The following is a 72089-nucleotide window of genomic DNA, read 5'->3' on the forward strand; positions in this document are numbered from 1 at the left end:
GAAAGTTCTTTCTTATATTGAATTGAAATGTTTTCTTATATTTCCACCTATAGTTCAGTCCCCTGTGGCTGTACAGAACACATTTTATTCCACACAACAGCCTTCAAGTATTTGAAGACAGATTCATCCTCATACTTTGTCCCTGCTTGAGGCGGTTCTTCATGAGTCATGGCTTTGATTTCTTACCATCTTGTCTTCTGAGGATTTCCCAATTAGTCTATGCACCTAAAGTTAACTCCGGACCCCAGCTTTAGTCTGAATATCACAAAAGAAAGTAGGACCCTCTCTAAACTTGCTCTTGAGAATGTATTTTCATTGAACACCCATTCTACCCACCCACACATACCCAAATACCTGCCTGATCAGATGAGCTTTTAAAATAATGGTTTCATAATCTTGGCTCATATTAAATTTAAGGTTGATTAAAATTTGGACCTGGTAAAGGACTCAAATATAATTTGTTGCCTAAACAAAAATAAATAAATAAATAAAATGGTTAATTCTTAAAAATTTATCTTTTCCATGAAAATGTATTTTAGGGATTTTAAAAGCCATACCTTGATAAAGAGGTTTGTAAGCCTTTGATAAGGTTTTTGAGTACTCTCACATCAAAAATAATTTAGTTCAGAAATATACAAGTAACATTAACAGAGATCTTCTGCTTATTAGTCTCTGACATAGAGCATCTACACAATGATGTTAGGATTTCTATTTCAGGTGTTTTTAAATTTTCTAATTTAAGAAAATAGTGGGCTGGGGATGTGGCTCAAGCGATAGCGTGCTCGCCTGGCATGCGTGCGGCCCGGGTTCGATCCTCAGCACCACATACCAACAAAGATGTTGTGTCCGCCGAGAACTAAGAAATAAATATTAAATATTCTCTCTCTCTCTCTCTCTCTCTCTCTCTCTCTCTCTCTCTCTCTCTCTCTCTCTCTCTCTCTCTCTCTCTCTCTCTCTCTCTCTCTCTCTCTCTCTCCCCCCTCTCACTCTCTCTTTAAAAAAAAAAAAGAAAAGAAAATAGTAAACTCTTTCAGACTCTGTGTTTTAATGGAAAAAAAACAAATGATGGGTTTATTACAAATAAGTGGATAACTTTGTTGTTGAAGTTTGGAGCAAGTTCATGCTCTGAATGGGTTTGATTCCTCTAGGGAAGAAACCAGGAAAGCACTGATGTGAGAATAGCCTTTCCCTTGCTGTTCTCTCCATTCCAGGAAGGTTATCTGCCAAAAGGCTCATCCCTATCTGTAAAACTGCCAGCATCAGTCCAGGCAATATGCATGTGTAATTTGCTTTTTCTGGAGAGCCATATCAGGGCAGAGTTGGCTGATTGAGGGAATTAAAAGCTACAAGCCCTGGGACAGGAGAGATGCCCAGTGGGCATATGAGCTGGTTACATTTTGGTCTCTTTTCAAGTCAGGGAGATACAAACTCAGTATATATGGAAAAGGCTGAATTGCCTAGACTGAGAAAGCTCATTACTAAGTGCATTATTTAACTAGCACGCACACAGAACCACCTAGACAAAAAACAAAGTAATATTTAAAGAGTCCAGCTGGGACCAAATTTTATATAAAGAATAATCCATGTAGGCTTATTTATCATGGGCAGAAAAAAAGAATACAGTCTGAATGGCAAAAAAAACTAGTATTAATTGTAGATCATCCATACAAGAAAATATTATGCATCCATACATGATGATACTAAAGAAAATCCTTTAATATCTTCATGAGAAATGTTTATGAAAATCATATTCCAATGCAATGTGCATAACTCATGTTTTTAAATACATAAAATAATATATTGGGAGAAAGTAGAGAGTAATTGAGATGGAGATGGAGATGTGGAGACAGTAGAAGAAATGAAAGATGATGAAAACAACATTTAAAAAAGATTTATTATTATATAGTAGAGTTGATGATGTATTGATTTTTAATTTCTGTCATTGTGACAAATATTCTACAGGTGATATATTTACTATTTTATTAATAAATACCCATGTTTATTTTTTTTAAAATGGCAGATATGAAGGTAAAGTTTCTAGGTTACAAACAATAGAAACCAGCTGTGAAGAATTTGAGCTAAAAAAGGAAATGTTAGAAGGCTGTCAAAGAACTCTCAGAATCTGCAGGGTAGCTTGATCCAAACTTTGGAGAGATGTCAAAGGAAGGCTGATACCAAGGGAGACTAAGAAGCCATATGCAGAGTTAGACCAGGCTAAGCAAGGGAATAGTCTGCTTAGATCTCTTCCAGTGGTGCTGTGCCAATTGACAGTCGAACTGTGCCACAGACACTTGACTCCTCTGATCCCATTCCGTGAATAACTTCCCTTACATCTTTGGTTCTCTTTGCTAAGATTCAGAAGTTTATGGTGGGGTCATATGTATTATTCACCCATAGCTCATAGCATCTGCCCATGCTCCCCACCCCCAACTGAATTGGATAGTGTTGGATGTTAGTGGCAAATGTTCTCCACATCAAAGGTCGGAATGGTATAGTAAAGTTGGTACTCCTCTGGAGATCCTTAAAATTCTTAAAAATAGATTTTTATCACTACAAGGAAATCTGAGTTTGTGTGTGTTGCAATTCCTAAGATGCTGGGACATTTCAATAATTTGTATTATGTGGTTCAGGCAAAGTAGAAATGCATTTCCTGGAGACCAATGCATGACTGATTTATGCATGCATGGCCAGCTCAGACACCGTATTTTAGTGTCAGTATATTGAAGAGTATCATCAGGGTAATTCTTTTTGTTCAAGAGAGCTATGACATTTAGTCTTTTTGAAATACTAAGGGAGAATGAATTATTAAACTGACTGCCAAAAGCAAAATATAAAAAATAAATATTTTCATTTTTGAGTGATATGTAGGGATGTGTCTTCTTTTACCAATAGATTTGAAAGAAAAATGTAAACTAAATTTAAATTATGCAAATCCACAATTAGGTTAATAATGTAGTGACAGGTTCTTCCTAAGGAAACAGTAACATTTAATAAAGGTATTCACTTCATTTTTATGAGATGTTTTACAAAATCATGAAGAAAGTTATAGATCTAGTGTTTGCTTTTTAGTTGTTTTATGAGCTAGTAGATGACATACAACAGATGAAAATGAAAAGACAAAGACAAATATGTGTCATAGACAAATACATGGCTACATCATCTATGAGCTAAGGGATGCTGGCATGGCTTTTACACCTGGAGGTTATTCTAATAATTCAAGAAGCAATTAAAATTTCAATTCATATATTTTAATTTCTTAATTTTACCCATTCAAATGAATTTTTATAAACTTTTATAACTAAAAGATCCCTAAATAGGCACATTTTATTTAAAAATGATTGTAATCACTTTGAGAAAAAAGAAATTTGAGAGATTTTTAAATATTGTTGTTAATTTGGCATATGTAAATTAAGTCTCTATTGGCAATTCAAAGCCTTCTATGATCTGTTCTTTTGAAATTAATTCTCTTCCTTTCCCTTCATGTTTCCACTGAACTTTTCTTTTACCTGTATTATCTGATTCAAGTTTGCATTATATGATGCTGGTAGTAATGAATTTTTAATGATTAGGAGATCAAAGCTACACAGGTTAGCTAATTTGTTCAAGGTCTTGCAGTTTATAAAGAAGGAACCAAGAGTCAATCCTGAGCAGTCTGACCATGTTTTCAGTCCCTAACCCATTGGGAGTACGTATTTTCTTCCCTGGATCATCATTTGTTTGTTTATTGTGTTTTTTGTTTGTTTTTGTGTTTCGTTTTGTTTTGTTTTTGAGGTTGAGGCATCCAACTTACTTTGTTGTACAACTTTCAAAATACTTAGGACTATAATGAATACCAAACAAGTAAAATCGAAAGGGAATATGCCAAATTTCTCAGTCTAGTATATAGTATGATTGTAAATAATTTGTCTCAACCTTTTACTACTTTAATAAATTTTCCTAATGTTCTATAATGAAGAGAAGACAGCACAGGGGACTAATAAAGAGCAGAATTCCAGTGAAACATTGTTTTTCACTTATTTCTCCCTCACTTTATGACTGTTACATCTCATCTATTGCTTTAGTTATCTAATTCATGAAATAGGACTAGTTTATGGAAGCTATATCCAAGATTGTTGTTAAAGGTTCATTTATTGAAGTACTTAGCAAAAGGAAATCTACAGATACTAGATATTATTTTTAAATCAAAGTATTACAGGGGAGAATATTAATCATGTTATTAATAAAAGAATACTGAAATTGAGATTATTAAATAGGATCCTACACATCCTTAAAACAGATTTTTTTACAGGAAAGTCTGGTTGCATATGTTATATAATTCCTAAAAACTCTCAAATACTTTAATAATATTCCTGTGCAGCTCATGTTGAGATTCTAATGCTCAGGGTGGATAGAATAAGCAAAATTTGTACACAAAGACGTTTCTGACCAGACTTCTCATTGATAAGCTGCCTCAATACAGTCATATTTGATGGTGAGTTTTTGTTTTCAGTCAACTTATATGCATGCATGGAAAAGTTCACAGGGCACTTCTGAGATTCTTACAGTATTATTTGCTAATTTAATTTAATTTTTCTGCTATGGCTTTAATCACAAAATGTTGCAGGGACATAGGTGGGGGAAAGCAAATATAGTAAGATTATGATAATTTTTTAAATAAGAAAATAGCAACTTTTAGCATATTTTTTTAATTCATGGAAACACATTTAGGTATAAACACATTTATTTAAAACACATTTAGGTATAAAAGAAGGCAATAGAGTATATTTTAAAATCAAATGCCTTTTACTATCACTACAGGAATTTATATATATGCATATATATTATCATATTAAAAGGGTTATCTAAGTATTTCTTTGAAAAAGTTTTCCTAGTGTTTCACAAACCCAGAGAGATACAAAAGTACTTAATTTTCTACTCTGTAATTCCAAATCAAGTAAGGTTTCATGAACTATGAGATTCTACAAATAATTTGGATAACTGGGACTGCCCTATCCCTTATTCTGAGCACAGGAGACATTTCTCCATATTCAACATTATTTTTCCAGTATATACCAACGTACTCAGCATATAGTATATGTGATCAACAAATATATGATCAAAATATTCATGTGACATAAAGGACTTGTAGGTATAAGATCTCACTTCAACCTTAGTCTTTGCCACTTCCTGATTATTTTTCTTTGAGCTAATAACTTATAAAATAAAATGTCACATATTATGTTAAATCATAAATATAAAATAATTAGTTATTAATAAATAAAATTAAAAGATTATTAAGCTTCTAAGATAGTAAATGTATTTATTTATGAAATTTAAAAATTTTTTCTTAAATTGTATGAAGGAGATATATGTAAATGATCTTTTCAAATTGTAAATGGTGATTGTTATAAAACCATTTTGAAGGTAGAAATTACAGTGGTATCACAGAGACCTTAAATGACATCAAATTCAAGGACACCTCCAGTGCTTAATTATCTACCTTAATAGTGACTTGATGAACATTGGATATGTATTTAATTTTAAATTTGTTATTATTAACTCCATCCCCAGCATGTCTTGGAACATTTCCTTGAATTATAATGATATATTCTTTTCAATATATTTCTCACCCATTTAATCCTCACACAACCCCTTGAGGAAGACACTATGACCATTCCTAATGTACAGATGAGAAAATCTAAACAAAGAATTGTAAAGTTACTCGCCCAAGAACTCGGGCAGTTGGTAAGTTGTGGAACCAGTGGAACCAGGACTTGAATACAGACAATGTCTAGAATCCATTCTCATTACCAGCACAGTATACTATCCCCATGATAAATGCAATGTAACAATTCCCTCTGCTTCCTGCACACAGTTGGGAGTGAATTAAAGGAGCATATATTTTTATTTTTATAACAGTCTGGTTTTTAGACCAGCACAAGCCAATAGCACTTTCTGAAGTAAAAGAAATATTCCGTATTTACACTGTCCAATTCGATAGCTGGTCATTACATTTGCCTTTTGAGCCCTTGATATGTGGCTATATGATTGAGCAACAACTTTCTTATTTTTAATAATTTAAATTTAAATAAGTTTATGAGGCCACTTCAGAGCACTTACTGAAGGCTTTACATCAAAGAACCTCATTTTTTCCTTGTTAGTATGTCTGACGGCTGATAATTTTATGGGAGATGTTCTCCCACAGATCTAGCCTGGCAAGATCAAGCAAAGTAATGGAGTTTACACATTGAGCAGAATTACGCTCAAATTTGGCTGTAGTGCTTGTAATGTGTCTCTGAGTCTGGAGTTGATTTAACTTAAATGGGGATAATAATTGAGCTATATCATAAAGATATCTTATTAAATTTTTATTTTGACATAGTTTCAGAGTTATAGAAAAGAGACAGGAATTGTACTAAGAATTCCTGTATATACATCACTCAAAATTCCAAAGGTTAATCTGTGTGAATCTGTGTGTGTGTGTGTGTGTGTGTGTGTGTGTGTGTGTGTGCATTATCCTTATTTTCTGAACCATTTAAGTAAAGGTAGGTAGCAAATATGATCCCCCTTTTTCTACTAGATACTTAGGTGTACATTTCCTAAAAGTAAAGGCTTGATCTTACATAAATCAGGCAGTTAACATTTGCTAGTCACAATACTATTATCTAATCTACTGATCCTATTCAGATTTCATCAGTTGTCCCAATAATGTCTTTTATATCCAAAGAAAATATCATGTTATGCTTTGCATTCAATTCCATGTCTTTTAAACTTTTTTTCCTGAAATAGTTCTTCAATCTTGATTTGTTTCATGACATAGATATTTTAAAAATAAAGTAAGCACAGTTATTTTGTAGACTGTCCCAATTTTAGGTTTGTCCAATTATTCTTCATGATTAGATTTATTTTAAGCATGTTGATGGCCATACCACAGTAGTGATGGTGTATTCTATTTAGTGAATCATGTGAGAAGACATGTGATCCCCATTTGCCCTATTAGAATGAGGTTAACTTTGATTACTTTTTCACCTTGTTAAGGTGATGTCTACCAGATGGTGTTTTCTAGTTAATGTGATACCAGTAACCCCAATGTAGCTATTATTTTCCTCTTCCCATAATATTATTTGAGAAGATAATTTGAGAATAACTAACTATACTTTTGATGTTCAAATTTTCACCAATTTGTTTTAGTATTTATTGATGATTCTTTTGTGAATTATTCTTATAATAGTTGCTAAATAGAGATTGTTTTAAACTTTCATATTTTCCTTGCATTATTTGGATTCTACCTAAGAAATATCTTTTCTTTCTCCTTTATTATTTATTTATGTTAGTATATACCATACATTATTCAATGAGTTATAATCCCTTATATATCTTGTGTGTGTGTGTGTGTGTGTGTGTGTGTGTGTTCAAATATCTGAGATTTGAACCAGTTGCAGTGGTACATGCCTGTAATTCCAGGAGCTCAGGAGGCTGAGGCAGGAGGATCTTAAGTTAAAAACAAGCCTCAGTAAAAGTGAGGTACTAAGCAACTCAGTGAGACCCTATCTCTAAATAAAATATAAAGTAGGGCTGAGGATGTGGCTCAGTGGTTAAGTGCCCCTGAGTTTAATCCCTGGCACACCCTGCCCCCTCAAATTCTAAAATATCTGAGATTTGATCTAACGGAACCCCTTCAAGTTGAATCCTATTTTGTTTAGATGCATCTCCTTCCTTCCTTGAATACTTTACTAATTTATGGCACAAGAAGTTTTTTTCTTGTACTTTCCCACATTAGCTCTAGAATCAGTAATTTTGCCAAAATGTTTAATTCCTTTAGAGGAGAAAGAAGTTTTTCATTGAACATGTTTCTTGCTTTTCATTGAACATGTTTCTTGCTGCTGCTGGATGTCCTTATCTCTGGGCCCTCTCAGAAGATAAAATGCAACTATGTGTATTTAATTATTATAAATATACATATGTATGAATACATACACAGATATGATTGTATATATCACTACATAATTATTTCTTCTGTTATGCCTATATTATACTAGCTATCCATCTTAAAAGCCATACATTCAAACCAACACCTCCAAAATCAACACTATGGAGTTCATTCCGTCTTCCTCTTTCTTCATAACTCCCTTTTCCAACAGAGAAAAACTTGGCTCCCATTAGCCATAATTTATTTGCTCATCCAACAATGGAACAGTTGTTATTCCATGAATCTGAAGGGAGGAAAAAAAGCTACTCACTAGAATTAAAGATTTGTTTAGAATTATAAGCATCTTCAGACCGAGGATACACAGTACAAATTTTCAAAGTCCAAATGATTCAAAAGTTAACTGAATTTCCCCCACCTGGTAAGCTGTTATTTATTTGAAATATGACTGTTTATGTTTTTGTTTTAGATTATTAGATTGAGGACTTTTTCCCCTCTCGTGCTTGTTGATTTTATTTTTAAGTATGTGTTTATTTTTATTTTTCTTAGTTGTAGATGGACACACAATACCTTTATTTTATTTATTTATTTTTATGGGGTGCTAAGGATCGAACCCAGGGCCTCACACATGCTAGGCAAGCTCTCTACCACTGAGCCACAAACCCAGCCTGAAACTCAATGTTTTTTAGCCTGAACTATACAAAAAGGAAGGATTAAATACATATTTAAGTAAGTGTTATTTAATCCTTCCTTTCTTTACAGAGCCATTTTAAAGAGAAAATACAGTTATGAATATTTTGATTTGACATGCTAGGCACATGTTTAGGTCTCAAAAAGTTTAATCTATTCTTCCAATAGTATTGATTTATACAATTACACAAGTGCTTTTTACTTTATACATTTTCCTGTCTGTGAAACAAATTCCAATGCAAATGTGTGTATAAAACTCTTCTCAAGCTTTGGTATTTTAACTCTTATTAGTAACAAATTATTTTGAACCCTTCTCAAAAGTGTTCACAAAATGTTCTTGTGTTTGATTTTCTAGTTAAGAGCCAATTGCCTATTTTATTCTTAAAAAGCAGAATGTGATTACTGCATGTGGCATAAGCATAGTCTTATTGTAGGAATAAAGTAGAAAACATATCAGGGTCAGAATTCATTTCAGTGGAGCTTTAAATGAGAAGAAAATAGCTGTAATTCTGTCTGAAGGTTATAATTGTTCAACTGGAGTGAAACAAATAAAGAGTCCTGAGGCATGTCTAAAGAAATGAGAGGATTACATGCTTAACTAATTCTGGAAGATAAGGTTTCCAGATTAAGTCATGCTCTGCAAAGGGAACAAAAAAAAAAAAAGCAAGCATTACATCATTAGAATCAATTTTATTTTAATGCATTTCTTTAAAGAAAAAGCTTTATTTCTGGAACTATCTAATATTGCTGTTTTCCTCATGGAGTATTTTGTGCATACTAGTGAGTCCAATTTGTATACTTTCCTAGTGATAGTCACTAAATAAGTCAGAGAGCAGATTTCTTTTCATGGTTAAATGCTTGCATTAAAACTACAGATCAAATGAAGTACATCATCCATTAGATGAAATATATATTGTTAATAAAGTACTCTTTTACTTCTTTTTATGATCATTCATAAAAGTTCGTGAACTTTGGAAAAAAAAATTAAACATTTAATTTTACTATGATCTAATTAAAAAGCAATAAGGAAACAGGAAGGAAATATGTTTTTATAGCAAACTCTTACATGACAAAAATAACTATGAATTTTACTCATGGGAAGCAAATATATCAAAATCAAAAATATAATAAATGAAGTACTACCAACAGGAAAATATCTGATGGTTACTTATATACTTTCTATATTCTCAGTAGTCTTTACAAAAGTATATTTTCCATATCTTAATAGTTCTGTAAATTTAGATTAGAATTACAAGCTGTATACATTTAAAATGTTAGTTTAGCTAATTTTTGGTAAATTTCACATTCCAGTTTGAAGTGCACATTTAATTCTCTAGGTTAGCTAATATTAGAAAATGTTGTTTCATATATACAGAGGCTTTTATAGATGTACAGTTATATAAAGAATATTCTTTTTTTTTTTCTCTCGATACCACAAATTGAATCCAAGGGTGCCTAACCACTGACCCACATCCTCAACCCTTTTTAAATGTTTTATATTGAGATAGGGTCTCACTAAGTTGCTTAGGGCCTCAATAAGTTGCTGAGGTTGGCCTTGAACTTGTGATCCTCCAGCATTAGCCTCTCTAGTTGCTGGATTACAGGTGTGCAGTACCATGACAGACACACACAAAAATATTCTTGAAGCAATATACTGATGCTTACCCATAGGTTAGTACGCAGTTTTCACACTTTTTGAATCTCATCTTCCTAATGAGGGATATAAAACAGCCCTCTTTCTGTTGATCCCCGAGAAACTAATAAGTCCGTTTTCCTTGTTTCCCTACATCACTTCCCCTCCTTAAAATTTCTTTTTTTTTTTGTATCTGATTTCTCAGACAACCTTTTTATTCCATGTTCTGTTCTTGCTACTGAAGAGATAAATGAATGTCCCAGCCTTGGCTATCAGGATGCATGTGGAGTCCAACTGTACACTGAACCCCAGGATTTCCTTGGACTGCTTGGGACACCCACCCTTTCTGTATGATTATCTGTATGAGAAGATGGATTCCATGTTCTAAACAATTCAACTACAAGTTTTACTGTGAGATTACTTGGGGTATTGGTCTTGTTTTTAATTTTGTATCTTTCATCCATTATGAGATACATGCCATTTGTAATCTTCAACCATGGATTCCTGCCAAAACTTTCCTCACCCTGTTGAAATTACTTATAATTTACAAATATCCAGAGTTAGCTTTTTACACGCTAATACTTTCCCTCTGAATTAAATCCAGAAAGAATATTCTAATAACTTTGTTTCCTTTCTCTAGATACAATTATTAGCATAGAAAGAAGCAGCATTTACTGTCCTTTTCACTTTTATTTCAGTAAGGTTTTTAACAGATATCAAGATAATTGGGGCTAGGTTTGTGGCTCAGTGATAGAGTGTTTGCCTAGCATGTGTAGTACTGGGTTCAATTCTCAACACCACACAAACAAATACATAAAATAAAGGTACTATGTCTAGCTACAACTGAAAATTATTTTTTAAAAAAAGATAACCGAAGGCCCCTTATTTGCTTTCTTTCTCCTGGCCTTGAAATTATCATTAGAAATAAAACACTCATATCTTTAGCCATGCATCTTTAGCTAGGTAAACCCTTAAGCAGATGCTTCTGTGTCTGTTCCACTTAGAAAAATCTATGTACAACTACATGCCTTGCTTTTCAGGATTTGTTCTCATTTTATCAGCTGGGATTTGAAAATATGCACTTGAACATGAAATAAGTAATACTAATTGATACAAAGTCAGAAATATTCTGTTCTTATAAGACTGTGGTTTGATAACTTAGATGTAATTTGCAACAGCAATAAAATAATTTTGGACATTTTTTCTTCTTGGCTCATCTCATTAGTATCTATTATAAAAAACATGATACTCTATTACAAAGCACAAATATTTGATTAATTCAGTTGGGAATAGTTTATATAAGATCTCATATAATATTTTACCTCTGGACATAAATCATTGCCCCACATTTAGTTGTTTATAAAAGATGGTACAATTTAAATTTATAGATAACTTTATGTGTATTTCTAGGCTTATTTTACCTATAGATAAATAATTTAATATGCCCACCACATAAAATTCCATACAGTTCATAAGCAGAGAGACACTATGAACTCAGAAATCTTTGTGACTTAAGTAATTATAAAAACCAAAAGTTGGAAATATAATTTAAAAAAACAGAATTATGGAAATAGAAATTACTTAAAAGTTGGGTGACCTTAGGAAATCTGAGGTGGTCTTAAAACAGCCTGTTATTACTGATAGTTGTACTAAAGGAGATGGTGAATTCTAACACATTGTGAATCAGGAATCCAATTTTGCATTGGGTTAACCAACAGGAATTATCCTAATCTAGCACAAATATCCATTTTAAGGACAAAGAATTTGAAAGTTAGTGACAGTTACTCCTATTATTATCTAGAATTATGATGGATAGATTTAATCTAAAATTTCCTTATAAAAAGTAAATAAAATAGAAATAATGATGATTATAATGATAATTAAGCTGAATATTGACTGGTATTAGCATGAATCAGGAACTGTTGAGTATAACCAAAACATATAACCAAAATTTTCCTCCAGAAAACCTGATCTTAAGAGGTGTTGTTAAATCCCTGCAATTCAGGAAGAATAAACATAAAATGTTAATATTTGAATTCTGTCAAATAATGTGGCATTATTTTACCAGATATTTCTAATTGACCTTTCTATAATCTGAACCTTGTATCTTGCATATAATACTATCCTCCATGCCCATAGAAGGGACCAGTAAAAAGGGACTATCAGGTACTATATAGAGAAACAAAGTCTCTCTAATTCAATCTAGTTTGAGTGTCTACTAGGTACAGAGTAGTTTAAAGATTAGACTTAAGATTATTAACTAAAATAAAGCAAGTTTGCATAAAATTACATATAGTTTTATCGTAGGTCTGAAATAATAATAACGATAATGAAGTCAGAGGAAATCCAGATAAACAGACACAAATTTATTGGCAGCAATTATTTGGAGGAAACACACATTATTTGGTAATTTTATTTTCTAACTTAACAACTTACATAATGGTTGAATGATTTATAATTGGAAATTATTTCATATATGATTAAGAAAAGAATGAGTTTTTAAAAAGACAAACCTTTAGCACAAATAATATACTGTAGAGTTGGAGAGTTAAAGAGCATGACAATTGTCTGACCACATGACTTTGTAGATGTTATTTCTTCCTTCAGTTATCTCACCTGCAAAATATGATTAATAATTATCATAACTGCCAGGTTATTGAAAATGAAGCATATGAGAAATATAAACTGCAAATTTCAAAATATATTTGGTAATTATATATGTACTATTTTATACTGAATTTTAGATACATATATAGAATTCAGAGAGAGAGAGAGATAAATTGGATAGACCCATTTATAAGAACAATAAGAGCAAAATCCAATAAAGAAACCTTTTTTTTCTATGAGATTGATATTTTTAGATTGCATTTCTAAGTGATATACAGAAGCTGTTGGAAGAGGAGAGACAAAAAAAGTGGAGATATTGATCAAAGAATACAAAGTTTCAATTGCACCAAAGAAATAAATTTTAGTGACCTATTGTGCTCTTCAATTAATAATAATATATTGTCTATTTCAAAATTTCTAAATGCATAGATTTTTTATAAAAAACTAAATTATAGTAGTGAGGTGATGATGTTAATTATTACGACTAACTTTACAATGTATACACAGATCAAACATCATATTTCATAAATATACAGTTATTTTTTATTAAAAATAAATTACTAAAAAACTCATTTTGAAAAAAAGAAGGCAGAGGTTGAAGGAAAAATAGAACAGAAATATATTGGAATACATTTTCAAACAAGGTAAAATAATTATTTATTGATGGAAATAGGGAGAATTGAAGAAAAATTGACATAGAAAACCATAAAATCAGAATTTAGGGAAAAATACAGAAAATTACTTAGAGACTTTTAAAGAACAGCACCTAGCTTGAAGTCTAATAAGGTCTTTAAATTTAATCTGAATGGTTGAGGCATCTGTCACTCCTACATACTGATAATGACTAATGGGTTAAAAACATTTTCTAATACTCTCAGTTTAGTTATACTGTATAACTGGAGGTTGGAGAATAGTCAAAACTTAAGCATAATTCAATGATGTAAGCAAAAGTCAATCTACTGAATGTAATTCATGACCTGTGGCTTCAGATTATTAACAGCAACAAGCAAAGTAGTTTGCACAAGAACAAGACAGATGGACACTCATATCCCACTTCTATAGTTATTTCATCTTGTGCAAACTACTTTTCTACTTTGAGCCTCATTTCATTTGTTAAATGAGAATAAAAATAATATCTATTCCATAAGGCTGTTGGAAGCAAAAAGTAATGTGTTGCAATATGTGAGATGGAATAGAGGCTCATTAAATGGTAATATTGTTATAGTTGTTAGTGAATGCCCCAGGCATTGTGCATCACTGATGCAAGGAGTTAAATATTCAGAGAGCTTCCTTCTGCCCATAGAATTGAGGACTTTTACTCCACATTGTGAGAATTCAAATCTGTTACTTAGAAATGAGTGACCAAGTGCATGGGCATGATGTAGATTCATTTATTCTTCTCTTAGGAGTTATTTGAACACTTTGTTTTGAGAAATATAACAGACTTTCTGGAGCTATCCTAACAGCTTCCAGTGTTCTGTGCCCCTTGCTGGCAAGTACTGTCTTGGAATAGAGAAGGACCAATTTATCTAATGCTGGGTCTGGAGAAAAGACAGGCCCTTGGATGCAAAGTGTGCCTGTCATGCAGATGACTTCCCTAATCTAATGAGGTGGAGAGCTGAGCAGTCAGGAGAGACCTAGCACTAGTAATAGCAGAGTCAGTTTTCTGTACTCACTTGTGCCATCCATGTATGAATAGTTAGCTTAAAAGCCACTTTTTACAAGCATTCCTAAAATGTGAAATAGCTTGACAGGGATGACACTCCTAGGGATGACCATGTGCAAGTCTGTGCATGGCTGGTCTATGAGCACAATGTGCCTGCACCATCATTTTCTTCTACTGTAGGTATCTTTCCTTTTTCTTCCATGACAGTTTGGTTTATAAAGTCTTTCTTGTTAGTGAAAACATACAAGACTGAATTTTATTCTTCCTCCAAATCTGTATCTTTAGAATTTAGTCTCCATATCCAAATTTAGGTTCATCTGTATTTATTGATTTATGGATATATTTAATCATAGCATAGGGCTGACCTACTGAGAGGCTAACTGTACCAATATATTCACTCACCGGATAGTCAAGGGAATATATGCTACTACCTATATGCTTTCTGTGCCTCAGTTTCCTCAACAGTATCAGTAGTATCTTTTACTTGTCTTATAGGAATATATTAACTACTAATTATGCTGGTTTTAAAACATCTTTAAAGCTATTTATGCCTTCAGAATTTTTTGATGTTATATAAAATAAATGTTTTTAAAAATCTTACAATAAATTGTCAATTTTAAGTGTTTTGATTTGAATTTCATCAGAAAAGCAAAATCCACTTCAAAATAAGTATTCTATATGAAATTTTGGAAATTTGTGTAAATAATAACATCAAATAGAATTCACACGTTGTGCCCTTTTAAAGTCATCACTTACTTTCTGCTTGATTCTCCTGGTGATTTTCCATTGTCTTTAGGGGACAGCATGCAAACACTCAAGAACCTCATTTAGTTCCTATCAACTCTTACATATAAAAATAAAAGATTAAACAAAATTATATAAGCATTTCATTCACTCGAAGAAAAGATAATCAGCAAAACAGACTTGCACATTCTATTTTGCTAAATTAGTTTTTGCTTTAAAATAATTATCATTTTATAACATCACTTCAATTATAGGCCAAGAAATTCTCATAATCTTTCTCAAACACAGAAATTTATTCTTACTCATATAAAACATTTCAAAGTTCCATAGAATAACAAATCCCTGTGACATTAACATTTCCAAAATTATGAAGGTTATTAGGCATCACACACCTGGTATCCTTGGAACTTTATTTGATTTTGAAGTAAGCCTCTAGTGGTCAAAGTGAGTCATATTTTTTATTTTTCTCAATATAATTCAATAATTTTTATTAAACATAATAATGTCTCAAATATTTAGCATGTTTTGTGATAAGATCATAAGAAATTTACTCTCAACATTTAAATATACAATATTCAATTGTTAGCTATATTGTATGACATTTAATTGACCTAAAAATAGTTATACTTTCCATGCAAATGAGACTTTGTCCCTTTGATGATCATTTTCCTATCCTCCTCCACCGCAAACTCTAGTTTCTGGAACCCATTATTCTGCTCTGCTTCTATAAACTCATTTATTTTAGATTCTACGTGTAAGTGAGATTATGTGATATTTGTGTATTTGTCTTTCTGTATTTAGTTTATTTCACTTAGTGTGTTTTCCAACTTCATTCATGTTGTTACAAATGACAAAATCTTCCTTTTTAAAGACTGAATAGTATTTGAATGAGTGTGTGTGTGTGTGTGTGTGTGTGTGTGTGTGTGTGTTTTATATTTTCCTATATCCATTCATCCTTTGATGGACACCTAGGCTGATTCCATAACTTGGCTAGAATTTTATTCATATAGTACTAGAGTTCCTAACTAGAGAAATTAGGCAGAATAAAGAAATTGTAGGCATCCAAATTGTAAAGGAAGAAGTGAAATTATCCTTGGATGCAGATGGAATTAACTTATATATAGAATATCCTAAAGATTCCACCAAAAATCTGAGCAACCATGGAGAGCAAGTAGGATTCTCATGGTGGCACTAAAGAATCCCATTCACTGGGTGAAAATAGTTGTATTTCTCATGAAGATTGCTTGAAAGTCCAAAGCTGAAACACTACTAAGAAGGTTCTGGGAGAGTAAATTTGGGTCTTATTCATTCACCGAATTATTCATTCAACTAATGAATTTTTGAGCCCCTGCTTTGAATTAGGCAGTTATGTTAAGACCTGAAGTATAATATAGGCATGGTTCATAGTCTGCGCAACCTAAATTTTATTGCCTTGGCAAAAGTGTTACCATCAGGAGGGAGGCTAAATGATAAATTTTAGAACAGAATAGAAGTAGGAACCCTCGGAAGAGATAAAGGAACACACGAGAGTGGAAATTGAAATGTAGTTTCAGGTTGTGTTACCAAAACAAAATTATACACAAACACACATATAAATCTGTCATATTAATCCTTTCTAAGACTCATGCCCTTTTATGTACTGATTTTAATTTGTTGTTTGCCAACAGAAGACTCATAGATAGCAGTTAAGAGAAATCTTCATAAATCAAAACAAAAAAGAGGTAATTCTTCCTAGAATTCCAAATCATTAGTTCTAAGAACATATATAAGCAAATAAATTAGTTCAAAGTCATTTGAAAGGGGTGCACTCATTTGTAGCCACCTTAGCTCTATATTAAGGAAGAGTAAGCCCCTATTTATCACATAATGTAAAAACCAGAATTTTGGTAGCCTCATAAAATATTTCAAAATATTAAGAGTCAATTTCCTTGGAAGTAATGAAGGAGATGCAATAATTAGACTCAATATAAACCAAGCAAATTTGGAAAAAATTCTTTTCATTATCATCAGAATCAGTTTTCAAGATCTACTATATTTATTTCTTTTAGAAATACATAGGGAAAGTTTTAAGCTTTGTCTTTAAAGAATGTATGATTTAAAAAAATTCCAATATAAGAGCTTAACTGATAAATAAGTCTCATTATATTTGGGGATGTTGACATAGGTGAGAACATAAACTTTTACCTCCTTATTGTAGCACACAGTCAAGGGACCAGCCTTATCTCTAGGCTTCCTAGTAGTTTGAACACTGTGGTTTCTTGAGCCCTAAGGAGTCATAAGTTTAAATGGTGACGTTTATGCTTGCTACTATATTTTTGGAAAATTAGAGCTTGATGATTTTAGATTTCTTAAACCATTGGATATATATTATATCTTTTGAACTGCTTTCAGTATGATTCTTAAAGATTGGCTTTGGAGGCATATTTTCTCTATACTTCTGCTCTGTTTTTTTAAAGGTGTTATTTATGGGTAATATTGGGAGGTATATTTAACTATAGTTTTCCTTAATAAAGAAGCCAATGTTCATGGTTACTAAATGATTTAAAATGCATTCTTTGGGCTGCCTCGCTAGTGCTTGCCTAGCATATGTGAAGTATTGAGTTTCATCCTCAGCACCACAAATAAATAAATAAATTTAAAAAAGGTATTGTGTCCATCTACAACTAAAAATACATATATATTTTTAAAAGTTTGTTTCAAAATTCACTTTTTTGCTTAATAGAATATTTGAACAATAATTCTCTCCAGATTAAATTAATTTTATTCCTTTATTTGAGAATAGTGCAATAGAAAAGAAAGGCCAGAACTCAGTCTGACTATATTATATGGTTAATATCAGAAGCAGGTGTTAAGAGCTGAGGTGGGGAATGTTGGGCCATATGTTTATTAATTGCTTTAAACAAAATTTAAAAAAAAATCCTCATATCTTGAGGACAGGAGATAGCTTTACAACTTGAAACAAGGTCCCCAACCTCCATGGGAAAAAGGAGAGCCATCTTTCTTGATAATTACATTTCAAAGGAATGGCTCCAAGGTCCTTTAAAGGGAATTTCTGGGTTATAAAACTGGCAAGAAGCTTTTTTAAAGATTTACATTTCAAAGAAGAAAAGATTTTTGCAATTGCAAATTTTCTATAGTAAATGCTCTAAGAGAAAGGAGATCAAGGGCCTGAAGTTAGGAAGAAGCCTGTCTGAAGTTTAGTCAAGCTGAGGGGAAAGTTTAGGCCATTTTGGTCAATACATTCTGTTGTAACTGCGTTGCAACTTGGACTTCTTTTTCAGAGTCTTCTCATTGTGTATCTTCTGGATGTGTTTCTGGCACTCTCAAAAACAGAGAGGAAAAATAGAGATAATGTATTTTATACTCTCTTTTCCTCACTGTTACCCATTATTTATTTTTTCAGGAGCTGCCCTTATGGCCTTTAAATTCCATTATGTTGAGTAGAAATTAGATATTTATCCTAGTAGCAAACAACAGTGAAAACATATCTTAAATTACCTGAATTGTAAAGAAGATGATCACTTAAACTATTAATGGTAGTATTTTTAGTACTTTCATGGAACATAACCATTCTGATGACTAGAAAAAGGATGTGGTTCTATTACAAAGATAGGTACATTCAAAAGTGAGTCACAATGAACCACTTAAATAGAAAAACCATGTTCTTGCTACCAGCCATCTTACCTTCAACCTGCAATTTAAAAACAAAGGAACTTCCTATATTTGTTAAGGAGATAGTTAAAATTAAAAATTCTTTTTCTCCTTTAGAATCTTCTAAACCAAAAGCTATGATTTCTGGGAAATTCTGTAGCACTACAATGCTGAAAATGATTCAAAATAAAAGTGTTCACAAAACAATTTCAGCAAGAAGAATTAACTAGATAACTCTTAGTTCTCTGAAAGCTACAGATTTTAATATCTGTTGTTTGGATGCTGTTTAGGCTAATTGGGTATCATTTTCCAGTCCCTTGGGAAAGAGTAAATGTGACTGGGATTACTGAGGTCATAAATTTTGTGCTGCTAATGTGATGCTGACTGTACTGTACAAAGGGACATGAAGGGAAGATAGTTAAAAATCTATGTAAAGATTGGAAACTAGGAGTCCTTAAACTATATTATAAGAAATTATAGTGTAGGGGCCGGGGGAGTGCTATCGTCCATTTTTCATTTTTTCATTTGCTTTCACCATTGTTGTAATCTTCTCTCTCTCTTTCTTCCCCCTTCTATTTCTCCTTTAGCACTGCTTTTCTCTAAAATACACAGGACACAGAAAGAACTTCACACAGCCATCAGGGAGCAAGTCCTGATCAGGCAGTACTCAGTAAGCCATGTCTGAAGATTCACCTTTTCCTCTGGGTTTAATAGGATAAAGCTGGTAGTGGAATAGAAATTGAGAAATGTGTCTCTACTGATAAGGAAACCTCACCATAAAGTCTGAATTAGCAGCAGTTCGCCAGATTTACTTCTGGAGTGTTTCATTGCTATTGTACTACCTGTATTATCCTTTGGCTTCTATGGACATATGATCTGAGATAATGACCCTCCATCTATTTGCACAGGTGCTAGGTCCTAAATCATGTACACACACACACACACACACACACACACACACACACTCACACACATATGCATGCATGCCAAGCACAATAAATTCTGGAAATAAAGCAAATGCTATGAAGTCCTATGACGTATCATTCATGATTTACTCATAACACAAATTGAAGAATGATTTTGAAATAAATTGACAGATTGGACCAGAGGCATAAATCTACACTGTCTGGGAAGTAAAGCTCTGCACAGTAGCACTATGGGAATAGCTGCTGTCTTTGTATAGCTCACACATCGGCTGCTTTTGTAGACTCTAATGAGGACAAAACCGATTAGCAGATTAGAAATTGCCAGAAATCAGAGATACTCTCTCTGTTTAAGAATTGTTTTAAAAGATAGTATTTTTAGCTAATGGTATTCTTTGTTTCTCTGAGGATTTATAGAATGAACATCTTATGTGTTCACACCTGCTACTTCAGGAGAGTATCCACCTCGTAGCAAGCAAACAACACAGACAGAGGGGCAGTTTGCACATGTGGAAAGCCATAAAATCAGTGCATTGCTGAATTCCCTACCATAGATTAAACCTTTAAATCAAGTTTTTTTCCCCCTAAACTAAAGCTAGTTCATAAAATGAACTGTTGAATAGTTTAAAGTAAAAGAAAGCGTTTCAAAGGATATTTCATTTAAATGCAAATGTGGACTATGAGTTATTAAAAGGAAGGCAGCTTTTCATATTCTTGTTTTTCTAGACACCTGGGATCAAAGTCACCTCTTGAACTTGCAAAGTAAGGTTCTAAACTTAAATCTTACTGTTAGGATTTAAGTTCCTTGTTACTACTGTTAAAAGACAAATGCTCCATAAACCTTTATCTGAAGCATTAATTTTCCGTAAAGACAAGGGAACTGAATTAACAGGGGAAAGGGTAGGACTCGGGAACATTTGGGTCATGGCTTGGGAATCAGAGCTCTCAGCAGTTGCATGCATTGTGGATAATTAAAATCGATCCAAAATAATTACACAGTTACAAGGACCAGATACTTAATCCAGTCCTGTCTTCAGAAAAAAAAAAAAAAAAAAAAAAAAAAAAAAACTAACTCTACTCTAAACTCACCTCCCCACAAGCATTTGGGTTCTATGAGTTAAATGGGGCCCTGCATTGGCTTTCTGCACTTGTCAAGAATTTTAGGTATGAGGCTAAATAACAAGTGTTCAGAAGGAGGTTACATTTTTATAAGCACAACATCAGCATCATACACTGATCTTCTACAGTTGCAAGACCAGCCATGGAAGTTACCAATGGCCAAAATGATACCCATTTTTCATCTTACATTCAGAGATTTTTTATTTCCCCCATGCTAAGTAGTTTCATCAGTTTTGCTTCCTCCATGAACCTTACCAATCTCAATTGGCATCAGTTATTTTATTTTGGTTTCTTTATTTAATAAGGCTTTGGGACATATCATAATTCTATAATATAGATATAGATATAGTTTAAGGACTCCTAGTTTCCAATCTTTACGTGGATTTTTAACTATCTTCTCTTCATGTCCCTTTGTACACTACAGTTAGCATCACATTAGCAGCACAAAATTTATGACCTCAGTAATCCCAGTCACATTTACTCTTTCCCAAGGGACTGGAAAATGATACCCAATGTGAAGTGGTATTTACTATTTCTCCACCTAAATGAGAAGTCCCTCAATGCTAATCCCCAAAGCCTTGTCCAATATTCTATTCTTAGCCATTATCCTGAAAATGCTGGTTGATAACATTTATTTCTAGATCTGATTGAAACTAATTCTGTTCTTAGGGTAGAGGAGAACAACTATGAGAAATGCAGGGTTTCCTCACTGATTGCAATTTTCTATTCCAACATTATATTTCTTTTTATTCCATTTTTGAAGCTCCCTTTTTATTTTATGAGATCAAACATTATAAGAGCAAATTCAAACAAATATTTCCAAGTACCATTAATGGTCCACTTTACTTAAGTAAAATTTATATGACAAAGCTACTCTTGCAACAATAGTGGTGCTGTTTTTAAGTCCTTTGAGTGTAGTCCAAGGAGAGGAATAGCTGGGTCAAATGGTGATTTTATACCCAGTTTTCCAAGGAATCTCCATACTGCTTTCCAAATTGGCTGCACCATATTGGAGCTTTTTATAAATCTGTAGAATTCAAAATTCCTAAAGTAATGTGTCAAGTTAGATAAGTGGACTGGTCCAATAATACTTTTACTTTCAAAAAAGTCAACATTGGAAAACTTATTTGCATCTGCATTACTAAGTTGAGCTGGCAATGTTGGATATTTAATTGTGTGCTCTATGAGAATAATTGCAACCAGAATCATACCATTTAGAACACTCCCTAATAGAATTGGGGGGGGGGGAGAAACACTACTTTAGAAGAAAGAAATAGATTATTTTTATTGTTAAAGATAGTCTTGGAAAATTTCTATCTTCCATCAACTACCTGCTTTGAAAAGATAGCAAATTTTCCATCAGTATTCAGCCTCAGGACACCACATGGAAGTGCACCCATTATTTTCCTTTACATTGCCATCCTTGAATACTGTTCAAAATTAAAGATGCCTATTAGAGGAAATATTTCCCATTGATTGTTGGGTCTACAACCAACTGCCTTCACAAGTACTTTTTTTTTGTATTCTCTGACCTATATTTCTTTACAAAATGCTGCTTCTTCCTCCTGGAGCTAATAGACACCTGATTAGTTCACCTGTCAAGAGACAGAGGCAACCAGGTAAAAGTACTTTATTTCATTCCCCAAGGGAAAGGGAGACAGGGAGCTGAGAGGGGATGGCATCCTTCTCAATTCCCATTGTCACTCAAGGATCATCACTTTTCTTTCATGCACAGCCCTTCCTCTGTACGCACTTCTCAGCACCATCTTTCAACCATTGAGAACACTAGCATCTGGCTTACTATCTTCCTTTAGTCCTCTATCCAAATCTCCTTTTGTACAACTCCAATGTCTTTGTGGAGAACCCAACAATTTACCTCAACACTCTTCACTAACAGTCTTCTCAGCAAACATTATCAAAGCTAAAATCAAAAGTAAAGAATTAACCTTGAGGTCCTTATTAAAATACTTCTTTCCTCCACCCTCCTCCTCTTCCTGTTCTCTCTCATCTCCATTCAGCTGCTATGCCCTTTAACCCTGTAATGACCAATTTAATATTCCAAAAGCACCCCCATGAATCCAGATAATCACTGCTTCTTATTACCACATTTTCCATGTTCTTATCCTGTCATTCAAGAACCTTCAAACTTGGCCCTCAACCTTTGTGCATTTTATAATTTATACAAGATTATAATTAATCCAGTGAATCTCCAAATATACCTAGCTTTCCAGACTCCAAGTCTGTCTTGTGACCTCTTGGCACCTTTTTTAGCCTCCTAAACAGGAAAAAAATAAACAGCTCTCCTTCAAAATGCAAAGTATCAGATATTCTATATGAATGTCCCCACCCATGTCCTTTATCTGAACTTACACGGAATTGTGTCCCAATTTCTCAAAGAATTCATTTATTTGTTCTGTGGCTAACTGCATTTAGCTAAGTCTGCTTAACTACATAAAAGATGTTACCAAATTATAGTGTTAGTAAAACTGAGGATTAGTTTAGTGACTGCCTCTAATTATCTTTTTCTGATTTTTCTCTCCATTCCTCCAAACTGTAGTTTTATAATGTGTAATGCAAGAATGTTGGTTAAAATGGGGTTTTAAGTACTGTATGTTTCTATGAAATCATTAGTAAAACTAAACAGTGCTTTTCTGTTTATTTTTCCCATGTCACTCTTTATATAACAATCTAATAATAATCTAATATTCAATAAACATTCATTGAATATGAAGGAAATAAATACTTAATATTGTGTTATACAGACCCCAATAACTTTTAAGAAGTTTTTAATCAATTTGGGGACCTAGTTCTTTAAGTATCTGCCACCTCTTTTATTACGTCTCTAAATGGACTTCCCTAGTGAATCCCATCATACAGGTGACTTCTTTAGCCCATAGTATACTAAAACTAGGATAAAAATAAAAATTATAGAATGAAATCTTTGGAAAAAACAGTCTTTTAAGTCCTAGTGGCAAGTTATGAAATGTTACAAGGTCACAATGGCTTTAAATGACTGCAAAATTTCTCAACTACAGCTCATCATTATGGATGAGCTTGTAAAATTGGCATTAACAAGGTCTAATCACATAGTCCATTGTAGCTGAACCTCATACTAAGTCAGAAGTTATAACTTCTTCCTTTTGAATTGGTTGCCTATTGTCACAATTGTTGCAAAACTACATTGATGTTTCCTTAAATGATATTACCTTGCACACATTACAATTATTATCTACAGAAGCCTGCATTGTTTTACATTTACACACTGATAAATGATATTGAAAATGTTAGTTTATTTTTATGAAGACTTCAGAATTTGAAGAAACTCTAAAAAGGATATATTCCAACAGATGCTAAGTTTTAGTGTAGCCCAATATACCCTATGACTAGAGGATAGTTTTTCTTTTTTAAACATTTAAATAACAGTAATATTGGCAAATGTTTTCATTCCCCCTGCTATATGTAATACAGGAATGATTTTTCTAGCTATTAAAGAGATTAATTTTATTTGTATTTTTCCTGGAGATGAAGGCTCAGTAAAAGATGAAAATATTTTTGATGAATAAGTTACTACAAACAGTTTCTATGTAAAATGTGACAGTAAGCTTATAAGTCAGCCTCAGGACTTTAATTTTATTTGTGGAACCTCTTATATTTCCAAGTAGACTTCAGGTTAGGCTTGTTTATCTTGAGAATTCAGAATGCAAATGTAATGACCAAATTCCTGAGGTAAAATGTACCTGATGAAAAGTCCCTTAGAGTATTATTTTAAAGATAGATTATTATAACTATTTACTGAAATAAATATAAAAAATAATATTGTAATCAAATCATGAGGGGAAAAAGTATCTGAATTAAATTAAAACAAATAAAATTAAGATGTAATAAATTCAAAACAGAAATGTACCTTATTTATCACCACCTTACCTTATTTATAATAGCATTGGATTTCTTTTTCGATATAATTTTTTGAGAAATGATTGTTTATGTCTAAAATCTAATTTTAATAAACACATAAACAAACATTGACAGATAGCCCTCCATCGTAATAACCAAGATAATATCCAGTATGCAAAAGTACTTCAGATTAATAGAGAATAATTTTGAAGTAAAAATGATCATGTCCCTTTGTTTGGGGACGTGCTTTTAAGCATTTGAAGCACATAATTTCCTAAAAGATGTTATAGAGACAAATTGTACTCAGATTCAAGGTGAAATTTTCAGAGGAGTTTAGGTCAAAATCTGAAAACATGTGAGGATAACAACCTTGATCACCCCTCCACCACATTAGTCTTCTCTCCTGACAGCTTTTTTGTGAATAATATACAGTCAACAGATATGTGTGGGAAAGAATTGAGCTTGCAAATGATTTGACAACTCAGCCATTTGATTTGTTTTAGAAAAAATAAGTAAATATTTCTTTTTTTATAATTTATTTCCTTTTGTAAATGTAAAAACACCTTGAGTTTTTTTTTCTTTTCTTACATAAGTATTTGTGGATGGTTAACTGAAAGTTTATAGCCTATATATTCTTTTACATAAATATTTTCTTTGTATAATGTACATATACATATAAATGGTACATGTATGGCATATATGTACACACATATACATATGTGTATACTTTTTTCTATGTAAGGTAGCAAATTTCAGGCTCATGATATCAGGCAAATGTTACCAGGCCAAACATCTCTCCTTTGTTCAGAAAATGAGATTAGTGGTGCTTATGTGACACATTGAATCATCCCTCTTTGGTGCTAATCTAGTGAAATTAGTGCAGTGCTTCACTTATAATGTGGGTTTTGACAGTGTTATCAAAGACATGAATCTAATGACATTAGGGAAATTACTTCCTTTTATATAGAGTGAGTAAAAGATGGATCATTGTGCTCAATTTGCCTTTGTCCTCTGTCTGCCCCCCACAACCAACATGATTCCTGTGTTCTACCTTAAATCTGAGGCCAATCTCTCTTGGCTTTACTCCTTTGGAAAGAAATAGAACAAGTCTAGTTTAAAACATGTGGTTTTCTCTTTAATGTCACCGCTGATGTCTGATATTGTTCAAAGAAAAATGTATGTTCCTCTTTTATTTTTAATCAGTAATGCCCATAAGAAAAAGTTTAGGCTGTAATAGATGAATAATATTGCAACAGATGAAAAACACAAGAAGGTTTATGGTAGAGAAATCTAAAATAAGTCTCTTTTGGCTCTTCTTTTAATAAAATGTTCTAAAGTGTTTGAAATCCTAAAGAAAAGTTTCTGAAAGATTATATCTTACAAGAAAACAATTCTTCATTCTATAAGAATGAATTTTGTCTAATGCATGTGAAAGATCTAACTGGAGATATATCAGGAAACAAGAAAGACAAATATCTTGTCCTTGGGAAGTTTATATTCCAGTAATGTTTAGTGAATAAAAGCATATATTTATGAAATCTGGAGCTGTTCTTAAAGCCATTTGACCCAGTGATTCTTTAGTATGCATAACATTAAGAAATACTTTTTTGATGATGTTTTTTCATGATACTGATGGCCAACGAAGAAGACTGACTTTTAGCTAAAATATCCTAGCATTGAAGTGAACAATAAAGACATTAGATTTGATCAGAATGCAGTTTATAAATATTTATTTTTTATGAGTTTTCTACTAGTACGAAGAGTATTTTGTATTTCTCTCTTTGAAAAAAATAAGTTTTATTTCTTAATAATGTTTAAAGGCATTTATTAACTATTAATGATTTTTTCTACACTCTGGTGGAGATCCATATAAGGTTTTGCTATTGTTACTATTCCTGAAAGATTTGCAGCCTTTACCCAGTTTTTTTTTCTTTATAGAGCTACTTAAGTTATTTTCATTTGTTTAGAAAAGCTTAAAACAATTGCAAGAGAGACTGTTTAAAAACTCATACAATTTAAACAACTTGAGTCTCCATGTGGACAAGAAATTAATGTAAGTTCTTTATATAAACAAATCTCTTCAAAATCTTAATAAACATTTTAATAAATTAAAATGTGTCCATAGTGTAGTAGCATCTTAAAATACCAGCTATAAACTCCCAAGTTTGTTTTTTTTAAAGACTTTAAATGATAATAGAAATATTGCATGTGAAAAATTATAAACTTAACAATAATTATAGAAAAAGATGCAAATATAATACATAAAGGTCCTGCAAATCATTTAACCTTTTAATTAGGAAAGGAGAAAGGACCATTCCTCAGATAATTTTCTCAGTCAATATTACTATAAGTCATTGTATTAAAGGCTTTCAAAATGAAAGAATTAGTCATAGAATAACATTTTCTTCAATTAATGACATATTTAATTTTCTTATTTAGTCATATTTCTATCTTTACTCCTAATCAAAATATAATTTAGTGAATGTATTATTTCATCCAGAAATTTACAGCTGGCTTGTAAAAAACTCTTAAGCTAGGTTAATTGCTGCCTTTTAAACTTTTATAATAAACTGCCACAGAAAATTAATGATGCTTGCAGTATTTAGCATAATTCATAGCCCATATTTTAATGAAAAATATACTATTACTAATGATATACAGTCTGCAGATATAATATATGCCAATGGCTTGTCATTTTGTGTCTATTGTATAAAATTCTATAAAATGACAATACATTCATTCTGTTTATTAATTTAGACTTCACAGAATAAAATTTGCATTCATTATATTCATGTGTATATAGCATTGTATGAATTTAATCAACCTAAGGCATGGCAAGTGGTGTTTGACTGACAGTTTCTTAAGATTGTAATCTGGTCAAGAATTCATTTTCCTTTCATCTTATCACAGACATATGAGAATCTTAAATTAGACTGAACAAGTTAGCATTTTAAGCAATATCATTCCCTTCATGTGCACTATGCCTGAAGTGAAGTCAGTGTCTGCCTGGTATCCACGGAGAGGGCCTCCATAAGATGCTCTTATACAAGGTACATGACATCTCCAGTCATGGCGACTCAAATGGAAGCTCCTTAGAGAACCGAAGTTAAAAATCCCTTTTTTTCTACAGCAAAATAAGCAGGGTTCCTTACATTACATTACATCAATTGTCAAATTTAAGTACCTCATATGTGGAAACCTCTTTCTTTCATTAGTCCCACTGAAGTAAGTGGTTATCTTCATACCACTGGCTAGTGATTGGCATTAAGAAGACATGACATATCCCTGAATGAATATGGAAAGTTGATTTTGGAGACATCAAAGAAGTATATACTGTATTAGTAGTTTTACTATAGAGAAAATTCTGAAACTATAGAGTTACTATGGAATACTTGCAGAAAAGTTGATAAGCACTCTATATTAATAGTCAAATTGTCTATATTAACAATGAGTGTGAAATAAAATTTTATTGTTTTTGTAAATAATACCAACCAATCTCCATGCAAGGCTATGATAACAAGTAAAATATGTCCACTGATTTCAAGAGAATTTTAAATGAGTTCAGATATGAGTTTTCACAAAATAATATAGCTCAGCTTTTAAAACCTTAAGAAAAATCCAGTTGGACAGACTTCAATTATAGCACCATTTCATTTGTTGATCACCTTTAAGTATCTGTATTCTAGAGGTTTATGGACAATGGCAAGTGTTTCTGACAAACAGGAAATATGGGGAAATTTAATTATATTGAATTACCTATACTATAAAAACTTTTAGGATATATTTCCCCCTTTTTCTTTTATAGGAAGAATAGGGGTAAGAGTATAGTTCAGTGGTAGAATGCTTGCAGTGGGGTGTGAATCTCTTCAGATTTTGTTAATAGATAATAGGTAATTTTGTATCAGCAACATTTTTCTGTAATATTGTGCTGCAGGCCACCTTTTCATTCAATTATATGAGCCATAAATGTACAGTATCAATACATATAAACCTACTTAATAATTTTGGGCACTACAGCATTCCATTAAGTTGATGGACCACAATTCATTTAAATACAGTAATGACTTTCTAGAACGTATTTTAATAAATTATAAGTAAGGGTGTAAAATGAATAAAATAAGCAGATAAATAGTCATGCAGTACACATACTTCCAGAGGAATTTATATTTTGACAGAGTTTCTGATAAGCCCCAGTGATAGAAAGGGATTAATATCAGTAAAGTACATATGAAGTTCCAGGGGCTTTTTCATTTATTATTTTATGTAATGACAGCAACATTTGTCTGTAGAAATTGCAAGCATCCTTTTACATCAGATGATAGTATATTTCAGAAAGGTTAAAGTTTATTATAAGACACATGACTAATAGACTCAAACCTGATTCCTTGTTCTTGCCAAATCAGAAAATGACGAGAAAGGTAATTCAGATGCATATGTATTCATTTGATTAGATCATGACTATTTAATCAGATGGTTTGAGTCAAATTGTTTTTCTTAACCATAACAACCAAATTGTATTTTTGAAAGGACATAAAAAAATCTTGCTCTTCTGTTTTCACCTAAAATTCATCTTGGCTGTTCAAGCCAAAATGGATTCGCCATTTCACTGATCATCAAAAAAATCAAGTTACAAATACTTACAGGAAGAATGAAGGATTTCTATGCTTGAAATTTGTAAGTACAAAGTGATATCACCATGGACATCAAAAAGTGAAGTTTTCACATTTAAAGCATTTTTGTACTGTATTGGAGGTGGATGGTTTGAGTGAGAAATGAGGTGATCCACTATGGAAATGGCCAGATGGATTCCCCCCAGAATTAGAGAAGTCTAGACTCTGAAGAAGATTGACTCATTTCCCTACTTCTATAATCCTGTTGTTTTCATAATAAAACCTCTCACATCTAACATTTTACAAAACAAAGGCTTTTCTTTTGGGTAAAAGTTTTCAACATTTACTATTAGTCTATTATGAGACCAGAGGCTTTATTCTCTTATACATTAAACACAATTTTTGAAACAATTATTATTTACTAGATTTGTGTCGAGCGCTAAGATATGAAAGCAAATTAGACATAAAGCTGATCTGTGAGGTACCTACCAAGGTAGTAGTTTGAAAGATACATGAGCAAAGAATTGATACAAAAGAAGATATCAATAAAAATGAGATTCCAGAGACAATTTTGAGTTCTAATACAAAAGACATGAGAACTGGTCTTGCTTAGGTTTTCAGGACAACAGTAACATGGTATTTAATACTATAAAAATTTTAAGTAATTGGGACACTCCAAGGTGAGAACCATAAATTTAACCATAAGTTTAAAGTGTATCATTGGATATATGATCTCAGTCTGTAGTTGCATAAAGAAATGAAATGTCTGGTTAACATTAAAATAAGACTTCCAGTCCCTATTATGAGTCAGTGCATGATCAAGATGTGCAGCCCACATTCTGGCATCATGTTAAAAGACAGATGAATGACCAGATTTTTTTTGTTCACCTGAGTGGTTATTTTGCTGTTGTCTAGTTGCAACTGCCAGCAACTCCCAGTGATTTGGCTAGGAGAGGGCTTACTGGAGCTTAGGTGTCGTTCAGAATGTCTCTAGAGTCTGCACTTCTGCCCATCCTAATGACCACACTCAGCAAGCACCAGCTTTTGAAGGAGACTCCACTAATTAGCTTAGTCGATATAGCATCTGGTAACTGGTTGGTGGGATAAACAGAAGACTCCTGAAGTGAAGGATGGAAAAATGAATTCTCCAGTCCACAGAGAAATTACATACAGCCTAAAGCCATAAGAAGCTCAATCATTTACATTAGGGGCATCTTTAACATTGCCTGGCTCTAAATGCTGGGCCCAAAAAGAGGCAGATAATTAGAATTGTGCAATACTCAGGACTTCAGTTTGGCATCAGTTTAATAATATAATAAAACTTGTTCATGAGTCTGTCTGCTTTTTCAAAAATTAAAAGAAAGAAAAAAAACTGAGAACAATTTGATCTATCCTACTCCAGCAGACACTGATGCAGGTGGTTTAAAAACAAAGCATTTAATCAGGCAGGATTTTACTTAAACTACTTGATGGTTCATCATCCAGTCTCTGTTCCTTGTCAATTGTGCCTCTCTGAGCTATTATTTACAGAATATTTAAAGAGCCTGGACTGCATGTGCCTCTGTCTTGCTTTCTATTGTACTATAAATTATAGCTCCAATTTGTCTCAAATTCGGCATAGACCCTCAGGATGCTGTGACTCATCCTCTATTCAGATGAATACTGTATGGTAACTATAGTGAAAAGTACTGTTGTCACTTTTAATTTATTTGCAGTTCTGGAATATTCCTAGACTACAGCTTTGTCAGGTTTTAAAATCACTCTGTTTCCTACATCCCCTTATGGTTCTGTTTTGTTTTTCCTCCACACAGGGAAAAAATAAATAAATCAATGGCTTAATGAACACTGTGGATTTTGGCCTTCTAAAATGTCCATGGCTATACAAAGTTGTTCAGCATGACAACCCTTTCTCCATCAAGAAAAGAGAACAGTGTTTGTAGTGTTGTTGAACTAGAGACTAGAGAGTTTGTTTGAATCACATTGTACGTCCTGAGGATATATTATTGTTCTTATTTTCCTTTTTTTTTAAACTTATTACAAACAAAGCAAATCAGACTTGGATTAAGGAAAGGAAAAAATAATTTTTGAATGACAAAGCCTACGGGGATAGAATTTTCACTTCCATCTTTTAGCACTTGATACTTGCAATTAAATTAATATTTACTTTACTTCATGCCTTTACCCCTGGAAGCAAAACATTCTATTTTCTTCCTCACCATACCTTCAACCTGTGACCACATAGTAGGTATAAAATAAATATTGGACCTTAGATTTAGTTGATTCATTATTTAATTTTCAGCACAGTGTGTGGCACATTTTCTAAGTACAGGGAGGGAGTGCTTTCATGGAGACACCGACCCATACTGCATGCATAATATCATCATCAATCCTAAAGCCTGGTCCATATTTGAGAGAGTTGAGGCATTTTCTTGAAGTCTTGTCATTGTAATAATCCACCAGAAGCAATGGCTGAAAGAATTTAAGCACCCAGCAAACAGGAAATAAAATGAAATTTAAAAATTCAAACATGGTATGAAGTTAAGAAAGCACAAATATTACTTTGCAAGGGGCAAGTTTAATTTTTTTCACAAAATAGGTTGGGAAGGAATGAACGTAGGGCATGGAGAAGGAGACAAGTAATATGTGGGAGGAGAGGGAAGGGGAGAAGATAGTATGTCAGATTCTTCATTAATGCTAACCTGGTTTACTTTGGGCTCCGTCCTAGTCAAGGCTGATTTTTAAACTCCTCAAGTGTGAAAAACAATCCTCAATGGTATTTCTATGTCCACTCATATTTTAATTAATTATATTTTAGGGTCAGGGATATGTAGGCAGAGTATTCAGATTTACATGGTAAACAGGCATTTAATAGAATTCTTGGACTACTTAGAGAATCAGAGAGGTATTTCTTCTAGCTACTTCATTTGTGGCCTTAGAGAAATAATGCATTAATCTGCAATTAGATCATGTCATCTTTCAGGATGTTTAGCTAAGGTGAAATGTGTAATTAGACATTTTAAATTGCATGTCACCTCCACCCACAGGGTTGACACATGTTGTTTTCTCTGTGGCACAGTTCTGTGTATGGATTCACTCAGTATATTCAGAAGTCACCTTGACCATGAAAATAAGGTTGCTGCAAATTACATCTTCAGAATTAACTCAAATTGTCTTCCACTATGTGTGATCTCAAACTTGAATGAGCATGCATTTCATGAACGTGCTTTTATTTTTATTTTTTACTCGTTCACATAAATGTCATATTTTTTTCTAAATTTGAAGATGTAACAATTAGCTAAATTATCAAAATTATAAGAAGACGTAAGTTACATATTAAAAATGGTCTTACATGGTAACCTTCCCACCTTTAATTATGGTAAGAATAAACATGGAAAGTTAGAGAAAGAGAACATACATGTAAATTTCTTCTTGTTATTGAACCCAGTTAAGTTTTATCAATTTGTTTTGCCAGTGATTACTCTGGAGGATTTTCCTCAATAATGGCATGTTTGTTATTATAAACAGTTTTTTTTACATTTATTTTGTTTATTTATTTTTATGTTGTGCTGAGGATCGAACCCAGGACCTTGCACATGCTAGGCGAGCACTCTACCACTGAGCCACAATCCCAGCCCTATAAACAGCTTTAAATATGCATTTTTCACTTGGTACTTTGAGGAAAGATAAAGTACACAACTCATCAATATATATAAAATAATCAATACTAAGTTTTGAAGACCCATTTGCTAAAACATTCTTAAACAGATGCAGTATGGCCTGCATTGTATTTCTCTACCCTTTTGTTTCAATGCTAATCAGGAATTTGAATTCTATTTTTGGGCATGGGATCATCTTGAATACTATGTGTAAAGGAAGTGATGATAGAATTTTCATTTTAGTGTTAACAACAGTTTTCAAGGGAGCTAATTAAAATATTTATCTGAACCTTGAAGATGGAAAACTGTGAATGCAGGCAGTTCATATGCCTTTGGAGATTTTCTTTTCAATTTTATAATTTCACATTTCAAGGGTTTTTTTTTTCATTCTTTCTCACATGCATGCTCTTCATTTTGATGTGAGAGTTAAGCAGTGTCTCTGAGATAGTTTGAAATACTTAAAAGATAAAAACAATGTTTCAAATTTTTAACAAGAATTTAGGAGTTTTGTGTCGTTTTGCCTGGCCACTAAATAGCTCATCATATTGAGATAGTATCTGGAAGATTCAGCAGATCAGAATTCAGAAGCAGAAGATGAGAGAAGTCTTTTTTTATTATTATTAGAGAGAGAGAGAGAGAGAGAGAGAGGGGGGGGGGAGAGGGAGAATATTTCAATATTTATTTTTAGTTTTCGGTGGATACAACTTTTTATTTATTTTTTTTAAATTTTTTCATGTAGTGCTGAGAATCAAACCCAGTGCCCTGTGCATGCCAGGTGAGTGCGTTACCGCTTGAGCCACATCCCCAGCCCCAAGAAGTCTTTTTTTTGAGGGTTCTTCAAACACACCATTGGGTTTTTGTCAGTCAATCCTGAGTAGTAATCCGTAGAAACTCACAGAGAAGTAACTGCTTATTTATCATATGTGGTTTTAGTCGGTATCTTAGTCCAGTCAACTGCTATAACAACATGCTTTGGACTGAGTAATCTTACAGTTCTGGAGATTGAGGAGTTCAAAATCAGGGCATCAGCAATTTGATTTGATTTCTAGTGAGGACCCTTATAAGGACACAAATCCCATGCATGAGGGTGGAAACCTTCAGAAACCAATCACCTCCTGAGGCCACATCTCCTAATACCATAACCTTGAGGTCTGGGTGAATTTCAAGGAGCATATATACCTGAAACCATACCAGTGTATGTAATTGATAGCCTTACTGTCATTGAACTGCACCTTTGTAATGTCCAAGAACAAAACAATGTTTTCTTGCCCTCTATTTAACAGTTTCCTGGGACCACATATTTTATATCTGCTAAGATATTATGTGTGTGTATAGATAAAAGGGGGAGATAAGTGGACAAAGAGAATCAGAGATAGAGAGGGGGAGGAGAGAGAGACGAACATAAGAACTCAAATACAATATCTATTTGCACTATGGTAAACCTAACAAATCAACTGTATTTTCTTGTGTCCTTTGCAATTTCAGGATCAAACTCATAGTTTAAGATTAATATTTTTCTGTGTCTGAAAATAAATGTGTTGATCTTTATGGCATAAAGTGGTATAAGAGGTCAAAGTGAGTGGGTAACAATAGAAATTTCTGTAATAAGAGAAAATATGTAAAATAAAGGTACTGTACTCTGTGTTGACAATTTTTTTCTGAATGTAATGTGTAATGATTTAGAAGGTAGTGTCTTAATAATAATGGAGTGTCAGTATTCAAGAGGGCTGGTATTGTTTGTGTGTGTTTTATAAATAATTCACAAAAATAAAATAACATTCTGAGAGATATCTGGAACCTTTTCACCTAATGTATTAATATAAAGCACACAGGGATTTGGAGGCACACTGCTTCCATTTGAACCTTGGCTTCACCTCCTGTATTTCTATGTCAGGCAATTTATTTAACCTTCTTAAGCCTCAGTTTCCTTATTTATGAATTTGGGAAGATGATAGCATCTATATCAATAAATTGAGTTGAGAATTAAGTGAGTTGATATTCCTCTCCCTTCCCTTACTATAAAGGAGACTTCAGAGAGTTTTCAGGTCTTTCAGGGATACATGGCCTAAGTACCTGAAACAATTATGATAATCATTTTAAGCCATCAAAAATGATAAAGGATTCATTATCAAAATTCATGCTTGGCAAGGACAACATTTATGCAGAGGCTCTGTGTTTTAGTAGCAGATTACTCTATGCTATTTACTGGTATTTGACCCCGTCTATAGTTGTTTTGATCCATAAGGAGTAATTATGGAACTCTGAAAAATATAGATTACCATGCTACAATATTTTACCATTATGAAGAGTCCCCTTTTGATTTTCATGCAGAAAATAATAATGTGAAAAATAGAGATACAACATTATCTTATTATCACAATTTACTTAGAAAGAGTTTTTATTTATTTTGTTTGTTAATGGTAGACACCTTTAAAGACATTGGTGATATTCAGAATCATTAAGTAAAAACCTAATCATTTTTGAGTAATTTTTCAAAGTACTTAATCAGTGTAAGTAAATGTACAAACTTATTTACCACTGAGCTCATAACTTTTGAAGTTATGAAGTCACTGCTGTGATGCTGAAAGTATATTTATTTTTTACTTTATAATATCTTACATGGTATTTCTTTAATCAACTGTCACAACTATCTTTTTATGAGTGTCAACTGCCTATAGACTCTGAAGAAATCTCTATTGCTACATCTTCATAATTAGCACAGTGCTTGACACATGGTATATGCTCAATCAATGGTTGTTAAATGTATCAATATTGATTGAAAATGTGTCAGTTCACTTTAACTTACTTCTTCTTTATTGATATTAGTTAATTTCAAGAAGCAATAAAGTTGGCATTGAGAATTTGTAGTAGAGATATAGAGGTAGGAAACCTGGTAAATTGAAAGGTAGTTGAAGAGTTACATGATCAGATCAACATCACTGAGCTATGACTCAGATCTATGAAAACCAACAGCTACTACAGATAATTATTAATCTATTGATACTTGCTGTCACATATTTAACACAACTTCAAATTTATCATCAGTTAGGTGTTGATCTTGCTACAACCCTTGCTGATTGACAACTTCATTAATAATTAAAAAACCAAAACAATAAGTGAAATAAAACTCAGTTAAAATGATTCTATTAGTAATAATTAAATAGTTTTTAAAATTAAGTTAATTGGATGGTCAAAGATACAAGTGAAACAGAACAAGTGAAAAATATATAAAACAAAACCTCTCACATTTTACAGTGGACTCCTTGTAAAATAATTACTTGCTTATATGTGAAAGTTCTGCTTATGATGATAACACCTTTCATTGATAAGGAAGAGTCTTCCATCACTGACTTTTGATATTCAAATGTAAGAATCCTTTAATTATGCAGTTACGAGGAAATTTGTTCTGCATATTAAATATCACCTTTCATGATTATCTTCTTTTCTTACCTGCATAGCCTGCCTGGGTCCCCTATGTATTTGATGATTTTCTGCTGAAAAAATTTAGCCATGTTTCCTTGGTCTGGAGCACATTTAACCCATTTCTCAAAATCTATCTGGGCTACCCAGCCTTTCCTGAATTGAAAAAGAAAAACTGAACAGCAGACCCAGATCAGTGATTTTGATGAAAATGTCTAGCAGAATGGCCAATTTACCAAGGACCAAGGAGAAAGTGTTAGAAAAAGATGCTGTTGGAAGTTGTATATCCTGGATTCCACCAGGTATCACTTAATTGGCAGAAACTTATGGACACCTGCTTACTTTTTCTATCCATTTATTGGAGAATATGTGTGTGCATACCTTGATTATTGAGAAGAATACATAAAAAGGATTTATGGGTCTTTCTTTCCTTTCCTGTTTAAATGAAAATTTTTCCAAATATCTTAGAGAAAACGCTCCTACTTTCTCATTCTACTGCTTGCTGAAGCACTTAATCAAGTATTAAGCTTAATACTTAGACTATTTTAACTAATATAAAAAAAACCCTTTGGAATTGATTTTATTAATTTTATTGTGCAGTTTATAAACAGGCTCTGAAAGATTTATTAATTTGCCTATAGTCACACAAACAGTATTCAGTAGAGCCAGAACTGGATCCTGTTTCTGTCCAAAGGAAAAGCCTATGTCCTTTGCATTTTTGGAGGAATTGAAATCCTCCGAAGCAGCCCAAATGCACTAAATGTTTTTTTTTTTCCTTGAGCTTCCAAGGTCATATGTACATTAGAAAACAATAATAGCCTGTAATCTTGTAAGATATTTTCAAATAGTGCTCACCTAATAAATAAACATTGAAACCCTACAGAATGTAGAAAATCAGTAACATTGTACCAAATTGTTTGGTTAAGAAGTTATTTAAGATTTTAAGTCAACTTATTCAACCTACATTTTTATTTGCATTCTAACATTCAGGTGATTTTCAAAGGACATTAGAAACAACTAGAAATTTATGTACCTTCAACTTTCTCTCTTATTTTCTAAAACATTACATAGCTTCATTTGAGATCATAACCTCTAAGATTTCAGTTTGAACTGCAACTTTAAAGGAAAAGAATGACCAATTTTGAGTACACCTTTGAGGGAAGTGTTCCTTATGAGGGAAGTTATAGTGTGAGATAAAGGTCTATCTCCCTTCTCCAAATACCTGTGAATAAATGAATTATGCTTCTGAGTCCCAGGCAGTTCAAAACAACAACAAAATCACTGCCCACAAGAGCTATCACTTAGAAACCAAGGAATCAATAAACACTTTAGATTTCTATTTTAAATATATTTCTCAAATCAAAACTTGCTGTCACACATTTAACAAAAGAGGTTTGTCTATCATTTCCTTACCATGTTTTGTGGTTTTTTTTTGTTTATATAATGCACACAGAGTCCCAACCAGTTATATTCATGCATATATGAAATTTCAGTCAAAATAGTAGGTATTAATGTTTATGGTGATTAAATTCTATTACTTGCAGCTGTAATGTAAATAAAGGAAAGTGTACCATACTTAATTTCATCTTGTATCATTTCTACAAATGTGAAAAACTTTCAAGAACATTGTAATATCAATTCAGAAGAATATTTATAGAGCCTGAGTCTATAATATTTTATAACATGTAAAATTATTTTATATGTATTAATTCTTAAAATATGTTAACTTTAAACTTCTTTTTGTCATTTTTGAGCAAATCATTCAGTCAGTTCACTTGTATTTTGCAAACTGATTGATAGAAAGCCATCTCAGACAGTGTTCCTGAGTTTTTGAATCAGCTGGAAAAAAAGATTTTTTGATTAAATATATGTGCTTATAAATCTATTGAGTATAAAACTATATGCAGCATCAAATGCAATAATTTAAGATGTTTGCTTAGAGTTGTTGAAATTACAGTATTATTTAAAATATTTATAGTCAAATAAGCTACCTTTTATTAAAATACTGTTTTTTATTATAATTCACATGGTCTTTAATCCTTCCATATACATTTGATATTACAATGACATTTATGAATTGGAACTACTACTTTAAAATATAAATAAGCATATACTCCCCTAAAAATACTTTTCCACATGAACACGAAAGAGAGAAGTTCATGGGTACATATTCTGATGGAGGATACTAGCAGGAGACAGTTAAAAAGAAACAATCAGACATACAGGTTCTAGTTCACATTACAGAGCAATAGAAGGGCTTCTTAAGAACACATGTACCCATCACAGACATGTCATAATGTCTACCCCACTTCAAACTAATAAAAACACAGTTGCAGTGCCAGCCCTGTAAGGAGCTGTGTGGGGAGCAACTCAGTGGAAAAGTGAGATAACAGTTGGAAATGCCTTCATGTCCTTTGGAAGCATAAGTGCATTTGAATGTTGTGACATGATCAGAGAGGCCCACAAGAAGCAATTTTGTTTCTGAGAAATGTTATCTGAAGAGCTTGGACTACAGGATTCAAGAAACAAAGATACAATACAAATTCAGTTAGGAAGAACCATATTCCAGAACTGTTTCAAAATTTCTTATTGAGGGGCAAATAATAGAATTTACATATTTCTAAAAATATTTTTATTTTGAAAGTCTGATAGTATGTTACTAAAGAAATTTAATAAATAGTAACTCTACCACTAATATGCTTTGCTCTTTTGAAAGAAAATAAAGGAGAAAGTAAAAGAGGAAAGTAACTGTTTTGGATTTTAACAGTGTTTAAGTCCATTCTTTTATATATCATTTAGATGTCCTCAGTTTCTCTAAGAAAATCTACATAAGCCTTTTAAGTAAGGGTGTGAATTTTAGGATTTTTGTTTTGGTCAGAATTTTTTGTCACAATGTAGATATATGTCACACTTTGGCACAACATGCAGAGTTAATGCTCATCTTTTGAATGAATAAATACATATGTTTAAAAATTGGAAAAGAGAAACACTTTCCTGATTCAGGTAGTCCTATCTAGTTTTCTTTGTCTTAAGAAATAAATTTAAAAAGAGGAGTAAAGACCTTTTTCAACTAATGAAGCTCTTTGGTGAGCTAGATGTATTGATAAGCTCCCTGCCTCTGGGACATCAGAGTGTACTAAAGATGAATGGAAAGGAAAGAAGCCAGTACAGAGCAAAACCATTAGTATCATGTTAAAGAAGGGTCTGGGGATGCTTTGGGGTATGTGGGAAAGATTCTCACATCAGTTGGGTTAAATATGGCTTTTGAGAGGAGTGAACTCCATGATAGATTCTTGAAATTTTCAAATAAGAAATATAGGCTAGCTAAAATTGTAAATAAAGACCTACCATGTTTATCTCTGGAGAACTCAAAATATTAGCTTTTACTCGAACTACAAAAATTTATATTAGTCCATGGGTCTGTGTCCCCATGTTGGCACTAAGGAATATATGGGTGAGGCAGAAAGCAATATCAAACTATTAGAATTGTAATTTTTATAATCCAGAATGTTACCAATTTACTATCTAAAATTTTTCTTAAAGATACTTAAATCTTCATTTGGCTTCTCTAAAGCAATAAATTTCTGTACTCGAATGTTCATCGTTTGGAATATTTAGCGTTTCATTTTTTGTTGTCTTAAGTTTGCTACTTCGAGCTTTAAGCAGGTCTTATCCTTTTTAAGTTCTAGTGATCATCTTAGATCACTATATTTCTTAGAGGAAATTTATGCTGACCAAATCAGCTGTCTTTGTGGAAATTGATTACATGCCCTTTGTCTTTCTAACAGCAAAAATGGTATTTTTGTAATCATGTCTTCTACAGTAGGCTGAATCATAAGCAGTATATAACATGAGAAGATGATTGCTTAATGAGACTCCTTAGGCAATGTGAAAATTAAGCAGAACACTCAGTAGTCATCCTTCCAGACTATATAAGCAGCTTACTGAACTGAAAGAATTGAATACTCCATTCTTAGCTTTTCTGATTGATAAACTTAAAGTATACTTAAAGTATAAAGTATAATATCAGGTACTTACTAAATAATTATGTTCACTTTTCAGTAACTGAATATAATTATTTAGTAAGTACCTGATATTATACTTTAGCAACTTTATAGTAAAATATGTTTGACTCATGTCACTGAGAACCAAAGACCCAAGGTGATATTATACCATTCCTGTAGTTTTTTCTTTTTTTTTAATGTCATTGACAACAAAGTGTTTTATAGATTTTTTTCTATTTGCTGTGGTTTGTTCGTTTTAAGGGTTTCTTTGGTTTTGGCTTGCTATGGAGAAGTTTAGTTTAGTTTTCTAACTTAGACAATTATCTCAAATGAAGCTGGGTATATAATGGATCATACATATACAGGAATTATTGCACATGATTGTTATGAAGATTAAATTACTCAATACAAGATAAAGTGTTTGCAACACTGCCTAGAATGTGGTAATTCAGCATTCATTGTGGGACACTTTAATTTTTTTTACATGTACTTTATTTTGTTTTGTTTTGTTTTTGCATTACAATTCTTATTATACATAAATACCACACTTTTTCATATCTGTTTATATATAAAATATGTTGACACCCAATTCTTGTCTCCATACATGTACTTTGGATAATGATGTCTATCACATTCCACCATCCTTGCTAATCCCTGCCTCCTCCCTTTCCTTCCCACCCCTCTTCCCTATCTAGAATTTATGTATTACTCCCATGCTTCCCCTCTCTACCCCACTATGAGTCAGCCTCCTTATATCAGAGAAAACATTCGGCATTTGTTTTTTGGGGATTAGCTAACTTCGCTTAGCATTATCTTCTCCAACACCATCCATTTACCTGCAAATGCCATAATTTTATTCTCTTTTAATGCTGAGTAAAGTTCCATTGTGTGGACATTTTAATTTAGACTATAATCACTCCACAAATCAGGTTCTCTTGCTTTTCTCTGTGCAAACTCATTCCATCTAGTTTGCACAATGTAGTGTGTAAAAAGATAAACACTGAACATAACTATTAGAAGACCATCTCAAAGTTTATAACCTAACTACATCAACCAAGTAACTAAGTGGGTCAATTTTGTAAAGATAATTGGGAAATGTTATGAATACACACATACACACACACACACACCACCACCACCACCACCACCACCACCACCACCACCACCACCACTTGTCTTATGTGAATGAGAGTGGTAGAGTTTGGCCTCTGTTCTCATTCTTAATCTCTATAAAATAGTCTAAATCTAATCTCTATAAAATAGTCTAAAAACATGGCTTATAAGAACAAGTAATTTGACTACTAATGATTGGAAATATATAATTGTATAACTTAACTTCTGCATTATTATACCCCTAAAGTTTACTCACCATGCCATAACCAAAACAATGCTTTTAAAATTTTACTCTGACCAAGCCAATTACCTTCACCCCACTTAAAAATCTTTGATGACTTTCTTTTTTACTTTATTGTAGTAAGAATATTGACACATATCTAACCTCTTCCCAGTTGAACCCAGGGGCTTGCACATGTAAAAGATGCCTTGACCACTGGACAACCCCTAGTCCCCTTTTAACAGGTTTTTAAGTGTGCTATACAGTATTATTATTTATAGACACTGTGTTGTACAGAAAATCACTAGAAATAATTCATCTTGCATAAGTTGAAGCTTCACATAAATTGAATAACTCCCTATTTCTCTTCCTCCCAAACTCTTGTAACCATTGTATTTTTTTATTCCATAAGTTTGAATATTTTAGATATCTCATTGAATCATGTGAATCATGCAGTGCTTTTCCTTCTGTGGCTGATTTATTTCAATTAGAATATTCTCAAGTATCATCCATGTTGTTGCATATTGCAGGATTATCTCCTCTTTTAAGGCTGAATAATATTCCATTGCATGTATACACCATGATTTAAAATCTATTTATCTTTACTCCTAGAAGAAACAGAGAGAGACCATTATGGCATTAGTCTCTGCAACAATTTAGTGGGTATAAAAAAGCAATAGGAACAAAGATATGGCATTGCATTGAACTGGATTGCTTCTGTACAGCAAAGAAAGCAATAGAGGGAGAAAACGATGCATAGAGTAGGAGAAAATATTTGCAAACTGTATATAACAAGGCTTTAATTTCTGAAAAAAACACAAAGAACTCCTATAAGTCAATAGCACAACAACTAATAACCAAATTTTAAAATGTGCTAAAGACTTGAACAGACATTTCTCCAAAGAAAATAAAAAAATAGCCAAGAAGTATGTTTAAAAAAATGGTGAACATCACTAATCACCAGGGAAATGCAAATCAAAACCACAATGATATATTATCTCACCCCAGTAAGAATGGCTATTATCAAAAAGACAAAAGATAAAAAGTGCTGTAGAGGATGTGGAGAAATTAGAACCCTTGAATGCTCTTGGTTAGAATGGAAAATGGTTCACCTGCCATGTAAAACAATATGGAGGCTCCACAAAATTGAAAAATAGAACTATCATAGAATCCAGAAATATCACTTTTGAGTATTTATACAGAATAATTGAAATCAGGATCTAAGAAAAAAAATACTAGTTCTTCCACGTCCTCACAGCCCTGTTTACCATAAACATGATGTGAAAACAACCTAAGGGCTCATTGACAGATGAGTGGATGAAAATGTAGTCTACACATACAGTGGAATAGTATTCAGCTTTCAATACCTTCTTCCTAAATTGTAAGAAAATGAGTGAAATCCTCCTGTGATATGCAGGGCTCTGGGTGATGTCCTCCTTCTCAGCTTTAAGACTGCCCACTCCCACTTGACTTTCTGAGTGTCCATGGTCCTGGCCAAAGTCACTCACTCCCTTTGGAACTTTTGCACATGCTGAACTATCTCCTTGGAGGAATGCTCTTCCTCACCCAAATAATATTATAATTTAGGTCTCAAGACAGTGGCTGGCACACTGTCAGTGCCTCTAAAAAATGAATGAATAAATGAATGAATCATCAATTGAATGTGTACTTAGACATCATTATCCTAAATTCCTTTGAAGACACGAATGGTGTGACTCTACTTTGTGTACAACCAGAGACATGAAAAAAATGTGTTCCTCCACTATGAATTTAAATGCATCCTGCTGTCATGTATAACAAATTAGAATAAATAAATACATTTTTAAAAAGAAACTCTGTAATGAAGTATGACTTAAATTTTTTCATTAGTAGTTTTTCCTCTATTTGAACTATTTTTGTATTAAAATAAAATCCAAACTCAATTTAAAGCTTCCCTCCATTATATTAATATTCATGTTATCTGAATTTTTAAAATTTCTTAACAGAGAAAAGAAGTCCTTTATCAGCTATTATTTTTTATCTGTTGTGTGTGCAGGTGGGTAGTACATACTCTCTTTAGGATTTTGAAAGATTTTAATGTAAGGTCCAAAAATTAGCTGATGGACATCTGAATGACTACACATGGCAAACCTGTATTGAACTGTCACAATCATAATAGTCAGTGTGCTGTATATGGAAGAAAAATAGCTTTCCTGTTTGTACTCTAAAGCTCTTATGAAACTGTGGACAAATGGAGATAATAAGGTAAAAAAAAAATCTTCAAGGAGAAAATGTGCATAAAGATGTGTTACCACATTCATCTCCTGTGGCTGTCCCTTTCCTCTAACGGTAGCCTTAAAATTAGTTTTCACTGTGAGACAAAAAGAATTCCTTTAAAGGAAAACACATGTGAGTCCCTGAAACTGATGGGGTTTTTTTTGTTGTTGTTTGTTTGTTTGCTTTTTGATTCTTCAACATAGGAAATGAAAGAAAGATATAGTTTCTGAGTATCATTATATACTATACTCATCAAGAAGGTTGTGACCATATCAGGATGAAGAATCTAGGATTATATAAAACTCTAAAATATTGATGAGTAATAACATAACTTTATTATTAGCTTCTATTAATGCAAGTAAATCCTGATAAACTACTGAGGAAAATGATAAAATTTATATAAACTAAATAAAAATAAGACCTAATCTGACAATTAGAAATTATTCTTAATCTTATTTTAAACCCTAAAGCAGCATTTGTAATTTTAATCAATTTTACTTTTTACTTTCATCTCCATTCGTTAGCTCCACAACATCTTGAAAAAAACAATATTTGTTTTCTGATTTAATTCTTAGAAAATAAGGATTAAATTTTGTGTGATTTTTTAAAAAGCCTTTTAGAGATGTCTTTTTTTAAGCACTAGTTGTCACTTGGTATACACTGCTTAAGCAGATATATGAGCACAGGATAACACTGAGGAAATGATATACAACCCCTGCTCACCCAGAGCATACATTCTCTAATCCTCTATTTTTAGCTTCCTACAAGATATCTGTGCTTGTTTGACCTGATATTTCAAATTTAAAGCATTAAAGTTCAAATCAAATACGTGTTTTCCTTTCAAATCTACATTTAGTTAACATCTTTAAAATTTTTCATGGTAAATAAAATTTTTTGCTTTGCTACTCTTTACAGGAAGCATCTTTTTTGAGGGTCTTCACACGTGAGAAATGGAAGGTTTAATGGGGCTCAGCCATTTGTCAGTGATCCCACAGTTAATAAGTCCTAAAGCTTATACTTGAGCCAAGATTTTTCTCTGGTTCCCACAACTAACATCATGTTATACTCCGTCATCAAAGATACTATATTGCCTGGAACCCAGTAGATAATCAACAAATATTTTTAAAATAAATGACTGTAAAGGATTCCTATGGAATCAGAGTTTAATTTTTGAAAGGGTCTGCCATATTTTCTGATGGTTAATCAACAATTTAGTGGGAAAGGATCAAAATTGTCTGAGCACTCTATTTATGTACTTGAATCACTCATTCAGCATACTTCACCTCTCTTTGCCTGGTAAATCTACAACTGGTACCTCATCACCATTTTAAAATTGAGAAACAAGAGTTGAGCAATATTTTCAAGATGTCTTAGCTAGTACCTTTTAGAGTTGCAAGTCAATTCCAAACCTATCTGATTCTAAAGACCCACAACCTTTCTACTTCACCATCTTGACATTTATTTTGCCTAACAATTTTTAAAGAGTAGTTTCCGCCTACTCCAAAATTTTTAGCTTTTCACAAGATGTATGTCAAATATTTCTGTCATATCACCTATGTCAGATAAATCAGGAAAAGAAACCTACTGACAAGGTAAGTCACCTGTATATTTATTTGCAAAGACTTAGCCTGAACCCAGAAGTATGATTCAAAAACTCAGTATGTGAGTTAATCCCCCATTATGTTCTTTAATATGATGCTGCAGAAAGTTGCTTATTTCTCAAACATATTAAACACCAAAAATTAATACTCAAAACATAATTATCATTGATACTTGAATCACATATAAAGTCAATATATACTCTAAAACACTAAGTTTTCTAGTATGTTACTGAATAATTCCTTACTGAAAAACTAATTACCAAGGATAATGAATAAAATATTAGCTAATATATGAGTATAAACTACTAAGGGCAACCAAGGAGCTTTATTTTCTTGTGTCAGAGTAGAGAACGGCATCTCAGTCAGCCTGGCACAATGATGACATATTTTCTGAGCTGTTTTTTCTCACCTATCTTATGCTCAATTTAACAAATATTTATTGAGAGTGTATGTGGGCAAGGTGACACTAGGGAGGATATGAGAAAAACTAAGACATCATTTGTGCCCTTGAGGGATTAATAATCTGATGTCAAAAGTAGACATGTCTGCAATCAGCTGCAACCATTGGAAGGATAAAGTGAGTCCTTTAATAGGGGTATAAAGTGTCTGGTAGTACAGAGAGAGCAAGGCTAGAGGGCAGAGCAGTGTGGAGCTTGGATTGAAGTGGCAGGATATTAAAGGCAAGACATGAGTTATAAAGCTAAAACACATATAGGCAATAACACGATAAGGTCCTGAATTAGTGAGCTGATAGAATAGAAGAGAAAGAATATCAGGGACATTTCAGGGAAAGAATCAATAATATGTGACACTTAATCAGATGTGAGAGTGAAAATTAGGAGGAGTTGAAAATAAAATCAAGTTTTCTTATCAGATACTGAATTAAGGAACACAAAATAATAAAAAGTTATGGGGGCAGAAGACAACTTTTCATTTGAGATTTGTGGGTTCAATATCCTAGCAAGACATCTGAGTAGATAGCCATCACTTATAAAGTTAGGTCAATGGTGCAGTGAAGAGTCCAGCCTTAAAGGTAGAGTGTTGGGCTAATTGGCATAGCAGTCATATTTGAAACTATTGGGAAGAACACAGAAATGAGAGCATTGAGGATCAAATGGTGGGGGACTCAAACCAGAAAAAGGGGTAGGTAGAAAATGAAAACACAACACTAGAAAAATCAAATAGAGCACACATTGACACATAACCAAAGATTTGAAACAAAGAATCAGAAGGTGCTCAACAATTTCAATGATATAAGCAAAAAAGAATTGAGAATTAGGTGTTGGATTTACAATCATGATGTCTTCACAGACGATAGCAATCTATTGTCTGGAATAGGGAAGCCTGATCACTCAAGATCAATTGACACACACACAAAAATCACTGTAAAAAAGAGAAAATGAATATATGGTTGAAAGAAGAGAAAATGTGAAACTAATATTTTGACTTTTGTATGGAAAAAAAATGAGCATGTTTGTAAACTGGTAGGGGACAAAAGTAGAGAAGAAACAGAATATAGATTGTTTAACCAGTGCCCATAGACCATGTTTTATGTCCTGAAAGCATAAGGAACATATTAAGCATGTGATATTGTGTGGAGGTGGGTAGGGATTGAACCCAGAAGCTTTCTACCATTGAGCCACAATCCCAGTCCTTTTTATTTTGAAACAGGATCTCTCAAAAATTACCTCGAATTTGTGATCCTCCTGTTAGACCTCCTGAGTTGCTGGGATTAGACATGAGCCACCACGCCCAGCTATTAAGCACGTGAATGTTTATTGGAAAAGTCATCATATTATTAAAAGGACCCAAACACCCCAACCATAACAGTAACTCCTCAAAAAAAATAGATAGATACTTAGACATCTCTAGAATATATAGACAGAACAAACATTTTACAAGCAATGGCCAAAGAAACATGTGGACATTAATTCATTCATTCATTCTAAGTTCATGTATAAGTCTTGCAGCATTCCATATACATTTATAAAACATTTGAAGGGGGTGACTGATATATCTTAATTTACTCTGAATTTTGAGGAAAAAAATAGGACTAAAGGAACTGTATTCATTATTTCAATAAATGATTCTTAAGCTCTTACCCACCCTGTGCCAGGCAGTTCAGGGTACCCTTGAATAGTCAGACAGAATACCTAACCCAGACTTGAGTGAGACCTTGCCAATGTACTGATATCTTACTACATTAAGTAATATTTTTAGCATACATAATATCCAAGCTCAGACATAAAAATCCATTCATTTATTAAATATTTATAAAGTGCCCATATAGGCCAGACACTGTTCAAAGCATAGTATAATGGTAAAATGTATTTTCATAACAATATATTGTTTAAAACCATTTAAAAGTTTAAGTGTATTAAATAGCATGAACATTAACAACTAATGCTGTACAGAAAACTTTTGAGACAAGAGCAACTTTTGAGACAAGAAACCAAAGAAAATTCAAGGACATGTCTGTATGCTTTTGGTTCTAATCTTTCATTTCTCTGGATTCTAATCTCAGCTGCAAATTATTGCTATTTCCCTTTCCCCTCTCCCACTCAAACAAGTCACAAAGTCTGCTGCAATTTGAACAATCCATTGCTGTGTATACTTAATTTCTTGGTTTATTCAAATACAAGAATCAATGTGCTGCTGTAAATACTGATATGCCTGTATTATTATTGTATAATGATTTACATTCCTTTGGATAAATGCAGAAGAGTGGGATAGCTGGATTATATGGTGGTCCCATTTTTAGTCTTTTGGAGAATTGCAATATTGCTTTTTGAAGCAGTTGTACTAATTTGCAGTCCCTTCAACAACATATGAGTGTACCTTTCCCCCCACATCCTCACCAGCATTTATTATTATTTGTATTCTTGATGATTGAGATTCTATCTGGAATGTGATAAAAATCTAAATGTAGTTTTGATTTGCATTTTCTTTTTTTTTCTTTTTTTATTGGTTGTTCATAACATTACAAAGCTCTTGACATATCATATTTCATACATTAGATTGAAGTGGGTTATGAACTCCCAATTTTTACCCCAAATGCAGATTGCAGAATCATGTCGGTTACACATCCACAATTTTACATAATGCCCTATTAGTAACTGTTGTATTTTGCTACCTTTCCTAGCCCCTACTATCCCCCCTCCCCTTCCCTCACATCTTCTCTCTCTACCCCATCTACTGTAATTCATTTCTCTCCTTGTTTTTTTCCCATTCCCCTCACAACCTCTTATATGTAATTTTGTATAGCAATGAGGGTCTCCCTTCATTTCCATGCAATTTCCCTTTTCTCTCCCTTTCCCTCCCATCTCATGACTCTGTTTAATGTTAATCTTTTCTTCCTGCTCTTCCTCCCTGCTCTGTTCATAGTTGCTCTCATTATATCAAAGAAGACATTTGGTATTTGTTTTTTAGGGATTGGCTAGCTTCACTAAGCATAATCTGCTCTAGTGCCATCCATTTCCCTGCAAATTCCATGATTTTGTCATTTTTTAATGATGCATAATACTCCATGGTGTATAAATGCCACATTTTTTAATCCATTCATCTATTGAAGGGCATCTGGGTTGGTTCCACAGTCTAGCTATTGTCAATTGTGCTGCTATGAACATCGATGTGGCAGTATCCCTGTAGTATGCTCTTTTAAGGTCTTCAGGGAATAGTCCGAGAAGGGCAATAGCAGGGTCAAATGATGGTTCCATTCCCAGCTTTCCCAGGAATCTCCATACTGCTTTCCAAATTGGCCGCACCAATTTGCAGTCCCACCAGCAATGTACAAGTGTACCCTTTTCTCCACATCCTCGCCAGCACTTGTTGTTGTTTGACTTCATAGTGGCTGCCAATCTTACTGGAGTGAGATGATATCTTAGGGTGGTTTTGATTTGCATTTCTCTGACTGCTAGAGATGGTGAGCATTTTTTCATGTACTTGTTGATTGATTGTATATCCTCCTCTGAGAAGTGTCTGTTCAGGTCCTTGGCCCATTTGTTGATTGGGTGATTTGTTATCTTATTGTCTAATTGTTTGAGTTCTTTGTATACTCTGGATATTAGGGCTCTATCTGAAGTGTGAGGAGTAAAAATTTGTTCCCATGATGTAGCCTCCCTATTTACCTCTCTTATTGTTTCTCTTGCTGAGAAAAAAACTTTTCAGTTTAAGTAAGTCCCATTTGTTGATTCTTGTTATTAACTCTTGTGCTATGGTTGTCCTATTAAGGAATTTTCTGATTGCCAGGGATGTTGAACATTTTTTCATATATATATTAGCCATTTGTATTTCTTCTTTTGTGAAATGTCTATTTAGTTCTTTTGCCAATTTATTGATTTGGTTGTTTGGGCTTTTGCGTAATTTTTTTAATGTATTCTGAATATTAATGCCCTGAGGAGCAGGTGGCAAAGATTTTCCCCCACTCTGTGGGCTCTCTCTTCACACTCTTAATTGTTTCCTTTGCTGGGCAAAAGCTCTTAAAATTGATTCTATTCCACTTATTGATTCTTTGTTTATTTCTTGAGCTTTAAAAGTCTTGTTAAGGAAGTCAGTGCCTACATCAATATGTTGGAGTATTGAACCTGTGTTTTCCTTTAGCAGTTGAAAAGTTTCGAGTCTGATTCTTTGATCCACTTTGAGTTGACTTTGTGCAAGGTGAAAAATAGGGATATGGTTTCATCCTTCTACATATGGCTATCTAGTTTTCTCAGCACCATTTGTTTAAAAGGCTATCTTTTCTACAACATATATTTTTAGTACCTTCATTGAGTATTAGATGACTGTATCTATGTAGATTTGTCTCTGTATCTTCTATTCTATTACATTGGTTTTCATGTCTATTTTAATGCTGGTACCATACTGTTTTTGTTACTATAGTTCTGTAGTATAATCTGAGATGAAGTACTATGATGCCTCCAGCATCACTCTTTTTGCTAGGTATTTCTTTGTTTTGTGGGGAGTCTTTCAGTTTTCATGTGAATTTTATGACTGATTTTTTTTTTAGTTCTGTGGAGACTTGTCATTGATTTATTCCAGCACAATTCATAATAGCCAAATTATGGAACAAACCCAGGTACCCATCAACAGATGAATGGATAAAGAAAATGTGGTACATGTAAACAATGGAGAATTAATCACTCAGCCACACAGATACACACACTCACACAAATGAATGTATGACATTTGTTGATAAATGGATGGAACTGAAGGACAACATGAGAAGTGAAATAAGCCAGTCTCAGAAAGTATGTCAAATCTTTTCTCTCATATGCAGAAGTTAGCAAGAAATAAGGATACCAAAAAAAAGTGGGGGGAATTCCATGAAAATAACAGTGAGATCAGTGGAGTAGGGAAGAGGGATTGAGGAGGAAGGACAAGGGATGGGAAAAAAGAGAAACTGTGGAGTGAAATTGATCCAATTATGCTATGTACCTATTTGAATATACCATGGCAAATTCTGCCTCTATGTATATGTATAAACCACCAATTAAAAAAACTAATAAATATCTAAAAGGAAGACCAATAGAGTAGAGGAAGGAGAGCAGGGGAAGGGAGAAGGAGAGGAAAAGGGGAAGCCCTAGGCATTGTTGTGGAGAAAAATACATTCCATGAATGTATGGATATATCAAAACAAAACCCACTATTGTGTAAAACTGCAATGCATTTATTTAAAACAAAAATATTGCTAAAATGAGGTTTGTAACTGACTCCTATACTTAACGGCATGAAATTAATTACTGAGACTTCATTCTCCTGAGATGCACGTGCGCGCGCGCGCGCACACACACACACACACACACACACACACACACACATGTATGCCAAAAAAGAACTTCCATGCTGTGTGCTTTTTCCAAATTTATTACATGCACTGTGAATCACAGTTTACTTAAATCCCCACAGTGATCAAGTGTTACTACTGCTGCCATCATCAGCTATCTAGTTAATAGTATACTAATCTCCATTGTTCAATAGATCATGTGCAAACGATGTGCCTCTCTCATGATTACTATCAAATCTCTAGACAATATTCCTTTCCTAACTTATCATATAACAAAGTCTAAACCCCCTTTGAATAATTTGAAATCAAATTTTAAAATAAATTTACAGAAGGAAAAAAAATATTAATTTGTCCTTGCAAAGGAATAGAGAAGTAAAGGCAATCAGATGAACAAAAAATGGGTTGTTAAAATTCACTGCATAGTCTGTATTAAAAGATTTTGGAAATAAAAAAAGATGAAAGTAGATGCATTGTTTCATGGATTAAATCAGACAAGAGAACCAAGCTTTTCAGAGTGTCTTTTTCAGATCAGTTCACAAAGAAAAATTATATAAAATTCTTTATGTCTTTTATCTCATATTGAAAAATATAATAAAAGTTTTTTTCTGAAAATTTTTACTGTAAATTCTAGCATCCTAATTTTAATAATAAAGAAAAACCATTTTACTGAGCATTTTAGGTTATTTTAACAGTATTTCTGGAGAAAAGTAGTGTGCTACGTTGGTTTGACTTGAACTACACATAATAGCAGAGTTAATATATAGTCTATAATGAAAGAGTGAATTTTTTTACTCATTAGATTAATAATCAAATAATACAATTGATACTTTAGCTTGCTACCAACAAGATGTGAGGATTTGGCAAGTGAATTTCCATTTTTGAACATTATTTTCAAGGAGGAAAATCATTGAGTCAATCTGAGAATCTGGTAAAAATGAACAAATGCATAAACAGAAATTCTATATAATATTTCAGGCACTGCAGATTTGAAGTTATAGTCTCCATAAAAAGGCAATGAAATCAAGAAATAGATAATTTCCAAAGTATTTTTTGCATTCTACATGTCCATTATCATTTGAAAATATTCAATCCTAAATTATTTCCTTAACTGGAAGAATAGCATTGAATGGAACAGGTAGAAAAGCCCCACTCGGCTACTTTCTCCCTGACTTTTTGCAGACGAGTCTTCTTAGGTAAATACCTTACAGGACATTGTGACAAAAAGAATACTCAAATTTAATCATTCTTTAAATATTCATCTTGGGAGATTTGCTGGTATATTGTCTGTGCTTTCTTACATATAAGATCAAAACCTGAGATAATGCATCATAGACTGATCAAGTACATTTTCTTTGCCAAGTTTCACAGAATCATTTAAGCTACATTGATTATAAAGTTAATTTTCCATATTTAAGTAATACCCTGAATAACCTTTTAAAAAATTAAACTATGGGAAAATGAACACACTTCAAAATCAGGAGCTTCTTGAGCAAAAAAAAAAAAAAAATTGGAAAAATGCCCATCTTCAGAACATTTCTCTAGATTGTGTTTGGAATACGAAAACAATTTATATCAAATCCAGTCAAATGTATGCTACATATGTTAATTTAGTGGAAATAATTGTTAAAGTAGGAAATCTCACTCAAGATGGTCTATTAATCTTCCTGTTGGGTGTGGGGTGGAGGCAACAGTTTCTCTCCTCTACCAGTGCTCTTCAGTACCTTGTACCATTCCTGGCACAGACAAGGCTGTTAGAAGGTGGTTTCTGAGATAATTCAAGAATGCATTTTCATCAAAAGTCTCTTCAGTTTCAACATGTAGTTTCTATACAACACAGGGCAAAGCAGGTTCTGGTGGAAATTGATAATATTCTTCAAGCCACATGACTGTGCGGATGATTCAGGTTTAATCCATGTTTTTAAATCTGTTACACACTGTTCCTGCCACAGACTCTGCTGAAGTCTACTGCTTGCTCTTAGGCTCCTAGTCCCAATGACAGATGGTTTTTAATCTTTGCTATTTGGCATCCAGAATGGTTGTGTGTTGCTTACTCATATATTTTTCTCTAACATGTAGAATCTGATTCTGGTGGCTATCCTTTATGAGAAATTAGATATTTTTTTTTTAAACCTGTAGCAATAAGAGAAAGAATGTAAAGGTTTTCTTATGGGAAAAGTCACTTTATACTTGTGATCACTGTGGGAAATGGGCACACCTGCAAATAAGGACAATTGTGTAAATTATGTGAATTGTAAATCTCAGGTTCGGTACTTCAGGAATTGATTGTTTGATTACCTTATGCCCAATATTTTCTTGGGGACCCACATGTGACAATTTTACTTCTTTCAGAGTGATGAATAATTAGAATTATTTCTGACAATGGAAAGAATCTTTCTTCAGTGCTTAGCTTCTCCTAAATCTCCACTGTGACACTTACCAATTTATAATATTTTGCTTTATTTTTATATATGCCTCCCCAACATTTTCAGAGGAAAGAGTCTATCTTTTTTCCCTTTTTTATTCCTGTGACCTGGCTCAAAACAAGACAAAAATCCAGGTCCAAAAAATAGACATACTATTAATACTCTTTGAATAAATCACAGATTTTAATCAACTACTTAGAAACAGTCTGAGCTCGAGTCAACAAACCCTTGACTATTTCAGACAGGCAAAATGGAGCTCAGAAACCACTCAGAGAATAAAACTCTCTCATGTAGCATTAATTCTTTAAATCAAGGACTAAGATTTTCCCAAGCCCAGTAAACCCTTGAAGTTTTCTATGCAGTATTATGCCAGAATGATCGTGGTCCATTTGTTGGCAAATAGAACTGCTTAATAACTGTAGAGGCATTATGAAATTCTATGCAGAATATAATGAAAGCTGCAGGGGATTGTGTTCAGTCTCTTGTAGTAGGAAAACTTGAATCCTCAAATAACAGGGTGTTGCCATGTTAGCTTCCTCCAGAGAATTGAAGAACAAACTATAAAGAGAGTAGAATTGTGTGATTAGTAGCAGAGTCTCTAGAATCTGCAAAGTCTTGATTCAGTTTTTTAAATGTACTGACTTATTTTGATTGATAAATGATATATTCTATATATTTAGGGTGGGCATACAACACAATGCCCCCTATGCAAAGCCTTAGTTTTTAATTGGTACAAGAGTCAGGTAAATTCAGTGGAATTCTCCTTACCTGTGTTTTTACATTTCTGGAAGAATTATATACATTGCTGAGTCAAATTTTGAGAATTTATAGTTTAAAATCATTACTTTAAATCTTCAGATATGAGGTAGTAAGTCAATATATAGAAATCTGAGGTAAAATTACTTTTTTAGCTTTAAATCAAAGAAGAAATAAATGCAATAAAGAGTATATTAAAGAGAATAGAATAAAAGAACAAAAGGAAAGAACGGTGGAAAGGTAAGTTTTTAAAAGAAAGGAGAGAGGAAGGGATAAAGAAAGCAAGGAAGAAAGGGAATTATTAAAATATTTGGTAGAGCACCTCTGTACAACTCAGATGCTTCTGTATGTGCTGTATTTCAATATCTTTCCTAGGTAAATAGCAATGTCTTTCCTTTTTATTAGCCCTGCTGCAGCTGCTGTTGCTTACAAAGAGATTCACAAATCAAAACAGACTCAGTTAGCTTTTCAATAATTCTAAAAAGGTGGGGGAACATTGCCAGGGAAGGATAGCTCTCCAGTATACTAACATGGAGTCTTGTTAGCAAAACAAAGTGTGAATTGCTTAGAGATAATTCCCTGCTGTGGGTAATTCCACTGGGTGCCTCTGGGGCGGCACATGCTATTTCACCTCTGTAGGCCAATGCCATTGCATGAGAGATGTCAGAAGGGATATGAAAAAGTTGCCTTTTTGAAACTTTTATTCTTCTAGAGTTTTTTAAATGTCAGCATGATTCATACCTATTGGTTCTTAGCCTGAAGCACCCAGCACAACTAGGAATTGAGGAAGATGGTGCTGGGTGTGAATAATGAATGGATTGCATAAGCAGAAGTCTATATCCAGTCCATAGTAAAGGCATGTGCAGAATCGCAAGCCAGCATTTTCATGGATTCTTTCTATCCTTTCTTCCTCAAGGAGAAACAGGAGATCGAGAACCAATAAGAGCTTGAACAACCAACACCAGACTCAGACTGGAAGACTGTTCTTCTGCCTGTTCATTCCTGTAAACATCACTGGAACTGTCTGATTAAGGTATTTGGAAAACCCAGACATTTTCAATAGGTTTCGTTGATGATCTAGCCTGTTTCCCAGCCACATCAAGTGATAGGTGGCAGGGGAACATTATGCAGAAGATTGAAGAACTGTATTGCTTTACAAAGAAAAATCTGAAATTATAACTCGTCTCAATGTTTTTGAAGGGCTGCTTTAGTTGGTGGGGCACTAGCCACTGGTATAACATTTTTTGTTTTCTCCTACTCTCATTTTGCACTTTATCAAATCCAAAGTTGTCATGGTTCATTATCTGTAGATGATCTTGAGCAGCCTTGCATTCTAAAAGAATATGCCGTGGCATCTGCCTCTGTGCTTCTGTGGCCTGCTGTACAGATGATATTTTAGCAAGAGTATTGGGTAGGGGGCAGGAGGGGAGAGCAGACTTTATCTCATACTGATATTCTTTTGTGCCATAGCACATCTCATTCTTTCATATATGTCTCATTCAACAGTGAATTGCATATATCACATTATGACTATTACAGATGTTAGAGCACATAATCAGGGTTGTAAAGTATCTGCTTGGATGTCTTAACTAATGAATTCCATCAAATTCAATTATCATTCTTTGACTCTTCATTAACCAATCAAATTACTCCTTTGATCTAAGTCATTTCTAACATACTTTTACTAGGCATAAACACAATCCTATGAAGTAAACTGGAGGTGATTATCTCACAGACTTCTGTTTGGAGTCCCAAGTTCCTGAAGTGTTTGATGTCTAAAAATTGCCTTTTCCATGAGTCAGACTGTATATAAGAGAAATGCCACAGGGGGAAACTCTGTCTTGAAGACTTGATACCACAACTTACATTTTAGTATGTTTTTTTCTCCTCCCTGAAGAAGTTCATTACAATGTGTCATCAATAGTAAAAGTTTATAGGCATAAATCTACTATGCATTTCTATAAACTCACCTACTTATTAAATAAATATGCACACAGCTCAAATTATATCACAAGATGTTCACTTTTGGGGATAGATTATTTCAGTGCTAGATGTTTCTTCTGTCTCTTACAGTAAGATGCTACAGTATAAGATCCCAGTTACTATTGTTGAAACATGTTTCCAACGCTTCATGATTTCCATACAGGCATTATTAAAACAAACAATGTAGGACTGAAAAAGAATGCCTATATGTAAAATGTGCATATATATATACACTGTCGGGTGATTCCAATGCACTCTAGTGTAAGGCTCACTAATTTATAAGAGTAAGAAAAGCAGCTTATATGAAAATATCATAAAACAGGTCTAGACACGTAATTGATATCAAAGTAAAACATTGAAATGAAATAAAATTTAGATTTCAAGTTTACTATGCATTTACTTTTCCTGAGACTGTACCAGACATTTTAGAGTGCTTGTTTCCCTTTTGGTATTTGATTACATTTTAAATATTTTGAAATAAAAAATTCAATATATAGTGTTAATTAAGGAACTCAAGAATTCAGATATCTACCAATTTAAAAGCTTCCCCATGTTGCCAAATAATCAGTGAGTTCTACAAGAGCAAAAAGCATTAAATTCATAATTTTTATAATTTTTTATAATTTTTTAAATTTAAATATTTAGTTTTATAAAGATTGCTAAAATAATAAGTCTTTCCTTCAACATTTTGTATATCTAATAAAAATCTTTCTCTAGGAATTCCAACCTGTCCATTTGTTACAAATTCCATTGAGGCAACTTCTTGCTTTCAAAAGATACTTCATTGGTACAATGAAGCTGAAACTTTGGGGCTCAGTTTCCCTCTTTTTCATAAGTGAACATTTCTGTATTGTCTATTCTTAAAGAATTTTCTCACGGTTTTATTTTTAGTGCAACCAAGTTAAGACATTGTTTGCCAATTTCATATGCCAAACTCTGAAGTAAGTATACACTTAAATGAGAGTTAGGGGACAACGAGCTGTCTTCTGAACCATGAAAAGACAGGATGTTGTGATTACCTCAGGCACTGGAAAAGAGCAAAAAGCATCATTAGTCCTAGTAGGAAAACTACAGAGAACATTTGACCCATAAAATTAATTCTTGCTTCCTACATAGCACAGTCCATGGAGATCAGGATCTAGAAAGGGAAAATGGTCAAAGTCTTAGGTTTGCCCATTACCTCACTTTGTAAATTAAAATTGCACTGAAAAGATTAGAACAATTTAAATTGTCTTCCATATCCATAAGAATCATTTTAAAAATAAAGATTCCCTGGTTTTCAGTTAGTTTTAAAGCTTACCTTTTGAGTAATGGTGGGTACTATCTTCAATTGGGTTGTGTTTCAAAAGTTTGATTTATAAATTAAATGTTTGGGGCTCAACATACATTCTACACAAGAAATAATGTTAAAAAATGATATTTCATACCTAGAATCAATTTTATAAGTCCACAAAATTATAGCAAATTCATGTGATTTGTAATACTAGAGATTTGAACTGAAGAGTAGAAAACAATACTATATGATTCTTAAAAATGAAACCAATTAGACAAATTGTTTTTAAATTACTTATTTACTTTGACTATAAATGGGAAAGGAAAGCAAATTTGATTGTAAGTAAATAAGCAATTAAAGGAGATGGTGGGATCCTTTCCTAAAACACAGAGAATGCAGTGTTATGCTAAGAGCAGCATTGTCCCCAGCAGAGGAAAAGGAGATGGAGAAAAGAGATGCTGAGTGGTGCTGAGGAAGATTGGCAAAATGCTCTCAAAACAGGTATCCAGCAGAATTAAGGTAGTATTATGATCTAGTTATTAGATGCAAAGGATGCTCATTAACAATCACGTTTATAACTCTTCTAATGAGTGTCAATACCTATAGCAGTAGCATATCCATTAGAAGGCAGATGTGTAGAGGAAACAGGTAGCAGAAGCAGGGAGCATCAGTGCAACTCCAATGAGTGCAGTGAATGCAGGGAAGAGAGAACTTGGTGAGCTCCTGCCTTCCACCAGTATCTTTTCTGTGAATTGCTCGAAGTAACAGTCAAGGCTTCACCGAACTCCACTAAGGAATTTTACAAACACAAAATAAGGTGTTCAAGAGAACCAAATTTCCCAATTGTCTGCTTTTCCTTATGTAGCTGTTCATTGAATTTTCCAAACATTTATTGAAGGTATACTGTGTATTATTAGGTACTGTGTGAATTTTGTTTCTTTTAGCCAACACGTTAAAACACAAAGAATATTTTGTTCTCTTCTAATTTCATACTTTTTAATTTAATTATTTCCCTTTATTAAATTTGAATAGCTGGAGACAGCAAGTGGCATTGTGCCTAGAGATGAAGGGCAAGGAGTGTGAATACCTCAAGAAATAAGGCCCGAATAAGGGGCTGTCTTATTAATCTATCCTTTGGACTTCAAGGAGGTTTTGGAAGTCCTAAATACAGTCCCATCCCTTCCATGGAACCTAGTAAACAACTGTGAGAAGTAGAAAGCAAACAGTACTATTTCCCCATGTCTAAAATTATCTGAGGAAAAAGTAATAAATTCAAAATAAAGGCCTATAATATATAGCATCTCTTGATTTGATATCAGCCTCAATGCTAGGCTGACCTGGTATGAGAAGCAAGAACTTAGAACTTAGAAAGCAAGCTAGATGCTTTGGCACATCCCAGCAACCTGGGAGGCTAAGGCAGGACAATCACAAATTCTAGGTCAGCCCCATCAACTTAGCAAGCAAGATTCTTTCTCAAAATCCCAAAGAAAAAGGACCAGGGTTGCAGCTAGTGGTTAATTCCCCTTGATTTCAACCACCAATTGAAATAACAAAACAAGATTTTAGAAAGCCAACCTGGAAAAAATCCCATAATTTTTCATCAACCCTAATTTTCAGTAAAACAATAGTCTAAAACAATTTCTATTACTGTTTAGGTTGAGGCACAACAAAGGTCATCATGTAAGTTTCTAAAATTAGTCCTAACTCCAAAAATTGCACTGCAAGAAAAAAAAATGGTTCATCTTCTGGTGAAGAAAGTGGTTAAGAGGTATTTTTTAAATACAAAGCACCTCTCCTTTCTATTTTATTCTCAAGAAACATGAGCAAAAGATAAGATGGATCTTAGACAACATTCCAAACAGTCTTCAAACAGGAGTTATTAAGGCCTATGTTATCTCAACCTCTATTAAGCAGATTCAGGAACCAGTGTGAAAAGCTGGCTTAATGAAAGGATAGTGGTTCCACCTCCCAGTCTTGTATGGATTTCCCACATGATTTTGTTACCTCATTCCTTTGAGTGGATACCTAAAATTGTTTGACTGATGCTGTGCCATCAGGTATGGTAACATCAAGAATTTTGGATTTTGTGCCTTATATTTAGGTATCTAATAAATCTGACTTTGTCTTCTATTCTTCTCTGGTCCAACAAATCTTGTTCATGTTGGAGCCTGAGTTCACATTTGTTCATTCAATGATGATTCTTTTAAGCGCTTACAAATGCTGGTCACTCTTCTAATCTTCTTATCCAGGTCCTACTTTCCATGGAGATTTCATTCTAATGAAGAAGGAGAAAGAAATTATAAGAATAATCAGACCCATCAAAAGATTGTTAAGTTCAATACATATAATCATATTTTTTTCTAATTTTTACCTAATATTTTTCCTGTCAATCAATGATTCTGCTCTTAATTTAAACCTTATTGATTCTTACTGTTTTCAACTAAGATCATTCTGATCCACTTATTTTAACTCTTCAAGGCTTTCAATCTTCTTAAATGGAAGGGACAAGGAAATTAATAAATTTACATAATAGACAAGCTGAACTGTCTGAGGAATCTAATCCACATAGCTAGACCCGAGTAATGCCAGGGTAGCTACAGTGGTACTATTTCGGAATCAAATACCCCATAGCCCAGGCATAAAAGGCATCTTTTCTAATCCTTAGCCTTTTCTTAATTACATTTTGCAGTGATTAAGTGTCTTATACTGACACATCAGAATAGATCTGCTCTGTGCTACCTGTCTGACCAAGTATTTTTGGTATGGATTAAATTCAACTAGCCACTTATAAATTCAGTGAGGGTTGTATGTATCTACTCAACATAAAAAGAAAGACTTCTGAGAATTCGCTGTGGTAATAGGAAGGAAAGTTATTAACTTGAGGATACTGGATACATAGCAGGGAATAGATAATAAGAAAAGAACACAGCAACCTTTAAGAAGGTTTACATTCATGAAGAAGAGATTAACTAGTAACTGGAAAGAAGTAAAAAAAAAACCAGACATGAATTTCTTACTAATGTCCCTTAAACTCATTATCACTGAATTATCAGTTGAAAATAATTACACTAAAAAGCAACATTTAATCAGAGTAGAAGCTCTAATTTAATAATACAAATTATTTTTTTCATTTCCTTATGCTGATATTTATTTCCATCATATGAAATATTTTATGAACAAGTTAGATGCCTTCTATTATAATTTAATAAAACTAAAAGTTTTGTTGCCTTTAATAATTCATCCATTTAGTGTGGATTTTTTTTACTTAAATATATTTATGCCAACTGTTAGCAAGCATTAAAAAGGGCTTTCATTTGTCTTACATTTAATCATCCTTAAGACTTGTGCAGCTAAACATACCTAGAACATATGCACAGAAGAATAGTAAGGTTCACATGAGCATAGAATAGAACTTGATATAATCCTATAGAAGAGTAGAAACAAAGAAAGAAATATGAAAAAAGTATTTTAAAAAACAGAAGGTGAGACAACAAAAGATTGTATCAAAAGGTAAAAATTTGTTTGAATTGCTGTAGCATGAACACTGTTAGCCTCTACTGAATGCTATAACAAAATACCATCGGCTAGGCAACTTATAACAGCAAAAATTTACTTCTCACAGTTCTGGAAGTTGGGATGTATAAGACCTAGGTACTAGTTAATTTAGTATGTTCTAAGGGCCTGTTTCCTAGAGGACTGTCTTTTCACTGAAATTTTACATAAGAGGAAAATATAAGGGATCTCTCTTGGGCCCTTTTTATAAGGGTATTTATGCACAATCATTATCACCTTCCAAAAGCTTTACCTTCTAATACCATCACCATGGCATTAGGATTTTAACAGTGGAATTTAGAAGTAGCAGGACAAACATTCAGATTATAGCACTGTCCTTTTCCTAATATTGTCCTACTGATTGACAGTTTGTTTCATATCAACAGTCCTTGTGTACTGAAAAGTGATTTTCTGAAAAAGAAAAAGGTACCAAGTAATGGAATAGTAGTACTACCCCACATAGTTGGACAGATCTGCCAATCATTGAGTAACTTTTCAAGAGGGTATCTTTACCTAGAACAAAACCTAAGAACTCCTAAACCTAAGCCAACTACTATGACAAGTTACTAAGACATTTACTAAGAAAATTTTAAATACCTTTACTACTGCTTAAAGTATATAGAAAATTAACAAAACAATTACAACATTCACAACCTATGATGGTTTCTTGCATATTGGACTGAATTTACCAAGATAATTAGAAGTTCATAGCACCTTAGCAATATGATGGCATATAAACATTATAGTATTCTTATTTTATATACTTCTTCAGGCTAATGTGTGTATTAAGATGGTCATACATTGAGAAAAAATGAAAGGTGGAATTTAAGAGAAAATATGAAAAATTATGTTTAAGGAATAAGCATATTTTGTTAAATTAAAATTTGCTATCAAGTGTACTGAAAATGAGGTGGTTTTTGTTTCACCATAGCTGAGAAGTTGGCAGGATGCTACTATATAAAATAAGCATTATTCTGGCGTATTCAAATAAAAACATAGCAAGAATAATTCTGGGTTTAATCACTGTATTAGAGAATTGCATTCAAGTTTAAGTCCAACAACTGAAAAAGAACAAAATATAGAAATAGCAACAAAACCATAGTTATTTATAGCACAACATAGCTTTGTAAGAAAAGAACAGAGAAAGTTTCAAGATGCTAAAATAAGAAGAAAACAAAAAGGAACATCAAATGTGGGCTAAAAGTAAATGTACATCATTACAAGAAATGTTGTACACTGAGGACCAAAAAGAGAGAAAATTGCTTAAATTATAGAAAAGAACAATGAATACATGATATAACTCATGTTCTGCAGAAAAGAATGTTGAAATCTGTTCTTCAAATTTTTTAAAGAGTTATTCGTCCTTGTGAAAAAAATTAATACAATTCTGCCTGACAATGGAGAAGTGCATTTTTAATACTTCCTAACTCTAATATATTTTTAGATAAGAAACGAAACTATATTTAGTATGGTAACTGAAGATTTTCTGAAATAAGAGTACAATATCACAGTTTTCTAGGCGACGAGTAATTTTATGATTTTTTAAAATTACATTCTGAACGAGCAAGGGAGAGTCCAAAAAAATATCTTTTAGGAAAAATAATATTCTCTGTCTAAAACTGGTCCCCATCAAGATGGCAGCTGAGACAGTCAATGACCAGATTAATCCTTTGGGGACAGTAAATGTTTTGACGTTATATAGGAGGAAAAAATGACTCCTCTGCAAAAGATCCAAAAGAGCTTTCCTCAGAAATCAAGCTGCTGACCATTTCTCATAAACCTCCTTCATCTTACTGAGCACATTTCAGATAGAAGAAAAGAGAGTAGCTTCTTAATGTTGTCTAAGGACTTTTAATTCTAAAAATATTGGAGGTGGTTCATCTGCTCATTAACTTCTATGTATAAATAAAAGGAAATTCTGTTTTATAATCTAGTTTAATAATTTAGACTATTGAATAAGACATTACAAACTGATTTATCATCAGTATGATTCAAATCTATTTGAGATACAGAATATTCTCCTTACAGAATCTACTGAAATCAACAAAATCATTTCAAAAATTTGTTCAACCAATGAAAATATTTGTAGTTGAGAAAATCTATTTTATTTACCAACATCTTTGTTTTTTATAAAAGCACTTTAGAGGATAAAAAATAAAACAAAAGGAATATATATATATATATATATATATGCTATTTGCCTGCTTTCACGTAGTCTAGTGTCCGAAACTTATCTGGTCTCTCTGATTCAATTATGTATGGACACACAGGATAATATTTTCTCAATAGGCTCTTCAAACTAAGCAAGAATATTTAAACCAAAATTTTAACAGTTTTCATTTTTCTACTAAAAGAAATATCTTTGGAGAATAGGGAAGATGATTTATGTATATAAACCTGAACTCAGTTTAAATAATCTTTGTGTTTCTCATAAATTTGAATTTATCTTGCCAGCAAACATTTATTCCAGGTTTTCTTTTTGTCTATTATTCCATTTTTTCTTGTGGATCTCTGATGCTTTAGAACACACTGAAATTTAAAGAAATGCACTGTTTTCCCTAAAATCCTTTCCATAGAGTTTTTAAAATTAAACATTTATTATTTCTTTTATATGTGCCACAAGTTTTACATTGTTTTTTCTAACACACTGTGGTAACTGAAAATCACCATTGTTTTAATTTACTGTTCAAAAATTTAGGATTAACTAATTAATTAACAGATATATATATATATATATATATATGTATATATATATATATATATATAAAGTTTATTTGGTTTTCTATATTAATGATTCTTATTTACATATAATGAAATTCAGAAGTCTGTTGATAGGGTAAAAATTACTCTTACTCATTAAGAAAGGTTTTCCATTCATGTCCTGAAACTACATTTTTCAGCTCATGGAATATAAATCATCCAGTTATTTTCTCTGGATGCTGAAATTTAGTTCGTGGAACAGAATATATATCTGTTTTTATATGTCTCTCTGTAATAGGATTCTGGACCGTGGTGAGTGGTTTTCCATATATGCATGAAAGATTAGATACATATTTTTCTTCTTTCCAAAAATATCATCAGCATTGTCAGTTTCAGAAAATAGGTGGAAAACTGCCTTAATGTTTCTGATATTTCTTATTGAAAAATGGTACAATGAAGAATCAAGAAATATTAAAATTTTATGAAGCATGAGCAAAAAAATAATAAAACGTTTTTAAACTGACATACTGAAATTTATATTCAAATAAGTGTGGTTGTCCTTTTACCATGGTCACCTTGGATTTTAGAAATGCTGCCATTGTCCAAAACACTTTGGTATCAGATTTTATTTTATTTTGCTGTCTTTAGAGCAAGTGTATGCACCAGGAAGTGTTCTTGAACATATACCAGGAAGGCACTGCTTTACTACCATCAGCTCCACATGGACAAGTCCTGAGTGCTATGAACATTTCTTTTAATGAGTTTGTGTCCACTTAAAATGAAATAGGCTCTTGCCAATCATATTTTTATTTAAGTAATGCTTCCCCCCCCCAGATAAAAAGACATATCTATGAGATAGAAGGAGCACTCTGAGGTGGATGAGTTCATGAGGTCCCATTTGGGGTAAAGAGCCTCATAGACTATGTCTTGATCCTTTGTTAGACATTTTTAAGCTGTGAGAAAATAAAAAGAAAGGAAGGAGGAAAGGAAGAAAGGAAGGAAGGGAGGGAGGGCGAAAAGTTAGGGGAGATTCAGGCTGGATCAATGAGAGTGTAGAACTATTGTTTTATTTGCTTCTTGTTATGTCTTTTAGTTATTTCCTTATCCTAGACAGGATATAAGATCCTTCTTCAAACCCATAGAGCTATATGTGATCTGCACCTGTTATGTCTCTTTATTGGGCTATAGAACTTACTGAAGCTTATAGCACTGTGCATATGAAGTTACTATTTGATATTAGCTCTGTATTAGTAATATATAAAATTGAGTCTAAAAAGACAGCATACATCAGGCCCAGATGGGTTCTCTGGTAAATTTTACCAAACATTTATGGGAGAGATTATACCTTAAATGAGTAAACAACAATTCAGTATCTCTCAGAAATAGATGCAAAAAAAAAAATCAACAAAGGCCAGTCCCAAAGCTATCATGACAGGTAAAAATGGTAATGACACTGTGGGGACACGTTCCACCTTCTATTGGAAACTTCCTTTAGTCAACCAACATTTAATCTTCTGAGAGCTTTTGTTGTTCAACATATATATATATATATCATCTTGGCTTTTAACTCCACCTACGAAGAGGAAGTCAAAAGTAGTTACCTTGATTAAGAGGTATTTGCTAACTAATAGGCACTGAATTCAATATTACAATTTTTCAGATTAATAAAATGTGATCAATACATTTGAAGTTTCCACGGCCTTGTAAACTGCAGATAATATGTGAGGTGAAATGAGGAGAAGCAGGAACAGGAAGCATCCAGGAAAAATAAAACAGAGATAGGAAAGACTCCTGAAGGAAAAATAAATGAGAAAGTTTAGATATCAACATATCTGACCCAGAGACTGTGCTAGAAAATTAGTGGAATCAGTAAAAAATAGATATTTTTATCAGCCAAGAAGGAGACAAAGACCTCAAGAATCAGAAATAGGATGGCAGAAATAATAGAAGAAGAATTTTAAAAATTCACATGGGAGTGAAAGAAACTGAATTCCAGAGAATAAACGTCTGGGTTTGAGGTCAATTAGTAGAGGGATTATTGGATATCATTGATTGTAACCTGTGTGTTAGGTGGGCCTGTGAAGGCTGTCATTCACTTGCAACCTCCAAGTGGTGTGAACAGGTATTAACTGCTCATTTGTTTACTGAGAATATCATTACGCCAAGCACTGTGCAAGAAGCAAACAAAACACAGAGGCCTCTGTCCTCAAAAAGGGAAAAGGGGAGAAGGAAATAAAGAATGTGAAAATGTTTTTGCCACAACTCTCCTGCTATTGCATTTTCTTTTCCTGATTCTGAAAACTGTAGTCCAATCCATCCATTTACATTTAAATCATGATGACCTGGTTTATACTGTCCCATACAGTCACTTGTTCTATTATAGAAAAGACAATGTGCTTTCATATCTGCATGTGTTTTTAAGTACAAACTCTTATCTGTGTCTGCCATAGCTCTCTATATTGTAAGAAGTCTGAAATTTAGATTCTTTCTTAAATTTAATTATCTGGTACTTTCCTATAATAGTCTGTCTCCTATTGACGTCTTAAATTTCATTTTGTTCACATATCTTTTATGTGTGTCTCCTTGATATTGATAACAATGGCTGGTGTAAGGCCTTATCTCCTTTCCATTCTGAAAATGTAATAATGAAGGGAAATACAAAGCAACAGCCACATCTGCTAGTTATCCAAGCATCCATACTGCTTTTGCATCAAACTAATATTGGGGGAACGTGGTATGCATGCTCATTCAAAGAGAACCACCAATGGCAAGGGACCGTGCTTCCTTGACAGTCCATGAAGGACTGAAGTGCTGGCATAAAGCAAGATAAAGTGGTCTTATGGGAATCTTGGTTTTACTTTCAAGTCACTTTAATTTCTTGAATGTGGCTGTGTTTATTTTATGACTATTTCTAAACCTCAGGAAAAAAGTGCACTTTCATTCTAATCTAACAATTTATGAATAGAAATGACAGGAAAAAATAAGATATATTTTACTTTTACTCCATTTATATTTTACTCTACTTCTACTCTTTAGTATATCTTAAGTAATCATCAAAATCAAAGGCACATTTGAGGGAAAGAAAACATCCCTTCTGTGGAGGGATTTTTACATCTTATAGAAACTCTTCCTTACTCCTAACTCATATTCTTAATACTGCAAATTCAACTTGAGCTTTTTTCCTCTCTTTTTTTTTCTTTTTAAAAACTTGAATGGAAAAAAAAATTGTAACGAGGCATCGTGTCACTTTGGCCTATAGCCAAAACATTACAGCTCGTTAGTACAGATATTTAAAAATTATGGACCCCTTGATAGCTAAGTTTATTTCTTTTGGATTTTACAGATGAAAATAAAATTTAATTTCTGACTAAAAGGAGGAAAGAACTACTCATTTGAAATCATTTTATGTAAACAAGGAATAGATTTGAATATGTAGCACTGTTTATTTAAAAATGGGGATAAGGCATTTTATTTGCAAAAACATCTAGAGAAACAATTTAGATTTTCAGTTATTATTAGAAAAACTTGGACATGCAGCTTTCCCCTTTCTCTGAAATCTTTCATAGGCTAACAATTTTTTGATGTCCTAATTTTGGGTGCTGTTTATAAAATTGATATTTTGTTATTTATAAATTCTACAAAATGTGCTTAGGATGTGTGTGTGTGTGTGTGTGTGTGTGTGTGTGTGTGTGTGTGTATGATATATTTAGGCCAAGTTGATTGGGATATGTATGGATTACTGTTTAATAAAAAGACATCATTTTGCAATGAAGATTATTATAGGAAGGGCCTTTCTTTCCTATAAATTTCACTGGGTCCTTAAAGGATAGACTTGGGGGCCCGTGGCAAGTTGAAGTCCAAGTATCATATCAAGGCCCTTTGCCTGTTCATACCTTTGCCCTTTCCCCAGCTCAAAGCCACCTACTTGTCAGGAAGAGCCACTCTTAGAAAAAGAAAAGAAAATGAGTCCTTCTTTACCTATACACTGGGAGCCACAAACAACAAATATCACCTGGAAGTCATCTGGAGGATTGAGTGTTTCAGAGTTTTTTCAGACACCGTTGCATCCATACTTCAATTTTAGCTTTACCAGATACCTGTGTGACCTTGGGCAAGGTGGATAAATGGTTCTACATACTAGTCTCATATACAATAATTTTAAATGGTCCTCAAAACATCATCTCTAAGGCAAAGCATGATATTACCAAGCCTTTTTGACTTCTAGTTTGTCAGTGGCCTGAGGTTTTAGTAACATAAAATGTAAGTCGGGCACAGTGGTACATGCCTGTAATCTCAGCAATTTGGGAGGCTAAGGCAAAAGGACTGCAAGTTCAAAGCTAGTCTCAGCAATTTAGCAAGGCCCCAAGCAAGTTAGTGAGACTCTGTCTCAGAATAAAAAATAACAAATGGACTGGGGATGCGAGTGACTCAGTGGTAAAGCACCCCTGGGTTCAGTTCCCCAGTACCAAAAAAAAAAAAAAGTTTAAAATAACACTTGTTAAACAAATGGTTGCCTATTAGTGAGTCGCAGAACCAAATTTGTTGTTTGTGACTAGCATTTTGAATGAAATAGAATAGGGAATAATCAAAATATAATTTATTTATAAGTGCAGTATTATTGCTTTGTGAACTTCTGTTTCAGTCATTTATTGGCACTGTGTGTATTAAATTGTGTTATTAAACATATTTCTTACCAAAGTTAAAAAAAAAAGATTAAAAAGTCATTGATACAAGAAAGTGGGCCATCTAGTACAAGTTAAATAGAAAACCCAAAAGCCATGCCACAAAGACCCACACTCAAGAGCAGAGACCAGCACTCGGAAGCACTAGGAGGAAGCAGAATAGTGATTATCTCCAATATCTGTGACTGCCTGGGAAAGTCTTCTCAGCTGTCAGGTTGCTGCATTAAGTAGCTGAGCATGCAACACATAGAAGCTCACATACTCCCATCTAGTTTTATGCTTGTGGGAGAAAAGCAAATGGATTAGTGCATCCTTATTTAGTTTATATAAGAATTGTTCTTAGAGCAATTCTTGTGTAAAACTAATGGTAACTGTAATGATTGCAGAGAGAATGTGTTTCTTCCATACGCTTCCATGTTTGTTCTCTGATATTTTTTTTGTGTTAAGCCAACAAAAAAAAAAAAATGGCTATTTTATGCTAACATAATCCCCATGCCTCAACCCACAACTCATCCATTCTGAAGGCTCTATATCTAACGATTTAAAGCCTGTAAGATATTTCTGTATGTTCTAAAGCAGAATATGAAACTGTCAGGCCTAAATTATCCTGGACCTCAATATGTGAAAGGATGTATAATGATGAGAAAAATATATTCCTTATCAGAACAAGCAGGTGTGCTCCAATATTGACTGAGCTGCATAATAATCTGGGCATAGTATACTTTGCAAGAAAGGACAGAATGTTAAAATACTTGTATTTTCATTTGCTGTGAATTTGGTATTTTTCCCTTCAGAATAACCATTTTCCATGTTAATGAAATCAGATAGGTGCATCAAATTAGCCATCTTTGAATATTTGAAGGCTTTGACATGAGGTCACGTAATACCAATTTACATGTTGCTTACTGGTGTGGATCCCCATTTAGAAATAGCTCTCCCGGCTTTTACTTTCTAAGGAGTTGCACAACCCTAACATCTATCTCTGGAAAGAAAAGCAGACACTCTGTGCTTATTTATGTTAATCAGACACTGGTATGAGCACCAGGTGTTTGGGAAAGACAAAGATAAAACCAAAACAAAGTCTTAAGACTTATATAGCATTTTTTTTCCTGATTGATTACAGATTGGTGGCAAATTAAAGAAAGTTATGTTTCTTCTCTCATAAAGTTATAAAACTTTATAACTAATTCAAATGCATGCTTTTCTTAAATAATATTGTCCCTTTATTCATTTATTTCTGAGTAGATATACCTCACACTCAGCCTGCCCATGTAATTTAGTGTTTCCAAGGTCTTGTTTTCCCCAATCATTAATATTAATGATCTACTCTTAAGAACTGAGCCGCCTAACTTCACTTTGTATCTTGAAGCATTAACAAAGCACTAATGCAAGTCTACCATTTTAGTTGTACCAGGTACAATCAATGAAATATTAGATGTTCATATATGGTTCCTTCATTTTTGAAGGGAGAATAACAAATGGGTGTTGTGCACTTTGCCCCTTTATGAGACATGCACTGAGTGGCCTGTTACTCTGTCTGGCCCTTTCACATTTACTTTAGAAGTTACATCATGGTTGGTTGTTTTTTTTTTTTTCCTTTCTTTGTTCTATAGATGTATTTTTAAAACTATTGTTCCTGACCATCACTACCCAATGCTTCGGTGTTTTTGATTTCTTCAGGGAGAAGACCATCTTGCCTGTGTCTGCTGGGCTGCAGCTCACCAGCACAGGCTGAGTACTGTAGGGCTGTATATGTATGCAAGCCAGCTATTTTAAGCCTTCACTGCACATGGGAATTGCCTGGGGAGTTCATAAAATACTGACGACTGGGTTTCACTCCCAAGATTCTGATTCAATTGGTCTGAACTAAGGCCTGGACCTCAGGATTTTTACTCCTCCCAGGGGGAGCTTAATACTCAGTGAAGTCTGAGAACCACTGATTGAAGTTTTGACAAGAATATACAGGCAGAGATATATGTCTTTGGCCTTATTAAAGCCAGACCTCAACTTTGGAATAGACTGAGACTTCAGGTCTGTATAGATTTTTAGTAACCCGTTTTGTTAATTTGCTAGCTACCATTTATAAAGTTTTTTTGCCATCTGCCCCAAATTCATCAGAATGGAGTTTAGATGGCAACAGGAGTGAGAAACAATATCCATAATAGCCTTTAAGTCACTCTTTGGTACCCACTGCAAGATATCAAATGATTTGGGCAGCTTTCTCCTGAGAGTAATTAACATCTGTGTAAAGATGTAATCACCTGAAGCAGCTATGTAAGCAAGAGAAATCTCAAGAGCTTTCCTTTCTAGCAGCAAAGAAATTGTATTACAGCAGCATTTTGCCAGCATATCTTAGAACATCAGTGTAATCAGTATTAGAATGAAGCATTGTAAGACCAAATAACAGAAAGAGATTAATTTCTATTAAATATCTGCAGCTGTTGGCTCTCCAAAGTAGATTAGGCTGGGAAAGACTAATGGAGGATTTTTACCCAGTCTCCTTTGCAGTCTCCTTTGACTCTGTGCCCAGTTCCTGCAGTTGCTACTGAGATTCATAAGAGGAGAAAAAGGAATAAGAAGTAGCTCCAACATGTAAGCAATCCCCAAGTTAATTAGAGATTTGAATGAACTGTGGTGGTATGTGGAATCTGTCTTAATTTACACTGATAACAAAATACTTTCACTTACAAACAAAAATTTTCTTTCTCTATGTAACATTATTCACTGTAAAAGCAAAACTTACCTAAAGTTTCTGAACTGAACTTATTGTTGTCTGTAACCTCAGTTTCACAAATGATACAGGTCTATCTCCATCTTTGATTATTAAGAAAGACCTAGAGATATCTCTAGACCCATAATTACCTGGGTATAATTTTACCTCTTTTTTTCTATCTTCATATCATTTACTTGAAAAGGACTGAAAGATTCTGCAAGCTTTTGCTGTAACTTTTACATTTCAATGCCTCAGTGCATTAGGTAAACATTAAAAATAACTTAAATCATATTTTTCAATGAACACAGTTTTTTTTTTTGTTCCATATAGAACTCTAGTTGCTTCCAAGAAAATCCTGTGATCCCCTGTACAACCATGGTTTTAGCTTAGTCAAATGTTATTAAGAATAGGCTTTCACCTAAGGGGAATTTGGTTTGAGGTTTTATAGTATAAGGGGAATCTTACAAAGATACCTTTTTCTTTTGACACAAGCTAGATTATATGGATATCAA

Source organism: Spermophilus citellus, assembly GCF_964194105.1.
Source record: "Spermophilus citellus genome assembly, chromosome: 10".
Lineage (NCBI taxonomy): Eukaryota > Metazoa > Chordata > Mammalia > Rodentia > Sciuridae > Spermophilus > Spermophilus citellus.